Consider the following 72,089-nt stretch of genomic DNA (forward strand, 5'->3'; position numbering starts at 1 on the left):
GCAATTAACTCCTCTGCAAGTACTGCAACGGCTTCGATCGATAGTCCTACAGCAGCACTGTCAAGGATCTAGTAGGATGCTGTTGAACTTTTAACAATTGATTTTGTCTGCAACTTGTAGGAGTGTCCTCGTACGGAAATGCTAAAGGTAGTTCTCGAGCGACATTTTTCAATAACCCAAGGATACACTGCGAATTTGCTACGCCTTCTTTTAAATATCGACTCAACAAACAACCTTAATGTAAAAACAGATTTTTTCCATCCTTGAAAGAACTTTTTTTGCTGTTTTATAATCAAGTCTTACTGAGATTTCATGTCGTCTATACCTGAAATTTTATGTCATTTGCAATGAATTATTAAATGGTTTTACCAAATTATGATAATTAAGTCAACCTTGATTTTTAGGGTAATTTTGTAGAGAAACCTGTATTATCAATTGTGGTTTCGTAGACATAAAATCGCTGCATTAATTATTGAATAAGAAGTATCGTTGAATCAACAGTCACATGTTTACCTTGAATTTTAGCCAATTTAGTCTTCCTAGTTCAGATACGTGTATTGCTTCAATATCATATTTGGTAGTTTTAATCATTTTTTTTCTTTTGCAGAGTTCCATAATTTCTTGTCCACTTCGTACATGTATATATTAGAAATTTCACAAACGGAGATATTAAGATGTCCAATATTAAGTCTCTATCGATATAATGCTTCGTCCTAATTGTACTGGTGATTTGAGGTGGTTATAACTGTAAAGGAAGTGTGTATCCGTCAAGTTCGTGTGCTTGTTTCTCTTGCTCTATTCTTATGCACCGAAACTATGATTCGTTCATTTATATAACTATGAATGTAGTGAAGCAATTGACACTAATACGAAACCTTTTTAATCGTCTATTAAACAAATGTTGTATACCTTATCATTTTAATGTTGTGATATTCGCTTTGATTATTTTTATGACAACTCTAATTTTAACGATAAAACATTCTCAATGCGCCATGCTATGATCTCTCGTGTTTTCATGTTTCATATATAGACTTTGTTTTAGCTCGAGGTTATTTTATCGCAACTGTCATTTTCACAATAACCTATTCTACAGGCCTAATAATATTTTCTTGCACTTTCTTTTCTATTAATGCTGTAAAGTTACAATGTAAATTATAGACCAATGTCAGTCACGATGATCAGTTCTGGAGATACTTGTTTTAAATCTATAAATGCTAACATGAGATGAAATAGAATATGTTTCTCTATTGTGACAGAAATATAAAGTTTTGGAGCATTCAACAACGGGTTTTTCATCCAAGTGTTTTGCCTTTTATATTGCAGGATACAAGTTACATTGAATATTGAAATGCTAAAGAGGTACTATCCGCAAGTTGATGATATACAAAAACCTTGCATATTAGATAACCACTATAACAATTTAGTTTGAAATACGAAATTAAAATGCCAAAGTGCGTTGAACTTCTGACATATCCAACACAACTCGATCAAAATCATTTCAAAAAAAGTAGGTTTTGATAAACCATTGCAGTTGATAGGGTGCAAATTAAAATAAAGCCAATGATCGCCTATTCGTTGACATTCTGGAAGTGAACGACATTCAGTACAAAGATGTATTTGTAAGTTGTTGGGAAACCCGGTCTTATGACATGTATTGGCATTGGCAGTATGGTGGCCGTGGAGTACGTTTCCTGTGATGTGTACCTATATGACTGGTATTATGAAGCAGTAATGACATATGGTTGCCAGCTACTTATTGTAGGAGCTAATCATTGTTTACAATGTTACAACACTTGCTGCACAGGGCTTAAACTTCACCGTGTGAACTGTGCACAAAGGTAGCCCGCTAATGAAGCGTTAAATAACTTTTTTACGGTAGTGTCAGACTTCACATAACACTTTTGACAAGTTGAGTGAGATGTGGTGATGAATCACTGCTTTTAACCCATAAACCACTTTAGTGTTGTGGAGGGTTAAGTACCTGTTAATGAATAACAATGATAATCAGTGTAAGCTTTAAATGACTGATCATTTAGTGTGTCGTTTTGACGGGTAGGTACAATATTGTCATTTGTCACCTGTAGTTATGTCATCTGGTACACTATAACTTAAGACTCCACAAAGGTATACGTACGGGACATCCTAGTTCCGGTTGCCTTGACCTAAGGCATTACCGAACGCCACGTGCAGGTGTGGCATTAATATCACTGAAGGGTTTTTCCCTCCTAAAGTTGAAAAATACTTATCTTAAACAAACTGTGATTGATAACTGTTTGTTTGATGGCGGCATAGAAGATATTTTTTTTATTCTACTATACAAAGAGTATCAAAGCCATATGGTGTTTAATGTTGGGTTTCTGAGGAGTCTACTGAGACAGACATTAACTTGATATTAGTTACAATCTTCCATCACTTGGATGTGATCTCGTCTGTGTCTGCATCTCAACAAATTCAAAGTCATTTCATCTTCAAAGATGTTTGGCATTTTCAAAACGTGTTTTCTTTTACTTATTCAAACAAACAAACGATTTCCTGTCCTTGATTTGTCATACTTTAATGTGGTTTTTCATGAAGATTCGGCAGTAAGGTTCAGTTTACAATCATTAAACACTTTAGTCTCTTTAGTGTCTTAGTAATCGGTCACTCAGTAGAACAAACATAATTCCTTTGTACGCACTGGTCCTTAATAGAGACAAGAAAGTAGTTCATGATCTATATTAATAGAGATTATAAGAAGGCATGTCATATTCTGTATGCATTATTTGTTGATGGGCGTGAGAACTGCACGAGAGTTACCCGGCCAAACTGGTCACCGTACCAGCCCGTGTCCCAAGTACGATGAGTCTAGCTTTAAGTAGATATATCCTAACAAGTTGCTCACTCAGTGTGTTTTACATTCCTTACATAACTTGATTGACGCCCTCACACCATAATCTAACGCCTGTTAACTGTTCGATTAAATGTCCATAGTTCCTACTAACGAGAGATCAAACATAGTTGGCATACCAGGCATACCTATAACACGCGGTTGGTACAACAAAGAGGTCCCAAGAGTACTTTGGCCGTGTCTACACTAGTCTGTAGCTACTAGGTCATATACCTACGAGAACGTTCATGTGTTTACCCAATAGAACAGGTTTAGTCATGTCTGGCTTGAAAAAGGGGAATCCCCTTCTGAAAATATTTTCTCTGTAGCACAAACGGCTTCTCAGATTTGTTTTGTTTTTGATGATATTTTTGCAAAATTGAAATTTTTCTTGTCTTGTTTGTTGCGTTAATCCGTGCGTCCTTGTAAATAACAATTAGTAGCAAACAACTCCTAGGTCATTGTTTTCTCGGTATAGCACATGTTTGTGTCGTTGACTTCTCCGTACTGTTCTCAGCCAATCAGAATCGCCGTTTCTGCGAATAAGGCCTCGCCGGGGTATAAATACTTTGTTACTCCCACTGACTGACATAACACGCTTGTTCACAGAGCAGTACACGTCGTATATCTACTGTGCTTACTTTTCTACCTTTGGAATAATACATCACGGATTATTATACATCTATTAGCAATATGACTCTTCCTGATAACATCGAATGTGCTCCTGAGCAATCCACAAGGTAAGTTTCATTTATCATTGTAACTTCTTAATAGATATTTCATTATATGCAGACTTATGCACTTGGTTACCACCATCATACTTCTGCTGTTCTAAGCTATGCCTCACAATTTAAACGATACAGCTGCAATAGTATACTAGTACTTCGGTATCTAAAATTGAGTTAACAGAAAATCTTCATTCGCAATATTCACATTTTGAATTTATTTTGACAAACAATTTCAAATCTAATCCCATGATACGTTATCCTCGTGACTGCCATATGTCTGTACTGAGCAGACGATCGGGGTCACGAGTGATGACGAAATCATGTGGCCGATGTAATACACGTAGGCCTAAAGCTAGTGTATTGAATCAATAGTGTAGCGTATGGCGCGACACGTAAACAATATTCTGCTATTTCATCCTTGGTCGAGTTGGATAAAAACATGTTTATTTGTCTTGCTGCTTTTGAATGTGTTGTTCAACAACAGTTGTATTATATTGTTTCTTAATTGTGTTTTTACAGAAGGCCAACAGATATTGGTATGGCTTTGAGGGAGGTCCTGGTCAAGGCTTTGGCCACTAACCGTCTGACCAGTGGAGTGTTTTCCTGTGTGACACTCCTAAACACCCAGCCTGAAGACGTCTCCGTCTGCGTCTTGCCAGATGTCGGACCCCAGATGGATGTTACCATCAACATCCAACACAAACTGTTAGAGGCCTACTGCTGGGAGAACGACATCCCAGTCCTCCGAGTAGACAGTGGAGACAAGCTTAGCGCCATCCTCAAATGCACTGCCACCAATAACAACACCTCCGAAATGTCAGATACCAGCTGCGTTCTTGTACAGGTAAATTTCATTACTTCTTATATAGCATTTAACTGTGTAGAGTGCATCCTCTTCTGATGTATCGAGGTCAAATTGCTCTGACGTCACATTCCGCGAACTCGTACAAAACTACCGGGATATTAGCTGAGTAAATAAAAATTGCGGTTCATATGCCCACAACCCGGATCTTATTAAATTACCAAGAAATACTTATAAACGAATCACATATTCAAGCAACTTTTGCAAAGAATGAAATATTTACGAGTTTCACAGTAACAAATTACTTATGTTTGTCTTTAATTTTCTCTTTCCAGAATCCTGTTGCATCTACAAAAGATGATGCCCTGATCAACAAGTTCTATAATGACGTAATGGCAAGTGACATTTATCCACGCCCAGTCATCCAGCTTCCAGTCTGACCTGTTCCTGGTCAGTTACTATGACTACTGCTCGGGAAGCCCATCCTGAGAACGATCAAAACTCATGGTCATTTTGACTAGCCGAGTATCATCTGATCAACGAACCTGCGTTCAGTGAAGGGGAAACCCCCGTGCTTGATATCGCCATCTTCACGGACCCATTGTAGTCAGATAGCGTCATCCCCATGTGTAACCCGGCCAACCATGGTCGGATCTGGACCTGCCCAGAGCACGTGGAGTTGTCTGACTCCCACGCGGACAAAGGGGAGGACCACAAGTGTTCTGGATCACGAACACTGAACACCTTACCACAATGCTGAATTAAGCTGATCAACTGTCGACGACCGTTTAGTGTAAACGGAACGGACTAATTTCATTGTCATGCGATCTTACAAACAGCTGTCGTGTTTGAGAGTAGCCAAACAGGAGAAAAGACATTGTCGTTTGTGTTGGACTATTGTCATTCAAACTTGCTACCAACATCTGAATATGTTAATTGGACTATAAAACTTCCGTTATATTAACATTCATATGCGCGTGTGCATGGCAACAGCTGGTAAAAGACCATTGAAATGCTGAGCAAGCATCTCATCGACTACCTTATGTCTAATGTAGTGGAGAGATATTGCGAATATGAACTTTAACACATTAAACAAATACATATTTTATGTGATAGTTTCTTTCAATGGTGTATTCAATAAAATCAATTTCATTCAATATTTTCATTTTTGTTTTATTTGAAATCAACGCAAATTACATTTCAGATACAAAGACACTATCTGGGCGAAATGTTTAAACAATTTATTGCAATATGATTTTAAATTTGATCTGCAATTTAATTTAATTGATTTCAATGTTGAATATAGATAAATTGACACATTTAACCAATAAGAATTTAAATCACTTGAACTAGGCAAATATTTTTTTGAAATCTGAAGTTATCAGACAATATTTTGATTAAACACAAAGCCCTGATCTGTGTCTATCTGAAAACATGTTGTTAAAATTCTCATATACATAATTTATAAGCTAGAGTGATGACAATACTGAATTTAATCAGAATTAAGACCTAACTGACTTGTTGACATCAGACGCATACAGCTGTGCAGACTTCACTGAGGCGTGTCTACCTGGATAGGCAATACACCACTAACATAAATACTGCTTCATTATGCTGATTACAACTTACCTGTAAACACTACAGGTAAAATAACATGCCAAATAACAAAAATATACTTGGATGTATGATATACTCCATGGCGGTAGCTACTATATTTTAGTTCAAACTGCTTCTAGGCAGATAGACATTCCAGCTTATTCGTTTTACCGTGTACGTTGTGCAACATAGCTACATGTATTGTGGTTTTGCATGCTGACAAAGTTGATAAAATAAGGTGATAATAATTAAATTATGAATTTAAATATTTTGCTGCAGAACAATATGTGCAATAAAATCTTTATGAAAATTAAAATTTAAACAACTGAATTAAGATTGAAAACATTATTTGAAAAATAAAAACTTAAACGTTGAAATAATATAATACTTATCAAGATGTACTTGAAATCACAATATGATACGACATGGGAGAAAATATTGTTGCAATTTAAACAAATTGTCGACAATTTGCAAAGAAACATCAAATAAACAAAATTTTTATTTGATTTGCCTCTAAAACAATGTATGCAAACCAACCTTGATACGACACCATACGTAATATTTCACATTATATAATGCCTTACATAAATGGTGTGACCTACATAGCCCGCTATATCTGTTAATCATACACCCAGCATGTGTACAGTTTAACCGATCATTTAACCATAGGAATTATTGAACTTAATTAAAAGAATTAAATATTTCATTATAAAACTACATATGTTCTTGAAAATAATGTACAATGCGCTTTATTGGGTTGCATCAATCAATTTGCATCTGGTACCCTTCTGTCAGTTAAATAAGTTATAAAATATAATATTTCGATATAAAACCACATATAATTCAATATATGCGATTAAGAAATGTTCTTGAAAAGTAATTATGTACTTAAAATGCTTTCATAAAACAAATCGACCTCGATAGCCTCCTATCAGTGGTATGCTCCTGTTTGTATGACCTTTAATCGTTTGATCATTGACACTGTATTTAAATGTAGTCCGCCTTCCAGCGATATTGATTGATCTAGATTTACTTACATTCGTACACGAGTCCAGATTTCTACGTATGTCAGGTAAAATTTGGAGAGGATCATGAACTTAACGGTTTGCACTACTTTACCTTTGATGTCTTCCATAAGGGCTGGTATAGGACTATACGATGAATTCATTAACACGACTTAGTATATCAAACTGTTTTAATGAATGACTTTGTTAAAACAGCAGGTAAATAATCCGTGTTCTGGAGGGTCGATCAGTGCAGTTACTATGTGACGGGCCGACGTACTAAAAGTAGAATAATTACCGATCAAATCTCATACATTATGGACAACCTTATTGCGATGTTGTATAACTATATTGTTTATTGTGATCAGGGTCGGGGTCATGTAAATACGTCCCCATTTAGTACTTTTCTTCCTCTGTAAAATAACCCCATTGTGTACTTTTTAGCAAGATTCCCTTTTATTATTTATAATTTATTACATGGACATTTAAATACATCCTAATTAGTACTTTTACTCTTTTGTACTTTGACTCTTTTGTATTTATGAAGTATTAAATAACATTTAAATGCATCCTAATTTAGTATTTTCCACCTTTGTATTTATAAATAATTACTTGAACACTTTGATTTTCTGTGAGAGCCACTGGACGTCCAAAGGCCAGTTTCGTTCTGTGAACAAGGAAATAATTTGTTTTCATTATGATGAGTGTCCGTTAGACGGAAGATATTGCTCATTGTGTCATCTAAGAAATCACTAGTAGTTTGGAAAGTAGAGTCAATTAATTTTCCCAGAATAGGTATGATATTATAGTAAGGCATTATAACGCTACCATTCTAACCTTACACAACAATGTCCGGAGGATACCAAGTTCGTTTGCACAAAGTGGGGCTGTCGGCGCACTCTTCAAAGCCATCTGCACTGCCTTCCTTTGATGTGCAACTCTTACTTTTGGCAAATTACTTTCTCACTGGCAATATTCACAGAGCTAACTAGTACATGCTTGATAAAGATAGAACTTGGATAAAGACTATCTAGCTGGCAAAGGGACTATTTCTGGTACAAGACAGCTTGTTTTTAAATCTTTTGGTAAAAAGTGTGTGATCATAATATATTTGTGGAAATCCGCGATGATCGGGCGAGATATGTTTGCTTTAGCTGTATATATGATTATATTTATTTACTTATCTTAGCTATGTATATGTATCGGTGGTGCTGCTAATCTTCTCGTGATGAATTGTGTCCTCGTTCTAGTTGAACTTTGAAGAATAATATATCACATACAGACAGGCCTTGTTTTGATTAAGTCATGATAGATACATCATCTGAATTTCCGACGTAACCAGTTGTTGTAGGAAAATCGTGATGCTCGAAATTACGCTACAACAGCTGAACTTCATTCAGTCTGTCGCATTTTCTGCCGCGTGAGTGCGGGGGAGTTCACCGTGAATTAAAGACACGTTGACATTGTGCTGAGAAGATTGGAAAATAAATTTCGATCTGCCCCGACAATGGCAAGGGACTCTGGTAAAATGTCAGTAAATGTCAGTCTATTGACTGTAATAAGGTTTCCTCCAACACGAGTAGGTAGCTCAGCGGTGAAGATTAACGAATTAATATCTTTTAACGTGCCTAAGGAGGAAGATGTTGTTTGTCTAGTCATTTCCGTGCATAAACAACATTTTATGTCAAAAACCCCGACAACAAACCTATCAATTTATTTAAAGTATGCTGTAAAATCTGTCATGTCATCATCAATTTATATTCCTCATCAACGTGTTGTTTACCGGTATGATAAACCACCATACCCGTACATCTCCTCTATAGAAAAGCCAAGAGCTAGACTGAGATATTAAGACATCTTAAACTCGAGTTTTAGCAACCTTATCATACTCAGCACGCAAACAGGTCGTGTTATTTATCCTACATCACAGTGCATTCACCATTATTTAGCACTGGGATTCCCATCCGTGTTTATGGCTGTAAGTCTGCTGGGGTCGAGCAACAGAGTAAAGCATTGATCAGCAATAGGACGGTGAGGTAGTGCGAGGTAACTAAGTACATCTTGTTTACTAAACCAACCCTCTTACTTACATGCCGGCTGTACTGTGTAGCATTATGTGTATTGAACAGGTAGTTACTGCTGCTGCTGCTGAAGCTGAACTGGGATGTGAATTCGCCGGCCAAATGTACCTATGTTTGCATGACTCAAGGAAAGGAAACAGTGACTGATGAATCACTCGGGTTTCACACCAAACAATATTGATGATTAAGTGGCGGTTCAAGGTCCTACACATATCATTAGTAATAGTATTCTATAATAGATTTTATTTCCTTTCAGAGTGCTTTACATTTGTCACATGTATTATTGAATTCCTGACATTCCAGAAATTCTTTAAGCACATGTTAACTGAGGCTGCTCATCAAAGATCGACTGTCGCGCGATCTAAATTTAGTGATTAGGATGCGTAATTAAGATCCGGACGCGAGTTATTTATAGAACATTACTAGTATCATAAGCGTCAGTTATGGTAATCCGTGATTAAAATTTTGCATTGATTACATTTCAATTTGCAACAAATTCGAGGTTAAGGTATATTTAGATACATAGATACAATATACGCTTTGTATTTTTCGACTTAGTCTAACAGAATTCAATGACTATATTGAAATGTACATGCATAATATCTTAATATCATTCCGGTAAAAACAAATTATATAAAATATAAGAGAAAATGTTGAGGCTCTAGATCTGAACACTTACAACATCATATTAATTATTCAAGGATTAAATAACTCTAGTCATATCAAACACAAACATTAGTATGTGGGCATATAAAGACAAATCTACAAACAACTTATAACATGTATATTGGCTATAATATATACAGCATCAATCAAATTGTTTGGTGTGAAGCTTCTATTTTGAACTCACAATCTGTTTTAGGATTTGTTAAAGAGAATGGTTATACATTGTATTTAAATATTGTGAATATTTTAATTGAAATATGCATACAGTTAATTATATATCTTATATGACCTTTTGTTCTCCTTACTCATATCAACACTTGAATATTTTTTTTCTTGTCAAAAGTTCTATCACCAAAAAACATACCAGCTTTAATGAAGTGATAGATGTTGTTATAGCAATTATAATCATTAAATGTGGCTTAATTGTATCTACCAAAATAGTATACTATATATTCCAAAATACTACTACACTTACCAAAGTCAAGAAAAAGATGTAGGGAATATTCAATATGTTTAATGTTACATCCTATATAAAAAATTGCATATTCTTAGAAAAAAATATGTAAATTAATTCGAAATATCTATTTCAAGTCATGTTTCTGATCTTAATCATCACCTGTTAAATGTTCTTGTTTGATGTATGCATTGCTTAAAGACTTCTAATATTTTGATTACCGCACGCCATGTATCATGTATGAATTACAATTATGTGACCTAATGTAATAAATAAACCTTGAACCTTGTATACCTTATTAATATAAATATGAGCATATAGCATAACATTTCATACCAATAGTTTTAAACATTGAATTGCCAATTTCAATTTATATAAATAGAGAGTTAGACGAAATCTATAAAGAAGAACACATATTTAAAATTACCGGTAAATACCTTGAAGGGGTATCGAATATGGATATACGCGTGCCGCGAAACGCCTCCATCGACAGACGCATTAGTCCCACCAACAGTTACATAAGAGATAACATCAGATTAATGTCCTACCCCAGGGTATAACGGGGAAGCACTGTTATCTCTCTAGTGGTTTTCAGTATTCGTAAGCTTACCGATCTACGTATCAATATAATGTCACTTATTTATATAACCATCGGGTAAAAAACAATTAAACATTATGTTTACTGGATAAGCAAATATTTGATATTAAACAAGCTAAATATGAATACATTTATCATTAACTTGTTACATTCATTAATGATAACGGGCATTAACAATTAATCATATTTCAACCCCATGATATTTGAAACAAAGATAAATTGTAAAATATGTGAAATATTAGAAGGGCTATTGAACCATGTGCTCCGGAAGATTAAGCACTATGTACTTCAATGTTACAATGAATTTTGTATGAAGCTGAGCCAAATGTGAGACTGAGAATCTTCGTCTCATCTTTTGATTCGTTAATAAATTAATTTCATTTAACATGAAAAAGTGATATGTTAACTAAAGGATATACTAACTACATACATATAAATAGTACTTGAGAGCACCCTGGTGACAGCTACCTAGAAACATTACTCACACCCATGTATATAAACATTATACAGCAAACCCAGGACCCGGAGACGGACTTTCTTTTCTTAAAGGTCATACACAAAGCAAAACATTAATTTCATATCATTCTCCTGGACAACAGATTCAACCAAGTTGCAAACTACTCATCGTTGAATATAAATGAAATCTTCCCTTGTTTTAGGCCGAGCCATCGATCAAGGTCACCATTAAAAGTACAATGCTTCCTCGTGACAACAGAAGGGCAAGGTTGCTTCCTGTCTTGTCAGCTAAGGGGGATACCCCTCACGGAGATTTTTACTTCCTTTTCGGAATTCCGCGAAAACATGTTTGGCATTGTTCCTGAATTTACCTGTAATATTATCACGGTATATAGACTAGTGCAGTTTCTTATCTCCTTCAGTCAACATGATACAAATAAATCAGGCTAATTCATACATTGTATAATAAGATAATAAATTTGCATACATTTTTGTTAGAGATTATTGTTGATAAGGTATGTATTGTTATAAGTTACATATTGTTATAAGTGATGTATTGTTATAAGTGATGTATTGTTATAAGTTACATATTGTTATAAGTTATGTATTGTTATAAGTTACATATTGTTATAAGTGATGTATTGTTATAAGTTATATATTGTTATAAGTTACATATTGTTATAAGTTACATATTGTTATAAGTTATGTATTGTTATAGGTTATATATTGTTATAAGTTACATATTGTTATAAGTTATGTATTGTTATAAGTTACATATTGTTATAAGTTACATATTGTTATAAGTTACATATTGTTATAAGTTATGTATTGTTATAGGTTATATATTGTTATAAGTTACATATTGTTATAAGTTACATATTGTTATAAGTTTTTGTATTGTTATAGGTTATATATTGTTATAAGTTACATATTGTTATAAGTTACATATTGTTATAAGTTTTTGTATTGTTATAGGTTATATATTGTTATAAGTTACATATTGTTATAAGTTTTTGTATTGTTATAGGTTATATATTGTTATAAGTTATGTATTGTTAGAAGTTACATATTGTTATAAGTTATGTATTGTTATAAGTTACATATTGTTATAAGTTACATATTGTTATAAGTTATGTATTGTTATAAGTTACATATTGTTATAAGTTATGTATTGTTATAAGTTACATATTGTTATAAGTTTTTGTATTGTTATAGGTTATATATTGTTATAAGTTACATATTGTTATAAGTTTTTGTATTGTTATAGGTTATATATTGTTATAAGTTATGGATTAGTTGTTGATAAGATACGTTGCATCATATCCTCTATCTAAATACCAGGTAATTGCATGTAATGCTGTATATTTTATTTCATATTAAATATGTTATTAATCAGTATATCAATGCGATACCGTGGTCTATTGAAATGAACACATATAAATTAGATGGTTAAGTATGATGGGGTTGGTTGGTGGTTTCTATCGAGAATGCGCCAGGACATCCCGGAGAAACCCACTGACCATACACCTTTACCTGGAGAACTGTCCAAGAAATCTAGATGGCTAGTTGTATGATATCTGACATCGTAACTATTTCGCCGCCACAGTTCATATGCGTATAAATAAAATAATACGTTCTTCTTTCTTTCTAGCTGCAGATTGTATTTGGCTCGAAATATTGCTGTGTCATCATTATTTTTAACTTCAGCTATGTATTCATCAGGTATCTTATTATGTTCATAACAAGTTACCTCACCCAATGTGTATGATATAGGTGGGGAGTATATCAGTTCGGCAAAACACCTCACGGAGACCAAAGTGGCCCCCTACCTGTGAATTGGATCCATGGTAGAATACAGGTGATCCATTGTTTGGTAACCCCAGGTAAAAATCATATCAGTGGTGTTTGACTACTAGCAGTAAATGTATTGAATTCGTTAACAGAAATACACACCGGATTCCTAATTAAGCTCGGTACATAAAGGATGTTGATACAATTATCCTCCTTATCACTTGTCTTTATGAGCTATACCATAACCTGATGGCGGTTGAAGCTAATGACCTGGGTATTGTTAGAATACCTAGTATTACATCTTGTATGTTACTAAATCTGTGTAGCATGGTGGTTCCTACGATGACCGAAAACGGACGAACAGATTTGTGTTACTAGTATCACGCTTTCGTCAGTAAAAATATGTACGTACAAATTTTTGTGTCAAAAACCTATAGTTATAAAGTAAGATATATTAATTAGTACGTTTTCGTCCACAAAATTTGTGCGTACATATTTTGTTGACGAAAACCTATCAGAGGGGTGAAATTGACAAAACAAAATTATTAATGAACAAAAAGTCCAGTTCAATTCCATGTGTTCCTCTGCCACGTGTACTTTTGGAAATTATGAAACAAATCAAATTTTCAGTTATAAAATTGTTTGCAAACGGAAAAGGGAAAAACGATTTTTTTATATATATTTTTTTCAATATCAACACCTCTTCGTCTGTATGAGGAAAAACTTTTATTAAAAAGTCACACATATAAAAGATATTTTATCACAATGTCTCACCAACCACACGTTTCCATCTTTTGGATACAACTTGTGATATACTGAATCATCACGCGCAAACAATGTTTTAATTCTCTCATGTCTTCATTTTCTGCATTCGTTTTTGTTTCTTTTTGTTGTTGTTTATTTTTTTCATATTTATTTTTTCTCATGATTAGATATGATTGTTGATGCGTTTCAGGTAATTTGGAACCTTTGTCGTCATTATAGAGCTCTTTAATGAGATATTCAATCCATCAATCAGTCCTCGAACTAGTGTAGGTCTCAACCGGAGAACAGAACCGAAAGCTGTTTTCAGAGAGGCAAGACAATGGTATTCAGAACGATTCTTTCCCTTGGCTAGCGAAGTTGGTCAAAGTGAAAATAGGATGCAGTGATCATGGAGACATTAGGAATACCATGAAATCTGATTCCAACTTGCAATAAAAAATATACTCTGAATTAAACGTATTAAATACCATAATTTTATAGACATGAAAATATATATTTATAGCAGTAAATATTACTCTCAGATTTCCCAATTAATTCATCGATGTAAAACTTTTTAAAAAGTTTGTAAGGATTCAACAGTCACAGTGAATGTGTCCGTGGGGAAACATTTAAGTGTAAGAGCGAGACCAAAGTGTATTCGATTGAAGACAGCCGAAAAAGGGCGTAATGCATGGCACGGCAAAATAGCATTTATGCAATTTCTCTTGAGAGAAATACGGTAGCAGACAGATTTGGATTGCAAGATGGTCAAATATAAGATATCAAGTAATGATTAAACACACACAAACATCGGTCGCAAATAGCTTTACAGTTTTCTCTCCCATTTACAAACAAATAATCTCTAACCGTTTATAAATAATACGTGTAAACAATTGTGAGGTTTCATCTACTTTTCCCGATGTAAAAGCAAAATTAACACTTCAAGCATTGATACGTTATCCGCATTATAGCGAAAGTTTTGGTCTTATAATATTGGGTTTGATCACCTTCCTAATAAAATGTGCCTATTAAACTACAAACGTAAACATTGTATTCACGCACATTTTCATACCTGTATACCTGATATAGGGAATACTATGATGAGCAAGGTGGTTCTTCCAGTACACGCTGGTTGGGCTAGGTGAGCTACCCTATCCCCGTACCGGGTCAGAATGGTGGATAGGTTATATGAAATTAACGAAATGAATAAATAGATGAGAGGTCCAGTTCAATTTCACGTGTTTATCTACCACGTGTACTTTTTAAAACATATCCAATTTCAGTTATACAATCTTTTGCAGACGAAAAAAGAGGAAAAGGATTTTTTTTATTAATTACGATTATAAACACCTTTTCGTCTTGACTTAAGTTACATAAATTCAAAAAATGATTGTTTATCAAAATTCTAACTTCCACACGTTTCGTCCTTTTGGACATGACTTGTGATTGAAAAGTCACACTCGGGGTAAGGTGCTAAGTCTGTCACTTAACACTTTGGTATAGCGCTGTGGGAGATTTTTATTTAATTGTGAATAACATCTCAACAGTTTAATATATTTGTTTGCATAAATCAAGGACGTAGATTTTAAATCCTTGGCATGAATAGATATGACTGTGTCAGAGATTTTTGTAATTTGGAATATTTATCTTCATTATAGTGCTATTTCGTCAGATATATGCCATTCGTCAAACTCATACTGGCAAACAATGTAAGAAACAGTCGTTCCTCTCCGAAGATATGGTGTGAGCTTTGCATAGATACTTCTACAAAAGCGGTTGTGTAATCCTAGTGACGTCGAAATAAGAGTTTCAAAAAAATTGGACCACCCGAGGATATTATTTATTGAGTCTTGGCCTATACGTTATAAATAAATAAATTGACATTTATTTATAATCCATGGTTTTAAGTCGAAGTTGAGCGATAGATATTAACTAAATTATCACCTTTTTTATAATTCATGATCATTTTAGTCGAACTTGACATACAGCAAATCAAAATTTTACTTGTATAATATTAAAGCTGATTACCTCTACTCTGTGGATTCTCGCATACTGTCAAGTGTTAATGCTACTGAAATAAGATACATTATACTAATATTGATAATCACCAAAAGGTCAAATTCAGGGTCAAAAACGAGACTCCAGTTCTTATTTTTTTTCTGTGGAAAAATTATAACAATGCCAAACATGTGGCGATATTTTAATAACTAACACTTTTTTTTACTATTTTTGATTATATTTTTGACAGTTTGTGACTACAAGAACAATCTTTGTAGCGTGTGATCTGAAAGCATGCTGTGATTTCCATTCCTTATCTTATTGTGAAATCGCACTGAAACGTCTTAACTATTATATATCAATCATGGACCTTTGTTGAGGTCCATATAGTGTTATATCGCCCGAGTAGAATAAATAATAACCGAGGGCGTTACCCGAGGTCATTATTTTAAATTCTAAACGGGCGATATAACACCATATGAACCGAAACAAAGGTCCTTTATTTCTATATTAGATATGTCGTTTCTTCAAAAAATGTCAAAAAATCTGTAATGTACATGATTATTATAAGAAAAGCCTTGGCCAAAGAACGGCACCCGGAAGAACGCAGCGTTTGTGCAATGAAGTTCACAAAGTAATATTGACTCTGTGTTTCTAAAAATGGAAACACCGAGTCAATATGCCATAGATTGAACGTCACGTGGCTATGTATTAGCCAATGAAAATTGTTGAAAATCAGAGCATATCAACTATATTATCCGAACAATATCCAGAACAATCTTAAAAAATATATGCAGAGTGCGCAGCGTGGAGGTAGACATCAGAACAAGTTAAAGCAAGGCAGAATAGATTCTGCGTCTTATATGAAACAAACAATGCAATGAGTTTAGCGGCCATAGCAAAAATAAAAACTGGCTTTAGAACATCAAATATGATAGTGAATTGTACGCGTCCCTCAAAAAAGAGTTTCTTCTCATTTAAGTACATTATGAATGACCGTGACTACTAGCAGTAAATGTATTGAATTCGTTACCAGAAATACACACCGTAGTCCTAATTAAGCTCGGTACATAAAGGATGTCGATACAATTATCCTCCTTATCACTTGTCTTTATGAGCTATACCATAACCTGATGGCGGTTGAAGCTAATGACCTGGGTATTGTTAGAATACCTAATATTACATTTTGTATGTTACTAAATCTGTGTAGCATGGTGGTTCCTACGATTGCCAAAAACGGACGAACAGATTTGTGTTACTAGTATCACGTTTTCGTCAGTAAAAATATGTACGTACAAATTTTTGTGTCAAAAACCTATTGTAATAAAGTATGATATATTAGTACATTTTTCGTCCACAAAATTTGACGAAAACCTATCAGAGGGGTGAAATTGACAAAACAAAATTATTAAAGAACAAAAAGTCGAGTTCAATTCCGCGTATTCCTCTGCCACGTGTACTTTTTGAAATTATGAAACAAATCAAACTTTCAGTTATAAAATTGTTTGCAAACGGAAAAGGGAAAAACGATTTTTTTTATATATTTTTTTCATTATCAACACCTCTTCGTCTGTATGAGGAAAAACTTTTATTAAAAAGTCACATATAAAAAGATATTTTTATCACAGTGTCTCACCAACCACACGTTTCCATCTTTCGGATACAACTTGTGATATACTGAATCATCACGCGCAGACAAAGTTTTAAGTCTCTCACGTCCTCATTTTCAATCTGATTAAAAATACAGATCCTTATTATCACTACGTTGGATAAGAGGATCTGAGAACATCCCATTAGGGGTCACGTCAAGATGACCTTTTGAAATGGCCAATCAAATTGGCACTGCCAGAATCTTGACTGGGGACGAAAGAGTTTGAAAAAGCTGTCCAAATTATTTTCGTGTATGTAGTCATCTCGCCCGGAGTGCACAACAAAGCTAATTGCATATGTATACTGGGGCGAAAAGACGATTTCATTTGATGTTGTAAGGTGTAGAAAATGCATTTGCTCTGAAGTACACGTGGTATAAAGGTCATCTGAACGTGACCCCTTATGGGATATTGTCAGATCCTCTATTGAACAGAGTGGTTTTAAGGATCTGTGTTTTAATCAGATTGCCTCATTTTATACATTCCTTTTTGTTTCTTTTCGTTGTTGATTTTTTTTATCTTATTTTTGTTTTTCGCATGATTAGATATCATTGTTGATGAGTTTCAGGTAGTGCTCTTTAATGAGATATTCCATCCGTCAACATTATGCTTACAAACACTGTTAGCAACAGTCATTCCTCTCTGAAGACAACATATCCGCCAAAGTTTCAAACCCTGACATATGAGACCCACAACATATCAATCAGCCCTCGAACTAGTGTAGGTCTCAACCGGAGAACAGAACCGAAAGCTGTTTTCAGTGAGGCAAGACAATGGTATTCAGAACGATTCTTTCCCTTGGCTAGCGAAGTTGGTCAAAGTGAAAATATGATGCAGTGATCATGGAGACATAAGGAATAACATGAAATCTTATTCCAACTTGCAAAAAAAGTCTACTATGAATTAAACATATTAAATACCATAATTTTATAGACATGAAAATATAATTTATAGCAGTAAATATTACTCTCCGATTTCCCAATTAATTCATCAATGTAAAACTTTTTAAAAAGTTTGTAAGGATTCAACAGTCACAGTGCATGTGTCCGTGGGGAAACATTTAAGTGAAAGAGCGAGACCATAGTGTATTCGATTGAAGACGGCCGAAAAAGGGCGAAATGCATGGCACGGCAACATAGCATTTATGCAATTTCTCTTGAGAGAAATACGGTAGCAGACAGATTTGGATTGCAAGATGGTAAAATGTAAGATATCAAGTAATAATTCAAGTGGAAACACAGAGTCAATATGCCATAGCTTGAACGTCACGTGGCTTTGTATTAGCCAATGAAAATTGTGGAAAATCAGAGCATATCTACTATATTATCTTAAAAAATATATGCAGAGTGCGCAGCGTTGAGGTAGACATCTGAACAAGTTAAAGCAAGGCAGAATAGATTCTGCGTCTTATATGAAACAAACAATGCAATGAGTTTAGCAGCCATAGCAAAAATAAAAACTGGCTTTAGAACATCAAATATGATAGTGAATTGTACGCATCCCTCAAAAAAGAGTTTCTTCTCATTTAAGTACATTATGATTGACCGTGAAATAATTTTCTAGAGTTTCTTTGAAATTATGCTCTTGTCACAGTAAACAAAAAAAAGTAATGGCATCATTCAAATGAAACAAAGTTATGTGATTCTCTTAACTAAAGATAAAAAAGATAATTTTCATACCTACATAATTCTTCCAAATTCCCTGTCACTCACACTTGGAGGTAAAACCGGATGTGCGTAATAATGTTATTGGATCGTTTGCCAGGTAAAGAAGAAAGAAATTTTGGGCTACTTTTTATCGTGGAAAAAATCATTCTTCTGGGCTTAAAAAAGGATGAACATATCTTCTTAATAAGTAAATATCGTCATTTTATTTTTTATAAATTGACGTAGTGCTCCATATGAGTCTGAAATCGACAGCATTATATGCATGAAATCGCCAATACGTGTCATTTTGGGTAGGAAAACAACGTGCTACAATTATTATTGGGTTTTTAGAAATACATATTTTGGAATATTGAGCGAATACTTATGGACTTTAACAAACAATATTATCTTTAGCTTTGAGTAATACGCGTGTCATATTTAAAGAAAAGGTAAGAAAAGATTCAAGTATTTGAAATCGGGCTTCATCTGGCAGACGTCTGGAAAATACGATGATTAACATGCGTAGGCCAATTTAATGCTTCACGAAGACTCCGCTTCGCCGTGAATTCCAAATGCATTGACAGTATTAGCAGCGCTATACAGAAGATTATCCTCATGTATGAAAATTGTCACAAAAAAGTCAAATGAAACTGGTGCTACTGAAGAACTTTCAATAACTTATAATAGCAGTTTAGTTAGAAGTACTAAAGTACCCCGGGGAACTTGAAAGGACATGCTAATTAATTAATTACGGGTATATTGAACTATTAACTAGAATTAAAGTGAACAGTCGGGCAAGGATGGCTAAAGTCGGTAAAACTGGTGTGAATGTATCCAGTATAATTTCATATGAAATAGAAAAATAAAAGCTCTCGTCAAAATCTCTCTGCGTACGAAGAAATTAATTTAAAGTATAGGAATCCTTAAACGTTCCACGCAGCCTCGCTTTCAATGCTTTCAACTTTTCTTTATTTCAATGGTCAGAACTGGGAAACGTAAGCAGAACTTGACCGTCGTATTAATATGTGAGAACTTTTGGAAGGCCAATGAACTGCATTTAGACTGGTTTTCTTTGCCCGACTATTCACTTTAAGGAGCTGCTTACGTTTTATTGCACAAAAAATAACGATTTTATAAGTATAGCAAGGACGACACTGACATATTGTGTGTTGCAATTAAAAGTTGGGAAAACTAAATTTTGTGTATTTTAAGATCCCATATTAGGTTCTCTTGCAATTTTATGTCCTTTGTCATGAACAAAGATACATTTAAAGCCAACACACCCTCGCACTTTCGGACTTTTTGACAATACCACTGTATAATATCGCTCGCTGGCCTGTTGTAATACAAACAGACAAAGACACAATACACCAGACTGGATGCTTTGTACTTGAGCGTACTAACCGACGACGAGTAAGGGGTTAGGTTAACAAGGTACACCAAATGATACACCAACAAGTATGCCAAAGTAGTCATCTGGTGACTCAATACACAGACCGTCTGCTATGTTGTCCACCGGACACGCCAATCCAGGGAAGCACCACCCTAGATCACCACCTTTCTAACCGGATTGTGTGGCGCTCCGGACTATGTCGGATCCTTTGTACCGGGATTAGATAGCCGGGTGCTCGCGGGTAAGAGTACCCTTACAAAGGCAATGTGAGCCCAGGCGTGGTCGGCCAACTTTGAGTGTGAGTACCACTGGTAAAGTACACCTGGTGGAGCACACACGCGAAAGAAAAGTACAAATTAAATATACACTCAATTCACACTTAGATTAAAAGTACAGATACCGCACTATGCACAACTTGCAAGGGATTTTGATTTCGTCGAGTATCTCGAGGTCCGGGTAGAAAACCTGATGAAAACGCCATAGGGAGTTCGGTCGGGGAACTTACTATTTGTTCCGTAAGCGAGTTCGGTTTTCCGTGATACAGAGGGGGATTATCTAAACTGTAATAAACGGGTGGATAGACTGATATCATCCAGTTGTCTACTGTCACCAACAATTAAACATGGGCGTGTGGTTTGACTTTAGTCCAGGATGCAGGAATTATCCTGGATCGATGAATGAATGATTTCTGTTACCCGTGGGTTCATAGATCGATAAATGGATGATATCTGTTACCCGTGGGTTCATAGATCCGGGAATTTAAATGAGATGTGAGGTTTACGGGTTGGTATATTTGTAAAATTGCAAATCTTTTCACTGATAATAAGCAATGGAAATGATAACGATTGGACCGTTGTGTGCATACCACTCGTGAAACATCAAAACAACGCAAATCTGACTTATTGTTTTTGCTCACACGTCAAAAGGATAAAAACATAAACGCAATGAATACTTTTAATGCAGTTAAATGTAAATAAAAGCTAAAGATTATTATAATTTTATGTAATGCTGCATCGCTGGAGTACATTTTCTACTCTGTGTACGGTTTCGCTGCAGGCTTGTGGACTATTGGGGTCAAAGCGATAACTTGAGCAGGCACCTCCAGCCGCTGTATCTGTTCACGGCGCGCGTGTCCCGGGCTCAGCAGAAGTTCGGGTGATACCATTGATGTTCTTCTGTCTACACAGGCTTCTCCACGGGAGGAAAGAGTCAATTACCTATGCATGCAGACTACAAAGGGCTGACTGCATCAAACATTTGCATTTCTCAGGAACTTTGCGGCAACAACTGTGTTTGCATTACGGGAGAAAGAAATCGTAAGCAGTATGAAATGATATATAGCATTCTGATTGCGGATTTATGTATATATGATCATGTCCGTGGTCTAAATATTAGCTCACAAGATGATGCATTCACAGATTTATTGCTCCAGTTGTACTAAAATGAAATTCATAACCAAATAACTTGTTTTAAAGAGTTTGCTATTAACGACTTGGACAATAATTAACAGTCACAAATAGGACTTCATGTGCACAATGATCGATAATAATAGTAATATGCATCCTAATTATTAGTAAGAATCTGCTTTAGTTTCACTTAAAATGTTTTATTTTTGTCACTATAGGTACTAACTACTGGATCATGCGTGCAAATATTTAAGCTATAATTAGAAAGAGACCTAGTAAGTGGTATCTGCGGTGTGATGTGCATACTAGTAATTAGTCGACGCTCTGTATAAAGTTTCCCACGTCTTGGCCAGGAAAAAGTACATTCCAGCAAGTTTGTGGTCAGCGTCGGGCTGGGGGTGAGCGGAACATGGGGCCCACATACACCGTAGCTTTATTTAGGTGGTACGGCGGTCTTGTTAAACCAGGGTCATGGTGCAGCATGCTTATCTAGCTCCCTATAGTACTTTTGTGTGGCCATGAGAAAGTGGCTGGACACACTCTGCGGTTGGGTCACATCACGTCATTGGAATGTGTTTATATTTACTGCTAAGCGTGAAATGTTTAAACATTGTTTGTGAATGTAACTAAAAATTAATCGCGTGTGAAGATCAAAAAGGGAAACTATTGTATGAATCATGGTGATTGTTATAGATGAATAATGTACAAATTCTTTGTAAGTCGTGTGTAGTATAGTAATTATATAGAATAGCAAAAATAATTGTTAGAGGTCAGCAAAGTATAAAGTTCTTTTTCAGGGACTGATAGTGCAAATTTATCGAAAGGCGGTTAACTGTTAATCAAAAATGAACTTTATTCGCTTGATCTAATGATGGATGTATTTCTTGCGTTAAATATGTAACAGGACAATGCAAAAAGACGAATGTTCGCAAAAGAACGCACGAAAGTATAGGTGCATTCGGTTTGCAACATTTCTGTGACCTTTTACCCCTTCCTTATGTCACCCCCTTTGGTCCATGTCTAGTCTAGTAAGCTGCTACAGTGGCGAACTCTCGTGTAGACAGACACGCTTGCCCCACTGTCGGAAGTCTGCACGCGAGTAGCCTAATTTCCACGACTGCAGACGGGGGTTTACCTGATGAGGTCAAACGAACGTGCAATAGCGGCCGCCAGCACACACATCCCGTGTCTTTAGGTTACCTTAATCACGTCGGTCGTCTCTCCGCTTAATTTGTTCAACATTTCCTTTCATTGGATTTTCACGCCGTGTCTTTGTTGTCTAGCGATTACACGTGTGTGGTACAAACTAAATGGGCCATCTTTCTTTGCCGCCCCTACCGCCTTAACACCACCGATCGGCCGTATGCATCTAGTTAAAACAGGAATACATCCATCAAAAAAAGACGACTGACCGGGAGCTATCTTTTCAAATCAATTAACTGAGCATGTTAATGTCCTCTGGCTCAAGGTCTCTGGCCGCCGACCTGCTCAGGACAAAGAACTCCGCTCGCAGTTCAGTACCCAGCACGGCTCATTGATCCATGGGGTTGACCTAGTTGAGGTTAATATATATCATAATTAGTGTGACCTACATTAGCTATTTGATCTACATTGTAACTTTCATGGAGTATGGTTATAAGGCCTAGATATGGTAATTATGATACATAACCTAGAAACATACATAACTTTATATTCATGGACCTTATTATACATGGTATTCTGTTTATGTTCTCGTATAATGTATATATGCCCTGTATATCATAACCATCCTCGCATCATTAGCCAAAAAGTATAGTGTCAGAAGTGGTATTCGAACCCACTCCTGGAGAACCAGACTGCGACCTGAACGCAGCGCCTTAGACCGCTCGGCCATCCTGACTTATTGTTTTGTAAAAATTAATAACATGATACATGACAGTACCCCAAATGTACAGTATATGGGTCTGTGATAATGCATTCTGATAATGTCCAGGGGTCCGTGAAAATCTATTCCAATTTATACAATACACAAAAGGTATATATAATAAATATATGGGTATCATAACTAGTTATTGTCCAGGGTGCGGTATTCCCCAGGGGGTCCACCCTACGCAGTGCCGTTATCCCGACGTACCCGCTCACCACACACGGACTCAGGTGAAAGCATGAAGTTCGGCCTAACGAGAAGTAATTGTTACTGCACTTTTACCTGATGGAGAGCGATAACACGAGACCCCCTAAGTGTACGTAGTTCCCTATACCAGAAATGTTAGTTAAACAAGTATTATAAACGTTGCATAAATAGAAAAGGCGGAATCTGTAGTCCTTTCCATTGTCCTCAAAGTACCCCTTTTCTTAATTGATTCAGGGACAATCGCCAGTGACAATGATATACTCCCAGGGCAGGTAGATAACGGTTATCAGGTACTAACGTACACGCCACGACCTCAAACGTTAGCCACCGGTACGGGAGTTCTTCGGTACAATGAACTCCGCTGACACCTGGCGTTGACCAATCAGCGCGCTCGTTACAGCGATCGTTACTACCCATCTGTTACTTGGTATAATATACGTTGTGTTCACGTACACAGGCTATATGACAGCTACACGTTGTGCTGAGCAGAAGTATACTTGAGTTATTTTGCATTGTGCCTGACTGTATATTATATAAACGGATTTTACTTCGTTTTGGATTTATTTCATTGGAGATATGACTTTCCCCGAGGATATCGAAACCACTATGCCAACATCTGACAGGTAACGGAGATTTTATTTAGATTACCTGAGCTTTAACTTATCCACGTGTTGTGACACGGACTTTACATAGGGTCTTACAAAATCTGGTACAGATTTTAATGCCTCTTTAGACTACGTGTAATGAATATATCATACTGAACAAGCCTAATTATGTTTATCAATAATGTATAAGATAGATACGTGCACTTTTTCTATAGCTATTGCATGTGTTGCATGTGATGCCCGTTGCTATATTTGGTCACGGGCTGCCTGAGCACACGGGGAAACCCCTCGTGATAGCTGGTTGTAAAGTCTGGTCGTGACTGGCCGTAACTGGTCACAGCACTGTCACGGGACATTAGTATACCAAGAAATTAGATAAATATGACTATAGTAATTATGCAACGATCTTATCTGGTAATTTTAAACAAAGCATTACACGATTAATTTATACAATGATCATGTGTTTAATTGAATCAATGAGTTACATCATGTGATCAGAGACTTATCTAAGTCTCTGATGTGATGCAACATTTTACAGTTAGTACAGTTTTGTAAATCATGTCGGATGCTAATTGATGATCATAGTGCAGGTCATGGCGGCATTTGACATGCGACCTGTGAGTCACAAGTGAGATCATAGGGGTATTAGAATTAGACAGTGTCTAATGATTCATTCGTCAGCCACAGGCAGGTGCCCGGCTCAGCTGATACCGTTAGATAATACACCATTTCCTCGTTACACTTCAATACTAATTCTCCCTCGCTTTTGTTTTCCAGAACCCCACTGAATGATGGCGATGCCATGCAAAAGGTACTAGCTAGTGCCATGATGGAGGGCCGCGTTACCTGTGGAGCATTTGAATGCGCACAGCAGCTCCAAAAGTAAGTTTTTAAAACTTTTTTCAAAATTTTGATTTTTGAAATTTTCAATAAGTCGATTTCCGAATCAAAGATAATTATCTTCCTTGGTGATTTTATCAAACTTATTTCTTTTTTTATTCTTTTTCCGTATTTTGAGCGTGTTATTAAATTTTCTGATTTGTGTATTACAGTGACCCTGACAATGTAGTGATGTGCGTACTACCCATCCACCCGATACAGGAAGATGTAACCATACAGATACAACACACACTCATTCAAGCTTTCTGCTGGGAAAATGACATCAGAGTCATCAAGGTAAGCATTCATCTAATACTTATTCAAGTACGTTTGTGCAGTTAGCATTAATCCATATATATGGAGGTAAACAACCTTACAGTAATTTTCTGTTTAATAATTGACAGGGCGGTGCAGTTTAAATATTGAGACTTTGAACATTTTGAAATTCCATTTGAATAACAACTTGTTTATTTCTGTTTTTACAGGTCGATACCATGAAAAAGTTGTCCAAGATCTTGACTGCCGAGATTCCCGAGGACAACAACAACATCACCAACACGTGTTCAGCTGACACGGACTTCAGCTGTGTCCTCATCCGGGCACTTAGTCCCATCACGGATCCAGCGCTGCTGCAGCTACTGGAGCCAACCGATCATCCAATCATAGAACTTCCTGAATGAGACTTGACCTTTGAACCACCTTGGATCAAATTCCCTTCACAGGTACATACACTTGTATATTATAACTTTATTTAGTTTTTAATTTTTGTTCAAAGAAAGAAAGAAACAGAAAAAGTTCATTCTGTCTGATTTATCGTGAATTATGTTCACAAAATTCTGGAAACTTACATGAATATTTATTGTTTTATAGGAATCCAACTTCCTGACCGATCATAAACTGATCCTGATTGCGGTACCCAGAGGGCCCAACGGTCGGAGCAGACGACGGAATGTATTCCCGCCATAGTCGGATACAGCCTCATCAACTATTATTGCCGCTCGACGACCTCGCGAGGGTTGCAGCATTTCATCACCACTATTCCTAGACGGGCCGAGGTTACGCCTCGCCGCACACAGGAAGACGAGACCGTTACAGCCGTGACGGTTCAACCAGGTGTCATAACCTTAACAACTAGGTGTTATACCTTAACGACGGGACTGATGTCACCCAGATGTCAGTCAAAAGGCCGAGACTGCCGTAGACAAGACACGTGCCGTGTCAATTTAGCGGAAGGTGTAGAATCGATTTCCTGAAATATGGATTTACAGTATCCTGTACATTACCTCCACACATAGCACAAAAGTGAGACTTCAATTACTCATGTGTCAACGTCTTAATTAACAAAACGTGTGGGAGCTATGTGAAACATCATGGACAATGTATCACTGTGTTTAGCATAGTGTAACATCATGGACAATGTATCACTGTGTTTAGCATAGTGTAACATCATGGACAATGTATCACTGTGTTTAGCATAGTGTAACATCATGGACAATGTATCACTGTGTTTAGCATAGTGTAACATCAAGGACTTGCATACACGTGCTTTTCAGTCATATGCTGGACTATACGAGACAATATCATCATCATCAGAGACAAAATCAAAACCGTATATCGCGTGTACCATATCATATACATGTACGTGCATTAGAATATTGTAAATTGAACTTACTATTCTTAGTAACATGAACTGAGACATTTTAAGTGAATTTATGTGTATAACATCATTCGATTAGTCAAACATCAAATACCAGACAATTGTCGTTCCAGACAATAATTATTTGTCATGTATCAATATATATAATATACTCTAAAGTTGGTGTGTCATTAAAAAAAATAAAAAAAAACACATTGTTTTTGTTATGCTTTATGTTGCATAGAGATTTATTGCAAATGCACATAATTTTATTGGTTGGTAATAAACAACTGTTTGAATTAAAATAAGGTTGAATTTCGTTAACAATAAATTTTCTTATTTGGTTTCTGTAGAAAAAAAATCGATTTTGACCTTGTATATCTTGACGTCACTGATGCGACATTACGTCTGTGAACATTTAATAAAAGGGATGGTCTGCAGTTTCTAGACAAATAAATTATGAACATGTTAGAAATTAACTCGGGCTTTGCGTAAGCTGTAACAACGACACAGCAAACCATATTTGATGATTTCAAATACATAGAAACTGAGGACGACAGATATTAGTCGAAGAAAATGTTAAGTGAATGAATGACGTTTTCAGATAAAGCATGGTTTATGTTTAATTTCTGTATTTGAGATGGAAAATATTGCTGACGTAAGGACACATATTAGTGTGTAGGCCGGGCTTGGTCCCCATCTGTTGCAGTGACAGATGTTGGAGAGCCTATAGAGGCTGCTATCACGTATCTGGCATTCAATGGCAATTTAATGACAGAAATATCTAGTTCACATAAAACTTATAGGTCTGCTGGCCTTATTTTCGTATTCAGTTTAATGACTAAAATATTTAGTCAGTGTAAAAACTTATATGGCTGTTGGCCTTATTCATTCTACTGAAAAGGTCTAGTGGCCTTATTTATTCTACTGAAAGTAACATAATATACCAACCAAGGTTTTCGTGCTACACTCCAAAGCCTTTGTTTATTTACAAACGCCGGTAATGCAAGGTTATTAAAGTATAAGTTAATGTAGGACTTGTATCCTTTCAAACCATCCAATCCAATTCCCTGTATGGTTTTCTCTATTCAGACTATTGTAACCTATATCCGGGTCGAAATTCCTGTCGAACATTGGGTCGGGTAGGAAAACTCGTTGGTTAACTTATAACGGTAACAATATATACATGTAGACACAGCATGTACCCGTTACTGTTTGTTTTGACAACACATCGCCTGATTCGTTGGCCGTCCGACTACCTGACATACCTGCCTTCTTTCGGACCGACATTACATAACGGTAAACCGTAGTCAGCCAGATGAGGTGTATCTACGTCACAGTGACGTCTTCGGAAGCAATACCTAGCACTTTAACTCGACTTTATTTACAAACGTATTGGATTTTGTTCAATTACAAGCACTTTTGAATAGTGTACCCGGGAACGATATGGAGTGAAATGATACCGATTACCATTATTAAATACGTCAGTAATTTCCGGAATTCACATTGGTTTAGAATCTAGAACACACCTGTCCTTATCTACCAAGGTAATCGTTTCCGAATTACATGACTGTGTCCGGTCTAATCGCGTGATGACGTTTAACAATCCGCTCAGCATTGATTGTAAAAGAGAAACAAAAGGAACGCCGAAATATGTTAAACTCTTTTGAAGTTCTCCATTTTGTGCATGAAAATCTTTGACTGCAACAGCGTATACGTATATATCTCCGGACAAATGACAACGATTATTTGACATATGCAAACATATTTTACAGAACGAACGCAAACACCAACTGTACCAATCAGATTCTTCCTTTTTGATCATTTCTCTTGTTTCTCACGAGAGTGAATTGTTTTGATTCTACCAAAACTGAACAAACAGAAAATTGACCTCCCTGTTTAACACCACATAACTGACAAGGGACTCCGACCTGACCTAATCATATGTCATATCATGATGCCCTAACCCCCGGGTATCTGTAAACAAAAAGAATGCTGCCAGAGGGTCCAAATTGACACTCCTCCTTTCCTATTTTTCCCCACACAAACGTCTTTAACACGACAAAATGCAAAGATATTTTCTCCGTTAAGAAGATATAATAAAATTTCAACTAATTAATCACGTGCTTTACAAAGCTGATTCAGAAAGGTACGCGTGTCTATCTAATGTCGATCCATCAGTCGCGTCCTTACTTACAGCAATACACAGGACTGTCATCCGCTAATAACGGTAAATATCCGGCTCATTACAGTGACAGTCCAACAATGGCTGACACTATTATAACGGAGTTGCTGCCTTTTTGTCAATGTATATATATTAACTGATAGCCTAACAAATAAACACTTACAGTTAGATTATCGCTACTGTTCTTAAGATAATACAAGTCCCGTTATGGTGTAGGCCCTTTGTTAGACACAGAGGTGAAATATCGTCGACTAAACCTTAATCAAGTTTGTCACCGATATTAGCCCCAGGCATTCGACCCATAACGGCATTTTAGATAACACATCTAAATGGAGAATAAATGTAGCTATAAACGGCAACAGGAGTGTGTATATATAGCCTAGCTGTTACTGGAATAGACGCGCACATCGGCACGGCGACGATTTCTGTTGTCGGCGTACAGACGCGGACTGTGTTACAATAATATATATATAGAACAAGTAATATAAATTGATGGATCAGGTGAAAACATTTTCCGCGACAATCCTGTATACAAAATCTTGCATTATACATACGCCATGTACATTTTACTTTAAAACTGATTTCTATATGAAGAGCATTAGTATTCAGATAATAATTGCAATTACATTTATGCTTTTTCCAGTCGCATAATTTCTAGTAAGCTTCAACGTATTCGAATAAACATTTTCACGTAAACTGCGATGTCGGTACCATTTTGACAGTCACGATCAAATTTTCCGGTCGTGAAACTTAAATATGATTAATTAATCTATACTATTAAAAATAAATACGCGGTTATTTATTTTATCTACTTTGTTATGCTAATGCCGTCGGTGCCAGGAAGACAATAGTTGCAAAATGTTCCCCGTTGCATAATTTCTAGCTACAGTATTATGATTAAACTTTATACAATGATTAACAAACCAGTTGATAATGATTATTAACAAAATACATGTGTGTTTTGTCATCAACTTCACGCAATAGCCATCAGTACCTGTTGACGCCTTCTCTTCAAAGAATGACAGACGGACACATTTGATTTAACGACAGAATGTGACAAAATTTGCAAGTAAGGTAGCTTACTATAGCTCGTGTTACCTGTAATGTGTATCTCATTCATCTGTGACGTCATCAACTTTCGGAACTTCCTAGGGCTAATTCGTGTCCGTTAGAGTGTATGTGACGTCATCAGTTTTATTTTTAGACCCCGATAAAGACCGGATTACAATATGACTGAACTTAAGATCAAACCTGGATCACGCCCCATTCAAGTAATTCACGAAATAGTCAACAAGACAAAGGAGGACATCAACACTCAATTGTCTTCCGGTCTCTATATAAATCTGCCAAGTCACTATTGTGATATTCGTTCAACATATAGCTACATACAAACTTGCGAAAATACCTTAATTTCACAATAAAAGACTGCTTGATAATATAGTTTATATAGCAATAAATTGCAAGATCAAAATGCTTGAAAAATATTCTTTACTTCTGTTTTAGAAAGAACATTGGATAATTGAGCAAACAGGATGTCTGTACAGATTTGCAATTGTAGTGCTAAAATGAATTTAAATGAATCATATAAATGCTTTGCCATGCCAAGCCGCCTAAGTGATGACAAAAAAGGAAAAAATAAAGTGAAAGCGAACAAGAAATGAATTTGAAAACATGAAAACAGGTACATAAATCTAAAATTCACAAAAGTTTATTTCCAACATTATAATTACAAAGACGTCAAAATCAGAGTAGTACTAATTAGAAGACCTTTGTCTCAAATAATTAGTTTTAAAATAACACAGGAAATATGACGCCATCCATTAGCAGGCTACCATTTAAACAGTGTCTGTAGACAGCACTCTGTTCGGATATATTTTCTTGGTGTCGTGAGCGACCTCGAAAACAGGCCACTACCAAAACAGATATATCGATTCATTATAAATAAACTAGGACGGTCTAAGGTTTTTTTTCGACAAGGAGAACATAATATAATCAAATTGTATTACTGTACTTCAATAGATGCACGAAAGGTTGCTTTCGATGAGTAAGACGCTGAAGATTTGAATACGATGTCTAAGGCTTCAGAAACAAGACTTCTCTGCAATTTTCAAGGTTTTTTCATGGCAATTGTATCTATTGCTTACTGTTTTGTTGTTGTTGTTTTTTCATTAAAACAACATGCAATTTCAACGGCTTATGAAAACAACTTTTTCATTGCAATTTCAATTTTTTGTAAAGAATAATTCTTGCAATCCTTTGGTTATCAATAAGAATATTTCATTGCAATTTTCATTGTTTATGAAAAGAAAGAATTTATTGCAATTGTCATGGCTTATCAAAAATAACACTCATTACAAGTCCCATGGTTCAGACACAAAAAACTTGGGATATAATCTACACAGACTTCGTATAACCTTGGCTGTTATAAATGTTATGTTTGTTACAAAATTGCTGTAACAATTCTACAAGTAGAGGCCAGTCTATTCCACAAGTTGCACGTCCATTAGTTAGTGAATCTAAGAATTACACAATATCAAATCAGAACTGAATTCTGTTTGTAATAGAGAAAATGAATTGTCATATAAATCTACTCCGACATCATTTATAATTTATTCAGTGACCAGGAAAGTACTCAGTAAAGAAAGTCCAAGACCAATTTTATTTTTTATATTAGATACAAATACTATCTCTCAACATTGTAAACTGCCTCTTAAACAAAATAAACGTACACTGCATATTAAAACTGTTCTAACCTTATAGAATTCGTTGAGTGGAAAGATCAAACGAACTGTCAAAATAAGGAGATATTATTCTTAGAAAGCGACAAGCTCATGTTTAATGTGAAGTTTAAGTTTCAGATTTTTTGTACGGAAATGCCAGAAAAAAAAAAAGAAAAAAAATATTTTGCGAAAAAAGATCTTTGTAATTATATATCATGAACTGCAATTGTCAAAACTTTGAATCGTTTTATTGACATATTCTTAGAATTTTTGATACATTAATTCAATTAAAATGGATGTTAGGACGTACTAAAATCAATTAAAGGCGTTCTTGATAACTCTGTTAGCAATGTATGCTTTGTGAGGTATTAAACATAACTGATGAGTCATAGAAATAAGACAAGATGAATTATTGAGTCATTATGTAACTTTGGCTTATATTATGAAATAAACTGAATAAGTGTTCATACCTTTAATAAATACTTGATCACGAGCTACCTCAAATGACTTCATGATTTAAGCAATTTAATTATGTTTGCTATAAAATGATCATGACACAAGTGTCATTTCTGAACTGCTGTAGCAGTTTATTCAATTCAAGTTGCAAGCAGACCGTCTTTCATTATTCAGCGACGAAGTTCCTTTTTATGCAATCTAACAATGTTAGAATGAAAGTTATTATTTGAACATTTCAAAACATACAATCGATATTAGTGCTGTTTGTTTATACCTCAATGCTATAATGGTTTTTATCATTATATTAACATTGTTCAAAATCTGCAAAATTGTCTTATGACATATGCAACTGTAGCGATCAGTGTTGTTTGTGTAAAACAAATAAAAGTAATTTTATTGTTATTGGTGGTAAAGTATCTTCAATTTATATTTACATACACCTTAATCAGCTATTGGAGTGATTATATATAACTTTGCACTTTAAAAAATATATATCATTGTTTTCACTCTAGTCAGGCGATGACATTTCAACACCTAATACTGCAAAGACTAATAAAGCATGACAACAAAGGCGGGGTGATGTCCAACATCTAACAACAGAAGTGTATACGTCAGAGGGAAGGTCATCCGGATTAACAACACGCCCTCATTGAATATCTAACGAAGGTAAACTATCTCTATCTCCCACGCTTCACGGCTCGGCCTTCCGTGTAGCGAGTCGTGATTAAACTGAGACTGTCCCGGCCGACTTTTCTCCTTTATATATGGATCTATTTTAAGACCATTTCTGTGATCATGTGACTTGGCAATGGAGTCATGCTGCTGCTATCTATTTTTAGACTCAGGTGATATCGTCGTGCGAGGAACCACGTCATCCTGTGTATGATTCAGCCTGGGTTTTCCCCAATACTAAGCCACGAGGACGATTGTTATGTTTATCGGGTAATTTATTTGTTTCCTGTAAAAGCACTGGATGACACTATCAGAACAACAAAAAATAAGTGATACAGATTGAGTACACAGATTCAAAATAACATCATTGTTAAAACTGCAGTGTCACAACCATTAGGTGTTTTCAGTAAGGAAGATATACAATTTCTGATTTTGTTTTGCATCAGAGGCTGATGTTATTGATCTTTACATTAAATACTAGCAGTTAGAAACATGTTTGATATGCTTGCAAGGGTGTGTGAATATTAGAACCCATTCCACCCTTTGAATAAACAGAGGTTTAACACAGGTATCAACATATTTTCATCGATGAAATTTACTATGCATATCAGCGACTACACCTCCTTATATTATACTATAGAATATTGTTATTATTATCACGCTTCAAATAATTTGATAACGGCTATGGATGCTGGATGATGAGACACTGCTTTGCATTATGTCATATGATTTTGATATTTTGACCTTCAGATGACTTACAGGAGATTTCTTCTAGGATGACACATGGTCCAAAATAGAGGTCGTATGATCAGGTCTGGCAGTGTATCAAGGCCTGACCGTTAGTCATTGTCATACATATATACCTATATCGTGAATGAAACGAGCAATAACGGCCTAACAAGGGTGACTCATAGTCAAACATCTATCAATAGTATCGATATAACCATTATTGATTTACTAGTTCATGTCGTGCTACTTAAGATATTATTATCCGCCTCAGAACGTGGATTAAGTGATTCCGACTTCCGGAAATATAGATATTTCATTGTCATATGCTGCCTATATTTGTGGTGATGACAAATAGATAGGACTAACCATTCCGAGACTTTCAATTTATGCAGCGTTTTCAATTTCAACTTTAATGCAATTGTTGTTTCTCCTATTAGTTTATAGGTTATCCAATATTAATGCTTTTGGCATGATTCTATTACATCTTTAGGATGTAGATTTATCGATGTCAATTTTTAGCTACTTAGATCTTCTCATGACAGCTTTAAGGTTCATGTAAAGGCTTTAAACAGTGATATTTTGCAAGCCTAAAACTCATTACTGTGCTGCAATTGAACAGAACTAATTTCATTAATTGTTGGTATATACCCTGGCTAACTGTCAGTCTTACTGTTGATATGTAATTTGTGAAGCTGTTTGTAAAATTCAGTAAAATATGAGAGAAATGTATATTTCTGGAGAAGAAATAGAACTCGTGTGAATTGCATTGATAGAACCAAATAATCATGCCATCGTGTTCAGTTGTGAATATGCCAGGTACTCCAACATTTTGTTTGGCAAAATCGGACCAGCAAATAGCGCAGGAGCCTATTGTAGTAAATGCAAATGGCTGCTATAAATGGCGGATCACAAATATCGCATATAAGAAGCCATCTCAATTGATACAAATGGTCTTATAGACACCATACTTCGCGAAAAAAATAGTTCAACCGATCTGTTTGGGGAGAAAAATGCAAATTTCCGGAAAGAGCCTCAAAGTCCACATTTTAACTATTTTTTTTTCGTAAATATTCTTCTTGACATGTTCAGAGTACCTTATAGTGTATATAAGAGCACTTGTATCAATTAAAATGTCTTCTTATATGCTATATTTGTGATCCGCCATTTAAAGCAGCCATTTGCATTTACAACAATAGGCTCCTGCGCTGTTCGCTGGTCCGATTTTGCCAAACAAACTGTTGGAGTACCTGGCATAGTCACTACTGAACACGATAGCATGCTTATTTGGTGCCATCAATGCAATTCACACGAATTCTACGTATGTCTTCTCCAGAAATATACATTTTTCTCATATTTTACTGAATTTTACAAACAGCTTCACAAATTACATATCAACAGTAAGACTGACAGTTAGCCAGGGTACATACCAACAATTAATGAAGTTAGTTTTGTTCAATTGCAGCACAGTAATGAGTTATAGGCTTGCAAAATATCACTGGTTAAAGCCTTTACATGAACCTTAATGCATGACATTATTTCAATTCTACAAAATCTCCAATTCTGTACCATATTTTGTATATGCACTATCGTCATTGTTATTGCTTCATCTGTTATTTTGTCCGAGAATAAAAAGATGCCTTATACTGTGTTGTTGTTGTGCTTTTACAATTGAGCGATCTCCAGGCCTCGTGCTCGCAAACGCACGTGTACCCACGTGCAGTAATGGATTGAATGATTCAAAGCCTTTATAAATTATTTCCGCGTTTCGGTGTAAATTCAGTGATGTATATTATAGATTAGAGTTTGCTCTTCTTGACTGAAAGTGACAATCAGCTGCCGATCCGTCAATATAATAAATTGTAGATGTAAATCTTATCATAGATGTTGCTTGAACTGCTTATCCATTGCAGTTCATTGTATTTCCTTGTCAACATCCACATGTAAAAATATCAAAACATTTTGAAAAGGAAGATGGTATTCATACCAAGCTGCTTCTAATACAAAAATGGCATGAAGCATATCTTCAAAAGTTATCACTTTTAGCCAAGAAGAGCAAACTCTTATCTATGTATGTGTTACATCTCTGACTTTTACATCGAAACGCGGAAATAATTTATAAAGGCTTTGTATTATTCAATCCATTTGACTGTAACATCAAAGTGTCAATTGTTCACAGACTAATTTGTATTGTCGTCGGAGATCACGCCTTTATTAATGCAAGGAGATATATATGTAATAACAACGCCCTTGGTTAATGTTAATTATTTACTATATATGTCCTCGTTAACCATCGTGGTACAAAAGTATTGACCAAGTTGTACAGAAGATGATTAGCCCTACATAACCTTAATACCTGTATGTTTAGACAGGTTGGGTGTTTTGTTTTCTTTGTTTCTTGGCTCGGTTGCTCAGCTGATTAGCAGCATACTTGCTCAAGTGTAAAAAGTTTGAATTATTTTTGTTTGTTTTGAAATCTTGTATTTGTTAGTAGCTAATGGGGAACTCTAGATGTAAACTCTTGATAAAGTTCTGACTGCTAGTCTTACTCGACCCTAGTTTATCAGGATTTGAAAAAATACCCTTTATACAATTGCCACTAATAGCACTCCCTGAAAACTGCGTCTAGGTCTTAGTAAAGCTTTATAATTCTATTTTTTCATCTTTGATTTTCATAGAATTATTTTTGACTTTGTATTAGACATACGAGGAGGATTCCTCTTTGATGATGGTCCTTCTTTTGTTGTGTGCAAAGGAATTTGAATATGTTGCATGAAACTAATGCACGATGCATTACAACATAACATAATTAATGTTTCCTATCATGCTTGTAAGTTTATCACTACATTGCTCCCCGCTAGCAGTCGACTTTGTCTATGATGTTTCCGCACAATATATCAAAAAGTCTATAAAACCAAAGATTTTTAACCACTCGCATCGATAGAGCAATGTTGGAAATTGCATTCTATTTATAATTGTATCATACGCTATCGTTGTCATAGCCCACAGTAAAATAAATATGCAAACTCACATGTTATATTTAATTGTAGAAACTGTCGCCCTAGTAAAGGTAGGTTTCTCCAAACCCATAACTACCGGTATAGTGCGTGTTTAAGGTATAATTACTATATTAAATGTCAGGCACTGACACCACATGTTGTCACTGTATTATCAGGATAACGGTTCTCAGATTTAAAATGTCAAGAGTCTATCGACCATATGTTCCACGTTTGTAAACTGACAATCTCGTTATCCACTAAAAACACTTCTCGGATTTAAACGGGAGACTGTCGTTACTTCATATGGCGTACGCCAGTCGCGTGGCCCCGTCACCTTTTGGCCTGTAACCATAGCTAACGGTTTAATATTTTGAAATGTCAGAACATCTTGCGAACGGAACATCTGCCACTCCAACTTACCTGATCAGATTTTTTTGTATATTTAAACTTCCAAGGCACGCGTATTTAAATTTCATCACCCGGCGCTTTTGAGCGTCTTGATTGTGTTGTTGATATAAGAGAGATATTGTCTTGTGGAATGTTACCTGTTCCGTCAATAAGAAAGCCCGTTTGGTCCTCGACAGTTAAGAGGGTATGTAAATAGCATAATTGGTTCTCAATTTATCACTGCGCTCGCGTGCCGCGTAGACGTGAGAGTACCACCTGTTGGTTTCCATGGTAAATAACAACTTCGAGTTAAGCTATAGGTCCTTACATCAAATTTTCACGGCAGGTTTTCTTGTCTATTAAAACTTTTAATTTGCCCTTTTACCTTGATCGGCTATTGACGATATCAGACGATCAGGTCCCATAACTATTAGTGCGGTTAGATGCGTACCGAGTATACCTATTCGGAATACTGGATAACAATGAAGAGTAGGACAGATGTCGCGTGCCACTTTTCTCCCACCTGTTGTACTGTGGGGTCATGGCTGAATGCCCTTATGTATACGTACTATCTCCCTTTGTTGAGCTTTCCACAGTAAGTGTGAGACAGCGACACCTGCCACAGACGCCGAGGATATGCAAATCAGAACCTCCACAGAGCGACCGTGATTGGTCGTTTGTTACTAACCAAGTGTAAGTGTTTGTAGGTACCAGTGAATACATTAATTTCCCTGCCAGCTGAGAATCCGATTCTTATGACATACGTATAAACCTAACAAAGAAAATATTTTATATTTTGCGTTTTAGTTCCACACACCTTATCAAACCCCTAAAACCGAATACAATTAATCAACTATCAAAAACCTATGAATACAGACATTATGTCTGCAAAAAATATGCAAACTCACCTATGCATGCATATGAAATATATTTTAAACGTACCTTTGGATTTTTTCAAGTTTTGGTAAACCAATTAAACAAATGTCTGCACACTCAAACGAACTCACCAATCTATCTCTAATCAAATGCATGATTCCAAACTGCCCCAGATAAAAATATAGTTTCAAATTCCGTATTACCACTTCTGCAACAAATCCCTAAAACATGCATATGCGATTCTGATTGGTTTCCAATTATGATTTTAGATGAGGATGCACCAATACTCATTTTGGATGTATGCAGTATCAAAATCAACATTGCAAATGCCGATGCGCATGATCAGAAAAACAAAACTCTGCACGTACAGTATTTAGATATTGCTAATAAACTTATCAATACCGCAAATGCATGTTTGATAAGGTCTAAACTATATTGTGTTACAATAACTAAAGTTTATTCTTGATGACAATCGAACGATTAGAATGAAAACCTGTCTCCTTTGTAGGATGTGGAGGGGAGGCAAACTGTTACCCTACTCTCCCTTTGATCCTATGATGTGTTTAAACTCGATTTTGTGTTTTTGCAAAATTAGCTAAGTTTATGTCTATCGCTTGTGTTAGTTTGCCGCCTTTGTTATTTCAAACCATGCTGTACCACGCTGTGCTAAGTAAAACTATACTTTTGTCAAATTGTTGACTTTTATTTGGTACAATGTTAGGACCTGTTTGATATTTTTTCTCGAATTATACCCCAGACAAAAGTTGTATAACACAAAAAAAGTCAATTTATGCTTTGTCACTAACAAATCCTTGTGACAACACAGAGACTGCAGTGTTTTGTCAGGGCGTGGTATCCAGGCAACCATAAGCTTTCGTGTTGTCACGGTAACTTGTCGCCGACAATACTCCAGGTATACCGCGTTCACGCCCGACAGACTCTCACAAGCTTTGTGATACGTTTGCACGAGCTTCACCGTGTTTCATCTTGCTCTGCAGTAGATTAAGTTTATAAGTTGTACTAGCTGACATCTTCTTTGTGTAAAAATTCACCAAACTATATGTTAGATATATCTATATATATATGATGCAAAGAGCTTGGTAGTTAGTCAATGCACTTTAGACAAAGTGAAATTATATATGTATTAATCATCATAAAGTGAAAAAAATCACTTGCAAAGCATTACACATGGGTAGTCATTTCTGAAATTCAAAGAAATAATACATACGAGCATCTATTAAATTATCGGATTTAAAGCAGTTTTAATAGCAATATCATGTATAACAAAGACAAATATTAATATGTGTTTATATTAGCAACAGCGAGATTTATGTCGTCAAACTATCAACTAGGATTACAAAAGGATGCTCTTCTCTATGGAAAAAAGCCTGAGTACACGGAAGGAAAACATTAACCTACGGCATGTTGCATGGATCTGACAAATATGGTTCTTGATCTCACGGTCAGCAGTGGAAGATTTGTGATGTGCATAATTCGCACAATATATCAATATCATGTATATGTATATGTTTGCTTTTACATTAAGTTATTCCATGTTCTCAAAGTCATTGTCATATTTGTATGAAAAGAAAATACACTACTATTGATTTTGTAATTTGCAGAATGACACACGTTGTAAAAATATAATGTATCTGTCAATGCAATATATCTGATGCTTTCCCAAACATATTTTCAATACATCGTAAAGATATTACAGTATGATTGAATAAATTGAGTGTTATGGACAATATAAGATTTATGAATGACAACATCTTACTTATAAGTAAATCGTGGGATTTAGTCACGCTAGACGAAAACTTGTTTCATAATAATGTATACATTTATTTTCTGCATGAAACATTCCTGTAAACTTATTTTGTCATTCAAATCATAAGCTATTTATCGATAAAGTAGAAGTTACGAAGTACAGTATCCTGTCACCAGCTGAGTACTTGGTACTTTAACAATTGTTTAAATATCATTGGCTCGTCTGTATTGTATAATCATTTGTTTGCTCAATGATTTTTTTTTTGCCTTTTGCTGAAATGAAATGAAGGTGGGATCTCTAAGTAATTCTAGTTGTTTCAACACTTTATTTTGAGTTATAGCGTCTCCATGTTTATACAGGTTTTTGGTCTTCACGTAGCTGTTTGTTTGATTAATTAACGTCCTATTAACAGCTATGGTCATGTAAGGACGGCCTCCCATGTATGCCGTGTGTTGCGTGTATGTTGTGCGAGGTACGTGTTGTGGGAGACTGCGGTATATTCATGTTGTATCTTCTTGTATAGTGGAACTGTTGTCCTCTTATAGTGCTATATCACTGAAGCGTGCCGCACACGTAGCTGACAGGCGTATCACCTGACGCTCAGAGATGTTTTATTTAATGTTTGGTACTGAGGACCGATTGGCTAATGTGTCTGTTATTCTACCACAAAGCCTTAACCTCTGGGTAGCCATTTTTTATATAGTTATACCCGGAACTGCATTGACTTTCACTGTATATCTTGCAAATAACGGTTACTGGGCGTAGATCTATAGTATTCCGACAACGACTATCTGTTTCCAATAGTCGAAATTCAAAACAGTGTAAAAAGTGCTATAATTACCTCGATACCAATATCTGTTAAGACTGGACATCTTTTCGTTGTGACACACGATGCACTACAGTTCAGATCTTAGTTTCATCATTCGATATGTCCACATTATGATGGTGTGTTTCATGACAATTCTTGGTTGAACAGTTGTATTTTGTGAATTTTTAAATATGTCTTTTATGGCATAAAGAGGTGATCATAGGATCGAAGTCTTATCTATTTGGAATTTTTGTAGTTTTGTAACATTTCCATTTTTGTCCTTTATTTGTGTCACTTCCTCTATGACATCTTTGTTTTGAAACTCCGGATATTTCTTGTTTTTAATGTCTATTGTGACGTTGTTTGTATCACACCTGAAGGAAAGGCTGTCTAGCACCTCCTTTCAGGCTTCTCCATTCTCCCATTCACTTAACGTAAATCTGTTTTCTTTAATTTGTCTGAGTAAATTTTTATTTTGAACATGATTAACATGAACAAAATGGTCACTCATATTTTCTACAAGAATATGGATGATTCATATTGGCACCTTCTCTTCTTTACTATTTACTTTGTGAAGTAGATATTTTAGTTAACGCTTCTAAACTTTTCTGCGACGTTGTGAATTAGGTATTTAAGGTAACGCTCCTGGACATTTCTTTGACTTTGCGAAGTAGATACTTCAGATAACGGTTCAGGATTTGTCTGTGATTTTCTGTAGTTGATACCTTTATCGACGTTTCTCTAAACTTTCTGTTTTTTGTGAATAATGTGATCGTGGAGTCAGATGCCAATATTACCGTTGTTCTTTTTTCGTATATCATACAACTATTGGAATAACATACATGTATTGATATATTTAGTGTTGCCCGCCGTGTGACATTCTTGTTTTTGTTTTCTGGAACAGTTTTAGCATCTCACGTTATATAATGGGTTTTTTTTTCAATTCTGACATTGCATGCTCGGTTTTTCCTGTGACCTTGGTATTGCGTTCTTGGTGTTTTTCACGATCTCACAATCTCCAGAAGTGTTAATAAGTTTTGTAATGCTTGGCAGGAAATGATGGCAAACACTTTATTTGTATAGTCCTCTATAAATGGAGATAAAATATGTTTTCTTCAAGTTGATATGGTTAATGTATTTCCAACAATGTATTGTTTTTCTACAATTATTGAGATAACATGTTTGGATATTCCCAGCGTTCTTGTTTTTTGTTTAGGGACAACTCAGTGTCACACCTTTGAGACAGTTTTGTTATGATATCTTATATAATTATTATCGCCAACATATTATTACATTCATGATTTCCATTGCATAACATTCTTGAAGTTGTTTTCAGTGTTCCATTCTTTGTTCTCGCAGTTGTAATTGTCAGAATGATTTCTTTTATCAGGAAAGAACTGAGATCGATTTATTTAAATCGATGATTATCTTAATCACTTAATAAGTTTAATTTTCACTTTCTCATTTGCTGCAAAACCTGCGATATTTTTTTACAAATTGGTAAGTAGGTAAGGAATGGAGTACTTAATTTGTTTACAAGATATATGTGTTTCCTGATTTGAAAATTGTTGTTAACCTATGAATTAGTATGGTCAAATTTTTGAAAACCTGGGCCCTAGTCTCTACTTGTTTTGCAGGCTACTGATTGATAATTTAAATTCTTCAAATTAGTCTGATTAAAAAATCTGGTTATTTCTTAAATATTGCGTAAATATTATTATTAAAGGGATTTTATTATAATATACGTATCACAATCACCAACACATTTCAGAAAAAACCGTGTATAGAAGCAGATGCAAAATACAGTCATGAGAAAGCTTGACGTAATAGAATATAATGCTGAGTGTTTTAAATGTGTGTCTGTCACGCGAATTGAGCTAACAGTACAGGTAACAGTTATTGAACTACAATACATACTCTGTACTTACTTCCTTCCAGCAGGACGGCAATGAGGTGGAGTACGTACCCGTCCGCCTGAGAAATGATGTCAGAAGTCACAGGGGGTCCAAATCACAGGAGGTACTCGACAATCATTTGTAAATACGTAATGTTTATTTAGGTCAAATATGGAAATTGTTTTTGTTTTCGTCGTTATTTCGTAATTGCAATTACAAAAATGAGCCAATATATATATAGCTTATTGAGTAAATATACATAACTTCATATGCACGTGAGCCCACGACATGAAAACTAATACCTGATATAGTATTTCGTTTCTTTATTATGGTTTTCGTACCTACTTTACATTCAGGACACAGATTTGTACAGCAAAACAATGCATCTAAAGTATCAAGGGTAAAAATCATTCAATCATTCTATAAGAACCACAATAACATGCCGCTCATTGGTATTGTACAGATTTCTGAACTATTTCGTAATTACTAGTTTTGGGAGAAAATTGTATTCTATAAATAGATTAATATTTTTCGCAGAAAATGATACTCTCGACTGACATTCTTTTAACGATTATTTTTCTTACACACATAATGGACTTTGTTTATGGACATCTGATTAAACGCAAAAAACAAAATGTTATCTCATTTACATATTTCATAACACCCATAGATTCAGTTTACAAAATAATAAAGTGGAATAAAGGGTATCTATAAATAGATATGGGACGTCGGTCAAATTCATGGCGACTTAGTTTAGGTAACGGTTACCAAAGCACAATTACTGCTTTGTTCTAATTCTTTTTCGTCAAAACACTGTGAGAGTATGGCGTGAAGTACCTGCAAACCTTTGGAATGATGTCAATAATCACAGGGGGTCCAAATTTCATGAGGTCTTGTCCATTAATTGATCAAATACAAAAAATTATTATAGAATTCTTTCTGTGGTGTTTCGTAATACCAGCAAAACAGTCAAGCGTCATGCACAATTCATATAATAATAAAAACAGATAATGTCGCAATTTGAACCTCATATATATGCATGTGCATTTTCTGAACCTGTTTTTGTACATTAAATTGAATTCTACAAACGTTTGCAATGATAATGATGTACAATGTACTTTTTATTGTATTTATTATCATATAATTATCAAAATGAATATAAGGTTCATAAAAAAGTATGGGAACAAGGCCAAAAATCTGTATTCCTACTTTTTGGTTTTGATTCCTGCTACAGATATATATCAATACTGGTGATTTGCAATATTTCAACATTATGATTATGGAATATGTTTCAAATACCTCAAAAATCATCATCCTTATTTTAGATATTGTGTTGAGGCATAAATGTTTAATGCAGAAAGCAAAAGTTAAAAAAGTTAACATTCTTAGTAAAAAGATTGTCGAATTGAAACGAACTCACTTTATTGATATCAAATAAAGTCGTATGCTATTAATACTACACCCTCCCACACCAAAGAAACACATTTTAAATCTACAATGAACACGCGATCAGAACGAACAGTACAGGTAACATTGTTCGAGATACAATGACTACCCTATTCTTATTTCTGTTCATCAGACTCACCATGACGTGGGCTACCTGTGAACCAGGGAAATGATGTCACCAGTCACAGGGGGTTCAAACCACAGGAGGTAATACATTGATGACAAAATTGTTTATTTAGGTCAAGGTATGAAGAAATTTTCTTTTTAACAAAATTCACTAAGTGAAATACATAAGATAAACATATTAGCAACATATAGAAAAGACAATTATGCATACAAATTTAGAGCTTAAAAACATGTTCTGTTTATTTTGTCTTAAAACTTTCTGGGATGCATTGCTACATCACAGAATGAAATCTTACCATTAATTATTTCAGAAGAAACCTTTCCATATTCAACATTCATCACGTTTGTTTCTGATTTATCTGAATTCCAACCCTTGAAATCACGAAGTATTTGTAATAGTTGCATTCTATAAGTAAGTCATCATTTTTCCCAGTAAATAACATGGTTGACAGATATAACTGTAAAACAATTGTATTTCTTGTTTATGTGTACTGTTTCTGTATATAAGATTAAATAAAAAATGGCTGTAATGAAATATTTGTATATACATTCCATCTCATCCAAATATATACAGTTTTTAAAATAATCAAGGGGAATTAGAGTTTCTATAAATAGATCAGGGAAATTGCAACAAATAAAAACGATTTTCTACTTTCGGTTTCCATCTCGCGCATTAATGATCAGGCCAAAGATTCACATGTCTATATATAACCAATACTAAGTTTTATGAATGGGGCATATCAAAATTGTGCTTTACTACTCGACAACAAGCAACCAAATGCAATTCACAATTTTACATTTCTGATTCATAAGACGATTTGGTTCTAAATGGAAAGATAGACATCGGCCACTGACTCTTTCTATAAATAAATTGCTGGAAAATGTGATTTGAGATAAGGTACGCAGATGAATACTATAAATACCACATTCTTTATATAGAAAAAAAAGACATGAAATGCATTTTTAATTATTGCTTTTATATCATGGTTTATATAATTTAGAACCTTCGGTATTTTCCCTATCAATTTGAACTGAAGTACAAAATAAGATAACTACAGGTTAACGAAAACTTCACTTGCTTCTATTTATAGTGTTCTGAGAATTTACAGTATTTCAATCATTCATAGTCACGTGTTCGAGTGCCAAGTTTTCAAGGTTGGTGATCAAAAGCAAAATCATTTAACATACAGATTACAGTTGTAATGTGGTAGTAAGTTGTATCTATGAAATATAAAAGTAATGATTTCGGTAATCGATTCGGTATTTTTTCAGGTACATGTATATATGTTAAACATCTGCTGAGAAAGAAATCCTTCAATGCGAATGTAAAACTTCATAGCTTTATGTTGATAACCTATGAGTTTATAAAACAATATTTTTTATTTCTTATTCTGACAATAATTTCAAAACTGCGATTATTAAGATGAGATACAGGAACATATACACATGAGATTGACGGAAGCGTCTTTATATTTACTCGTTTTTAGTTTGGATATATATGCATCAAAATGATGCAATGAATGCTAAGAGATATGCACACAAAATTCTATGTCATAAATCTAACCGATCTCGCCGGAATATCACTTTAACTCCAAAACAATACAACGAAGACAATAATCTTTCAGAAGGCAGCAGTGATAATTTGTTTTCTTTCCTTTTAAAAATAGAACCAGTGAAAGTTACCTTCGGATCGGAATAAAGGTCACCTTTATTTACGCTGGAATACATTATTTTCTGTTCGAGATCTTAAATTGTATTAGAACTGTGGGTAACTTTGTATTTCTGCATTGTGTTAATTGAATACGGTTCTATTACCTGATTTACGGAAACTATTGAACATTGACCCCCTTTTCTATTTATAACATTCTGAGAATTCGTAGAATTTTAACTATTCATAGTCATATGATCAAGAGCGATTTTAAACGGTCAGCAGTTTTAATGGTTAACGCGGAAATAAAGTCATGTTTTCAAGCTTAAACGCTTACCCTTAGTAATACAACAAAATATGATAATGTTTGAATTTACCGTTATAATTGTTTGATCTTGTTCATATATTTGATGTTTGTAAATTTAAACGAAAACCACTGTGATTTCTGGAAGTAGTATGACTTGACCTGCTTTTATTTATCGGACACAAATGAATAACTTTGAAACCCCTGGGAAATAATGCATTAATATGAAAGTGAAACTTTATAAATACTGTTACCCAGAGTATACTTTTCAGTTAGTCATTGGAATATTTTCTTTTTATATTACTTATAAAAATATAGAATGCTGATAAAATGCAGTAAAGATATTTACAACTAAAATCCTCCTATACTAAAACAAAGTCTGAACCATATGCATATTGATAATTATTCTATTAAGTACAATGGTAAACTTGTAAACTATTACAAAAACAAATCCTTAAATATTGGATCTTTTCACCTTTCTATTCAATTTAGTATTGTTGTCAAGTCAGGAAAAAGAAACTGGCTGAAACATCTGGTTAAATTTGGTAAGGTGTTATGTCGTGAGATATATCTGTAGGATGCAGTGTTTTTTTGTTGCTTTGAAAAGGAGCGTGTTGATATGTTAGCATAATCAATAGAGAGTAAGAGGTGTCTAAAACTTAAAGATGCTCCACCGCTGACAAATGGTATTTTTCACTATTAAAAACAGGATCAGATGATTTAGTATTTTTCTTCAGTTACAAAAGTTACTTACTTTACACCATTACCCCCATGAAAAGTTTGGGCTTCTAATTTTACTTAAAGTTGAAAATATGAAAAACAGTTAATTGCATCCCGAATATATTCCATGACACTATATCCTATTGAATGAAGTACTGATTGTGCATGCATTAAAGGTGAAATAAATTATTTTATACTATTTTTGTGTTAATTAGGCATATATATACACGATTAAATACCAATTATTGTTCAAATGATGAATATCATTTATGCTCTGTCGGCGGTGGAGCATCTTTAATAAAAGCTTAATGAAAAAAAATGTCAATAGTATGACAATGGACAGGTGCAAATAACTAATATTAGACAAGCAATATTTGTAACGAATACACATGTCAAAATAAATACCACTTGTCTAAAACAATGTGCAATTCTATCTCAATTTGGAAAAATCTAATACGGTACTACAGAAAGCTCTTTCTAAATATAGCACTCATTTGTGGAAACTTCTGCGTCGGTATGAATATTATACATAGATAGGAAAAATACGGATCATAGTGTAGCTAAATATATTTGTCATGCTTAGAATTAAAAAAACGCACCTGACTATCGGTCAGCATTATTAAGATAGGAAAAGCTCCGGATCAGATAAAACGATAATTCAAAATATCTACAGACGAATCGATTAATCTATTAATAGAGTTCCTGGAATGGAAAATAGTTGGTCAAAGAAAATTCCATTCATTATAATACCTTTGCAATGTCTTATTCAAACAAATAATTGACAATGACGATAAATAAGGATCATTTAATACTTCCTTAATTACAAATAAGTAAAATAAGTCAATAGGGTAGCTGGGTAATGGAAAACAGGGATAGTTACATGCAAGTAAAATCGCTTGAGCAATAATTAGTGCTTCTATGTGGGAAAATATGAATAAATTTAGAAATAGCATATATCATTAGCCTTTTATATGACATTAATTAACGTCTTTCCATAAATGGCATGCCAATAAATTGGGCCACTATGTTTGGATTATGAAACTAAGCTAACACATGTCAACCACACAAACTTGTCGTGCTTTCATTTTTAAACATGTGTTGTGATTAGTCGCAGCCTGGTGTTGACTGTTATATTGGAAGCAAACATGCAACATGCAACTACAAAAAACTTTGAAATAAATAATAACAAACAGTTACAAACAGTATATCATGTAGTAGGTTCCATATGGAATTTTACTTGAAGGTTCATTGTTTGTTTACAGAAATACGGGAATCCAAATCAGATGCCAGATGTTTTAGAATTCCTTGTGATGTGTTTACATACCATATTAATGTTTGTGTTTCACGTGAGGGTGGTACGACATTCTCTCTTGACTCGGGTCACATGGTAATGACACGGCAAAGAGCAATCCACGTGCAGTCCACGGGAGGCTACTCTGTAGGTTTTACCTCGTTTTGACCTCCATGTTTAAATCGCTCCTTATCGGCCAGAATCTGAGGTCTGCCCTTGGTGCCTGGCGAGTTATTTTAAGAAATGATGTCACATTTTTTAACCAAGGTCATAAACAGATTTATTGTTGTTTCAGTAAAAATGAACATCCATTATTAGACAATTTTATCGATTTTGGATTGTTAAATGGAAAATAAGGATGGAAGATGAGTTCAAAATAATAAAAGTTTTGTAGGCTAACCCATTGTGTCAGGATGTAAGGTACATAATTAGAGTACAATGACTAATGTAGTTATTACTAACTACGTGTCTAACCATTAGTTTGTCGTATTGATTACCATCTACCATTCTCCGTGTTAATGAATTTTTCTTATGATAACTAATAATTTATTTCAATATGCTAAGTTATGGTAAATAAAGCGGAAAACATTAATAAATGTAATTGATTTGCTATCAACGTAATACTATCGCAGACTGTAATGATCAAACGCTAACAATACTAGTATATACTAAACACATGGATTATGTTGATGTTAACTTGTAAAACTTATATATGGTTCATGTGTACTTTTACAAATCAATATTGCTAACTTCATTATTATAATTACGTTAATTCGTATCATTATGCATATTCTGGAAATCGTAATGAAAAGGTTATTAATCTAATTTGATAATCAACCATATTGAAAAGGATTTTTTTTGATGGATGGGGATGTAAAATGAGTCGAAGTAAGTGATTGTACATTGCCTAAATGATGAATTCATTGTTATTAGTTTTATCGTAATCATTTGTGAAATATTAAATTTCTAGGGTTGGTTAATGAGATGAACAATGTAGTTTTACTGGGTTTTTTTCTATTTTGTCAAACAATGGATAAAGTAAACTACAACACATTAGAAATCTGTTTTACCATTGCATTATGTCCATTTCTTATTATCAAGCATTCTTTGTACCAATCCAAAACAACCACCATCCTCACCAACTCCGACCCTTTAACAAAAATAGATTACATATTTCTAAATTTTATGTGATAGTTGTGTTTATTAGAACCCCGATATAGTTTATCATTGTGTATGCATAACCATATATCCATGTAGTGTATGGTATAGGTTTTCTATTTTCAATGCCACTTTTAGCTAATACTTAACCTCTATTTATTTATATACCTTAAGATTAAGTCACAATACTATTTTGTTATTTTTATCATGGAGTAGATAAGCTAGTTCGCGACCCTGCCGGACTCCATTATAGGCCATAGTTAATTTGCATGCTAACATTAATATATCTATCGCTATATTAAGATCAAAACAAGTTTTATTTGGATATCTCAAGCATGATGACATTTAATGTAGTTAGATTGCAAAGCCACAAAAAATCAGACAGCCGACACTTGATTCTATTATTATCAATTGCCTCATCTTCTAGGTCATCTTTGGTACTCCATGGGCTACTATCATTGCTTTTAGGTGCCCTGGAAAAATATGCGGTCATCGTTATAAATAGTACAAGCCACGTCCACTTACCAACTGACACGTTACTGAACTCATGCTCTGGGTCTGATATAAGGAAATCAATCTGTTTATAAATTATCCTTAAACTACGTGTACAATAGCAATTTGAAATATTATCAAAATATAAAAAGATATACAAACAACCATGATGCAGTCAAATATATATGTAAATACTTAAAGGGGGACTACTCGTCTGTTACTCTAGATCATGTATCATTTACTAAATTCTTTGATATTGGAAATTATTTACTTTCTTTAAAATTCGTGGTTCTTAACATTTATTGATTAGTCATAGTTTTTTTGTATTTCGCCCTTGACTTCCTCATGTCAAAACATTACTACACTACGCAAATCACTTACGAGGTCTAGACCGCCAAAACAATGGTAAAAATTTCAACATTTCGCACATAAATCATATTTGACGTAACATTATTCATTACATCAGACCTTCAGGTTGATTAACATTTGTTTACAGCTAATTCGTATATCTTCCATGATGTATTGCTATCAGGCTTACAAGAGCACTGCTTATGTGATTATTTGATACGGTAGACTGCAATTCTTGGTCTTGTTTACTTCAAATTGTGTTTTCATTATTACAAGATGGATAACATTTCTACGAAATTGTAACCATCCAAAATGTTAACTGAAGAAAAGTTAACATGGGGATTTCCATTACAAGAAAACATTTTTTTGTTTTTTGTTTATTAATTCTAGTTAGTTGTATATTTTGATTGGTTGTTTCTGTGTTTTAAAATGCATCTATAATCTGCACGCATATTTTGCCATCAATCAGAAAGTTATAAATGCCTGAATCAGATCACATGATTGTATTCTTGTTTTGACATAGTACGTTGATAACACAGTCACGCTTTGTCTGATAGGAGTACTATGACAAAAATACAAAATATGGTAATGTTTAATGAAAACTCAACTCAAAATATTGATAAAGTTATTAACAAAACATGGAAACATTTACGTCTGAAATGAATAGGACCAGATGTATAAGAAGAGTTAGCGCTATTTGCTTGTTTGACGAAACTCGTCATACAAAAGAAGGTGACAGCAACACTCGTCTTAAACCTAATATGTCATGTTCAATATGAATCAATGAAAAGGTTTCCTTGGTGCTAAATTAATAAGTAAATACATATTCGATATGATAATAGAATGTCGTCAGTCAAACTTTCCTATGCATTTTAACCTCTGTGCCATCAATTGTCATAGAAACACCATGGTTAACGAGTTTTATTTGGACAGTTGGGCTGTAATGATGTGATCCAATTCTATTTACTAATTAAAAATAATCGTAATAACAGAAATCGTTTTTGCTTTTATAGTCAAAATGAGACATAGGTCCATTCATAGATTATATCATATTAGATCATATATCTCGCATAACAAAAATGCGTTTTATTTGTGCCTTAAATCATTTCAAAAGCGTTACCCAGCAGACAATAGAAAATGAAACCCTTATAGAACACGAACGCTAGTTTAAGTTGATGGACAGATATCTTTGAGAAAGATAGTAAAATAAACTACGAGGTGAGGTGAGATCTACTTAGTGTTCAATCTTGGATTTGACCTATCTCGTAAGCCAATTAATGGCTCGGCATTTTTACTAATGAAGAATATTTTTTATTGTAAATGTTGTGTAAAAATGTGTGACACGTTAATAAAATATATTATTATTATTATTACCTATATTTGTATGACAATTTTCACTGTTACCTATATTGACCTGTATGACAATTTTCACTGTTACCTATATTGACCTATATTTGTATGACAGGTGTCACTGTGACCTACATTTATATGACGGGTGTCACTGTGACCTATATGTGTATAACTGGTGTCACTGTGACCTATATGTGTATGGGAGGTGTCACTGTGACCTATATTTGTTTGGTTGGTGCCGCTGTGACCTCTGTGTGTATTGTATTCAATAAATCAGAACGGTTATATATCAATGCTGTTAGTATTATTTATTGATGTTTTAAAAATTATCTCAGTAGTCAGTACTAATAAATATTTCTGTTTATAATTTGTTATAATCTTCGGATTTGAATTAGTTATACTGTCGATAATATTTATAGTTTTTCCCTGTCGAAATAACAATGAAATAAAGATTTATTATTCAAAACGAACATGTTGTAAACACCCTAACGGACTGTGCACCCTAACGAATTGTGTTCAGGGCCTCTGATCCAGTTTAGATTAGTGACTGTATGTAATCAGCTTTGCTAGAGAATGCGGGTTTAAAGTCCGTGCTTGTTTCAAAACAACATTTACTTTCAAGGACAAGTCATATCTTTTCAGCTTACTGACCTGTTATTGTTTCCTGACAAATGTCGTTACACATGGGCTGAAATCACATAAACTAAATATAAACTTTACTTTCCATCGATTACGAAACAAGTTATACAACTTATGCAAATCACTCTCGATGGCCCGAATGTAAGCGCGCGAGGGGTCTTAGTGTGAAAGGAAACGCCCGGCCGGCTAGGTGAAAGGCGAGCGGCTACACCACCCGATCATCCATGAACATGAACTACTAAAATCATATAAAGAGCTTTATGAACTCCATTTTACTTTTACTGGAATACTATGCAGCATTTGATGCACTTTTGAATATTAAAAAGTTTTTTGTTGCTTGTGAATGTTTTGTTAAATATATCTGGTGATTTAAGTATTATGTCGGAGCAAAGGTGTTTCTTTCGCCTGCGTTGAACATATGGATACATGAGGTCTTTCAGCCGTCTGCGTACAGAATCAGGACGCCATTGTGATTCTTTTCATAACAAGTAATTTTGTCTTTAAACAATAACATGATAACTTCCAATGATCATCACTTCACATCTTCGTTCCACACTCCTTTATTCCCTAGAATGACCGACAAGTCCCAGGACACAGGAATGGTGTATTCTGATACTAGTGGTACAAAAGAGAAAAGCTTGTGTGTCTTTAGTGCAAACATTTGTCGGTAAACTTAGAGAGAAGACGTCTAATGCCATGCCAAATCGTCTATTTAATTAATACTAGAATGAAATACTGTAAAACAACTTATTTTCGTGGTGATTAATTTCGGTTTCATGCCAATTTTAAACCGTGTTTTAATTTCACAATCAGGATTTTGATGGTTCTACTCCACCTGTATTTGAAGCATTTCCCCGGCAATTTTTTTCACCAATTTTCGCGATTTTTTCGAAATTTGCGAAGTCAATCACACACGAAAATTGGTTGGCTTACAGTACGTTTAATTATAAAGCAAAAACGAAAATGAATATTTACACATTTATTAAAAATAGCATGTTGATTTATATATTAAACACACGTTTAGCACACGTTTAGCATGCGTATGAGCATGCATGAGGACATTGAAATATATCATATTCTGTAATATTTTTCTATAATATGAAGTCGCTGGATAATGATTATTAAGGTTATAATTTTACATGTCCGTTGTCCATTTCATAAATAAATTTGAATATTATCAATTCAAAGTCTGTCCGTTTTTTCCGTGTTCCATGGAAAGTTTGATAACGTTTCCAATGCCATCACGAAATCTTGCATCACAAATGCAAACGCTCTTTGCTCTTTGAACAGCATCTGAACCCAGTCTAACTTCAGATTTGACGAATCCTCTGCCTTAATCATGTTCCATCTTGACCAGGTGCACTTTGTTGTAACATACTGATATGGCGTTCTACTTTATGTCTACCAAAGACTGACAATGTCATGACGTCACATTCCACAGGCCACTGGATAACTTCGTCAGGTACGATATGAATCCCAGCCGGAGTGCCGCAAGGCCACAGTGGCCTACATCCGGGGTACTGGTATCCAGTGTGCCACCGTCGTTTTGTCTGGTTTCATAAAGATGATGACTCTAGGTAAGTCCTCTGTAAAAGTAAAATCGGATTCTTGTTAAGAATGTATGAAGTCCGGAAACGTATTGCGTCAGATATGTTTGCACTCAATAACTTTTTGGGGGAAGCTGAAAAGAACATTGCGTCAGATAACTTCGAATATTGGCGAGAACAATGCTTTTTCGTTCTTAACTTTTGTTTCATCTGGAATGGACATAAAGCCAATGACTCGGCGTAAGAGAGAGTTCAGATAATGCAACTCTATACATTTTTTAAAGCTTATGAATAATCAATTCTACATCACGTCCACAGACGCAAGTGTTACTAAATTTTCTTCTTACCTGTTATTTACAAAGTTGATGACATCTGTCAGTCAGGTGAATGGATGTCAATGTATTGCACCACATCATGTTTTAGGCACCAGTTACAAAATTTTTCGATAGTCAGCCATGCAGCTTCCTCTTCAAACTCCTTCGGATACTACCATGAAACAAATAAATGACATTGTAGTGCATTCACAGAAGTGAAAATAGAACCAAATAATCTCAATGTAAGAAAAATAATGAATATATATGCTTAGTTTTATGGTCGTTTTTTACTTTTGATAATAAGCTTACCTTGACAAGGAGACAAGAGAAATCCACACCCTGAGACTGCTGCCGGGATAGTTTCTTCATCTCTCTTAGGGATACGTCATTCTGTAGGACCTTGCTTAAAGCATGTGCGTTTCCTACCTGTAAAGAAAAGGCAGAACAAAGCATGAGTAAATTTGTATAATAATGCGAAATGTATTATTTAAGCCAGATACAATTGAGATATTGAAAATTCATTCATACCAACACATCATATGCTTAAAGAATGAAATTCTGAAAATTCTGTAAAAATGGTGAATGATTCTGATGCAATATAATCGTTATCTCCTTTATTATTGACGCACGTGCATACCTTCAGAACTGTGACGTCATTCTCCCAACAGTGTGCTTCTATCAGAGTGTGTTCAATGTCGATTGTGACGTCATGTCCTGGACCGGAATCCGGCAGGATGCATAGCATAACTTGATCGGGGCAGCTGCAATAACAACAACAACAAAACATTTAGACAATGCCTGTACAATACAATACCTTAATTCACAATGATATACCTTTTCAAGTCTGTGTATATATATTACCACTTCTGCTTTATTTATTTTCCATTCAAAGCAATTAATTGCCTATATTTATAACTATTCATATTACTAAATATTTTATGTTATAAAATAAATTATAATTATTTTGTGGAAAATATGGAATGTCCATCCGTAATGCGAGAACGGGTATTACAATACCGGCGAAATAGTATTTCGACATACACAAATAACAAATAAATACACTTACCGTTGTAACATTTCAGCACTGTTGTAAACTCCCGTGGTCAGTCTGTGGTCAGCTTGTGCGTCACGGAGCAGCTTTTCCAGTGACCGACTTACTTCCAATAGAACCCTATAATAAACAGGTACATTCCGGAATTAACCGCCTGATTGGCATTCAGCCATATTGGTATATAGGCTATGGTACAGAGTACGAATCTATTTTTAGATTTGCTTCTGCGTATGCATACATGAACATGCAATTCGATTCGACACAAATTTCTAGAACATCAAAATTATCGCTAAGATTTTGAAAGCTAAACTTTGATTTTTTTTGTCTCTGATTGCGACATGTCTGATTCTAGCCAACGGGTCAAACTAGAAGGAAATAATTTATTTGTAGAAATTAATTAGTCTAGTAACCACTCTAATATGTTATGTTTTGCCTTTAGAAAGTCAAATATTGAGTACAAAATCGTACATTATTAAATACTGAGTTATATCTATCAAAATTCATAATTTACTTCATCTTTGCAAAATAATTGAGTTGATGAATTATCATAGAGGATTGCATTATATAACTGTCTAAGTTATGGGTCATAATATCAGTTAAAAATTCAAATAAATTTTACTTACTGTTTACTCAGGACCCCCGTCTCCTCCGGGTATTCGTCCGGTAAGGTCATTCTTTGATTATAATTGTTTTCGCACAAAATAATCCGCTTAACGTCCAAGATTCAAAATACGTCCGTTCAGATTGAGATTGTAGTAAGGTATGCAGACCATGGTCACGAGCTATAGGTGTTGTCCTAGTGCGCTGGGGATTCCCTATCAACAACGAATTTGATTGGCTGATAAATTTATAGGCGTGACTCAACATAGAAATAACCTGGTTAGCCAGAAAATACTACCTGGTTACTTATGTAACAAATTAACGGATTTCATTATTTTCATACGAATATTTTCCGACCCAATTTCATGTCAGTGCATTTATATCCAACTTAACCATAACGTTACATTCTCTAGCTAAATACATTTGTTAGTTTTCAATGTTATTACTTGCTTTTACCCGAGTTGTTTTACCTCACCTTATTTGAACTAGATATAGGCATGGGGCTTCCCATATAAGTATACAGTCTACCTGAGTCATGTATATTTTCCCTTCTATGGGTAGATCGTTGCATAGGTACAAATATAGACATGGATAGTCACATACCCGTTTGTAGAGTAGTTATATTTAGCTATTACAGCTACTTTGTTGGAAGATAGAGCCACGTCGAGAGATTGATGTAACATATAAATATATCATATTGTTTGTATATTTAGTTGAGTTTTCTAAAGTAATGCTATTTTCAAAAGTAAATTTTAAACATGTAACAATTGGCACCAATTATAATCAATTTGCACATTGACTTACCGACATTTTATTTACTCCGAATGCTTTATTAAAATGCAACATTTCCATGTGGCAGATTTGGTTAATTTATAATTCTGACGCATTATTTCTTCCTAACCTATCTCTGGACATGACACCGCTAGACCAGCCCTATATCATACTAACCCTCAAAGAATCCGGTAGCATAGATATGTTCCCACTTTACAAGCGTTATTTGGTAAGGCGATGGGTGCGCGCCATCCAACTTAAAGATCAGTTCCGGGAAATACAAACCAAGTCAACTCATGGAAAGGCTGTCTTGATAAGGTTGCAGTGATACAAACTTGATTTTATATGAGCTATCAACATGCAAATAAATTTATGCTGCAAGAAAATATCTGATAATCAAGCATTAAACTATCTTCCTATGGCATCTATGGTCTATATATGCTAGTGCGCATTATGAAGATTGTCTGCAAATCTCTGGCATCTATATAAACCATAGATGCCATTGGAAGATAGTTCAATACTTGTTTAAGCTAGACCAGTAAATCAGTAAATGACCCTGGCTGTTAACAGGACGTTAGACAAACCAAACCCAATTAAACTTTAGAAATGAAATAATGTTTTTGACGTTATATAATAAAGTGTTCACAAATCTTCATCACAAAGCTTTCAGTGTTAAGGAAAATACTTTGCAATTAACTTATTAATTTTTTTGTTAAATATTTTTATAATAATTCCAATGCACTATTTTCACGAGACATTTTTGATATTAGTTATGATGCATGATTTCTAGTTATGACACTTCTTGTAGAGTAAGTTCTATTTCGGTCAGACATTTATCGAATCATGTAGCAGGTTAGAACGAATATACGTACCCAGCCTACTATACCTTTCGGCCGGGTACGCATTGGTCCCTATGTGTTGTAGTGGAGCACTGCCTCCGAAAATCACTCGGGCACAGTTTTCTATACTTTTTGTAGGTTTCCAATTATTTAATGGCTATACATGCATTTACATATTATTGTTGTCCAAAACAAACATAACTACCATTCTTGATACATCTACCGTACCGCTCACAAGACGTCAAATTCACAATTTGTGGGCTTGCCGTATAAATACCCTTCAGAAAGACCTCCATATGTATTACGTAAAAAAAATAATGCCTCGATGAGAATTTGATATTTTATGTGGTTAAGTTTTATTGCCTAATAGGTTGGCGATATCAAACAAGTACGATAAAATGCCAACAAACGTTGTATAATGGTTTGCATAATCATTACTTTGCTCCATTAGCAGTAATATGCACCAATTGTAGCTCTAAAGACGACACCATTTTCTGTCTATAAGTCTTTTGAGCTACAATATTGCAGCTAGTAGCAGGTATATGTTCCTTCTTCCTTACAACTTTATTTGGTGAAGCGATGGGTGCATGTGATACAAATAGATGATCAGTTGTGTGAAATGCAAACTCATGGACTTCATGGAAAGGCAGTTTTGAAATGGCTGCAGTACAAAGGATAACTATGATAAATCTGGTGTCGATTAAAATAAATTGAATGCATAAGTTGCTTTGCAATATCAGTATAAATACGAAAATGATATTCTTCATAAAAGACCTTGATGACAGCTGACGTATTCTACGAGAGGGCTTTAATAGGCTTAGCCTGTTGCCCAATCTTATTGATTATTATCAATAGAATTGGTTGAAATGAAAATAAGAGCTGACACATCATCAGTGTTGTATTCCATATCTCCTTATTTAGAAAGGAAATGATTTGTCTCCTAGTCGTACCAAGTGATGGAATGAGTATTTGTATCACTTTTAACTATCTATTCAAAAGCCTTCAAGCATGCCTATCTTGAGAGGGCATATTTCGACCAGAAGTTCCAGAAGGATAAGAGTTCTCTGTTGTTTATGTAGTAGGAACGTCTTACTAGGAAGCGTTAATACAAATTGTCTGTATCATTTACAGATGACTTGTAAGTTAGCATTAATTCCAGAAACAAACTATTTAAAAGGCAATACATTTGAAAGTTTAATAAATCATACGAAGATCACGAAAATGTATTTAAAGAATCTTTTATCCGTTCCAGCGTAACTAATTTTTACATCATTTCATGTTTGTTTACTGTTGCAATGGTATGTTTGAGATTGATATGACAAAAGAATTTCGTTATGCCTTACAAATATGGTATGTTTTGATTTCGTATTACGAAAGTTCCCCTGCAATGTTACGTAACAACGTTATTGCGTTTATACCTAACATCAAATCCAAAGGCCCACTAAACGTTCCGTTTATAGAACAGCCCATGTGAGCCAGCACAGAAAGGTTTACAAACATTATTATCAACAAAATGCTATAGCTTTACTTCCAAAACGCCCATAGGTGAAGCAATTAATAAAGTGCCTAACAAAGCACGCATCTGAGGGGGATAATGTACCCCCACATAGACATAGTAGACAATGTTAGGTGTGGGGAACTCCACACATACCATGTGATGGAACTGTTCCAGATATCGACTTCTGAACATGTACTGAGGCCTAGGCTGAATACGGGCAGTCACGAGTGCCCTGTTCAATATCTAGGACATATACAGTAATTGACAGTGGACGATAACTAATATGTGGCCATGTATATTTATTTGTTTTTTTTTAGATACAAATGTAATGAGGAATGCATGGAACTATTTTCATTTTAACTTAGAATATATATATATTTTATGTATATATTTGCTAATGCCAATTAAAATGTTTCATAATGACGTGGGAAATATGTGTATTATATAAATGAGTGACGTGCAAGTGTATCACGAGGAATACTTTTTCATTGCATGTTATACATTTGTAGATCTAATACTAGACACGTAGTGCCCATGAATCTATAAAGAAGGATATTATATAACGGACAATTTTATAAGTCTCTATGACCCAGTAACACATATTCCATGTAGCAGCTGCTGATTATAAAGATAAGTGTAGGAGTTCTCTGAGTACGAGTTTCCATCACCCTAATAAACAGCTGACATGTATATGTCGGTAGCATATAAGTACGATGTCAAATGCATGTTGAATAAGTCTTTAAATGAATTGCGTTAATATGCGTTTAATTTAGCACACCAGAAAACGCGTACCCTAAATTTATAGGATTGGTTATTTTCAAAATACGAAGCAATTTTTTGTATCCATATCCTTCATACAATATTACATATACAAGGGTACGTACTAGACAAATTTGTTTGATCAAACGATCATTGGGGTTATATACATTTAGGGATTCAAAATAGTTTTGGAACACAATATTTTTTACACACAATAACTTGTGTAGTCTGTCAATAAGAATGAAGAATATCTGAAATTATAGACTTTTATTTCTACTGTATTCTACTATATATAAGATATTTCCTAATATTGATTTCCCCTCGTCCTAGTTTGTACATACTAGTATTCCATAAATGTGTGACTGTTCTATATTCTGGTCATTCATGCCAAGCCGTGCCATTTTCGAGGTCGGCTAGTAGAACGAGGTATCTGTAATCTGGGAACACTAGTGTTACATCAGGTCACCCGATACAGCACTAGAAGACCAGCCTTATAGTAGTTCCTAATTACATAAGCTTATGATAAACATACGACAGATTTTCAAATGCATAAAGTATATACAATTACATAATACAGCTGCAAAAACAAATGGAATTGCACTAAGCAATAAGTTCACCATTTTACACATCTATCAATCGAAATCCCTAATGGTAATCGAGATCTTAATTTCCATAAAGAATATCGACCAAAGTACGAAATAATCAGCAAAATCAAGCTCCAAAAGGCTTATAATTTGATTTTATTCTTAATTTTTTTTTTTAAGTTTTGAAACACACACTACGAAATATTACTCTAATGCATACACTGCACTTCGTTCGGGGACTGGGGAAACTACTAGCTGTGTCTCTCTTCATTTCCTAATGTAACTAAATAAGCTAGATAGAATGATGTATCAGTAGTATGCTGAAACACCTTCTAATATTAAATAAACAATTATAACATGAAGTTCTCGTTTTTTTCGTGGTTGCTATAAAAACAACCATCTTTATCATATATCATCGCCATAGCATTGCTTCATAGGCGAATATATTTCTATCCACAAAACAAAATAAAAGCTTTAAATCATAGCGAAAGTAATCACAAAAAATATGTTATATAACATATAGTACCCAACGTCATTCCTCAACACGTTTTGTCGTGTTAGTGGTAGGTTTTATAATTATATACTTATTTGACTTGGTTTTGTAACAGACTTCTTAACCATGAAATAAAAAAAGGAATTCAGAATTTTACAAATACACATTTGTGTATACAATGTGACACAAATGTATATGATGATACCAATTAACAACTCACATTATTTCATAATAATTATGAATGCATCGATGAAAATGTGCAAGTCGCTTAAGTTCTCAATTACGTAAGATGTTTTCGGCGAAAACATGACTTGTTCCGGAGGGGCATGCAGGACAAAACACTTATGTTAATCTAAGATCTGAATACTTTAGAAACAATCCCGCAAGGATTTATCAATCTAATGGTCAATTCATTGGATAAACCTATGAAGAATATGTATCTAAGATGTAGTTATTTTCTGTTGTAATATTACACAGGTCATCATCTAGGACGTGATATTGACGTTTTATACGGATCGGTAGTTTATCCCAGTCATTCACAGCTGACGGTACACGTGGCCTTGTGTAGTAGTATATTATACACTTATGTAAAGACGTGATGATGAATAGCTAACACAATACAAAATCTAGCTTAATCCTTTGTCGTAATGTCATCATAAAATATGGGTTTTTTCAAGTTTTACCTCACACGTGGTGCATCACACCATAGCGGAAGAACATGATTATAAAATACCAAGACACTTGCAAAATATATAAGGCCAAGTCTAAATATCTAATTCATGATCAATGAGGCTTTTGCTATATGTTGTGTCTCGTGAGCTAAATACTGGCTGGACATTTTATAAATCATGCATTGTTTAATATTGATATGTGTATGTATATTACACGTTAATAAAACTTTTATTATTGTTATGAAATAACTAATATTTAGCATATGGACGGTTTGGATCAAGGACCAGTATACTCTACAATAGAATTTACTTAATGCTTCTTTTGTGCTTTTGATGAAGAAACTTTGGCATCTGGTTTTACGTTTTTCATTCCTCGAAGAAAGAATATATTCAAAACTATATACAATGTACTGCAATCTATATTTAGCATTGTCTGTATATTACATAATCTGCGATGTCGAAAATTCTGATTTGGAAATGACAAATATAACCAACTAATTCATCAAGTCGACTGTCATTAAAAAACAATCCACATTCGATAATAAACAGTAGTTTGTTTACACCATCATAAAACCTGCGTGACAGAGTATTCTTACGTAATTCCTTCTGCCGTATTTAATAAACAATTAGATAATCTGCTCATACTAACGATTTTCCTACTATTACTATATTCTAAAACACTGAGTCATAAGAGCGAGATATTTCAATTTTCCATAATTCAAACCAGAGCATACCGAAAAAAACCCAGTCATTTATATGTAAAAGGGGAAATATATACATGTTGTTGACATATAATTTAGCTATTAGACATCTTATCTATTGTTTATATTTCGCGAATAAGAAATGTATTTATTCTGAAGGTCAATATATTGAAAATCTATCGGCATTATCTGTGCAAAAACAAACAGGGAAGCCTTTTGCCAAATTATTGTTTTACATTTCAAACAAAACTAGATGCTTAGAATAAATATAATTAGACTGTTTTAAGTATGACGATGACTCCATACATTCGCAATGATGACAAACAAAAAATGCATTCACCACAATAATTAATAGTTAAAGACATTCCAGTGCAATATCTTTAAAATATAAGTATTTCCACAAGTATTATATATACTAACAGTTTACTTATGAGTCCTTATCATTCAAGAAAACGACCGAGCATTTTATTTTAGGCACATCAGCCCACCTGTAGCTATTATTTCTATGTGAAGTCATGAACGGGGGTCATCATATAGAACGTGCTAGTTCTATGTCACTCATTGCTGACTTTAATGTGGGTGTAAGAGAGGGTATCAAAGGGACTCATACAAAGGGTATAGGATTGTTTGTTACATAATAAGAATAATGTAAACATTAATGTTGATATACGTGCACCGTCACTTTCGTACCTTGAATGGTATGGGAACATAATGTATGTACATTTGTCATCTGACGTTTCTTGATCATAAATTGCAAAGGTTACATACACGTGCTTATTGAGTCATATTTTCAAATAGGACTGGTACAAAATGCAGAGAACAAGACATTGTATAACTCTATCTGGGGTCAGTTTCACGAATTTTCCTTCGTTATAAGGGATTCCTTAACTTAAAATTGCTCATAGAAAAACATTACAGAAGCTGTAATTATAAGGACGAAATCTTATGAGGTTAAAGAGCCCTCATGAAACTCTCTAATACTGTCATATGGAGAATGTTAAGTTAAATTAAGACATATTCGTGGAACTGGGACCTGTTTTTTTCTATCATGCATGAGTGTATACAGAAGATATGAGCATTTCAGCAAAGGAAACTTCGCCTTCTGTTCAGATACTCAGATGTCTTGTACCCTAAAATAAAAACATAATATCATAATTTGTCATGGTTTATGTTTATACAATCCAAATAGCCTACTCATTTAAGCATAATGTAAAATCCTCATTTTCTTAAAGTTTATTAGAACCATACAGAGGTACCCATTTTTTGTCTTACATGGACCCAATGAATGAAACGCCTAGCGCTAACCTTGTCTGTGATCTATATTAAGCTCTATCTATATATTACAAGAGTTATTCCAAGGTGTATTGTTAGAAATTCCACCGTGGAAACTTGTCACCAAAATAGATAATATGACACATCAATCGAAACTCGTTAACCAGGAACACACGAGTGTATTGGTTAGTTATCATCAGTGGAACTATTCCGTACTATTATTGATATGTTTCCTTTGGAATTGTAAACAACGGCTTGTATTTTCTAATCCCTGACTTTATTATCTTTAAATGTTCGCATTGGCACAATGACCTTTGTTGTTCCAAATCCTGACTTAAGCTTAGATTATATACACATGTAATATTCTGCATTAAGGTGTTGTATTATAAATGTTTATGACACGCTTTTTGACGTAATTCCATTTGGAAATTGTATATTAGATATTCTTAGTTAAATAATCGATTTACCGTAATAATATAACTAATGATAAGTGCAATTTGTATCTCGCAATGTTATGAATCAAAAGAACATACAAAATGTATCTAATGAATCGTATTACTGATATACCTAACCAAGTCTTCTTTGTACGTATAGCGTGGAACCTATGTTCTTATCCATTTAAGCTAATTCCTGTAGGGATGTAGTTTGACAGGTCAGTGATTAACAGTTCAGTGTACAACGATACTAATAACGGCGAGACCTATAACATACAAACTGTTAAAGCTGTAAATATTAATGTTAATGAGCGTAAAAGACATCAATAAAGGCTTATATAACAATTTATAAGCGAAATAGAGATTAAAATTGAGGCTATTTAGAAATACACAGATGATGAACCAGGTGTTCAGCAAGAGTTAGTGTTTGACACCTGCAATTAAAAACTAGGTCATATCCGGGATAAGATGATACTTACCTTCGTATTTAACATGTGGTATGATATGATTTATATGTCAATACAATCTTAGTAAAGTATTGCATGTCACTTGATGTGCTATAATTGTATTGATCGAGGTGATTCGGTCATAGTTTGCTTTCGAGCCTTGTGTAGTATACTGCAATTTTCAGCAAAATCTCATCGATGGTATTCCATGGGTCACTATATACTATCGATACCATCACTGTCGTATTTACGCCAAGGTTACTATTACTACATTTATTGCCTGTACATACGCCAGCAATCTGATAAAAATACAGATCCTTATTATCACTACGTTGGATAAGAGGATCTGAGAACATCCCATTAGGGGTCACGTCAAGATGGCCTTTTGAAATGGCCAATCAAATTGGCACTGCCAGAATCTTGACTGGGGACGAAAATAGTTTGAAAAAGCTGTCTAAATTATTTTCGTGTATGCAGTCATATCGCCCGAAGTGCACAACAAAGCCAATTGTATATGCATACTGGGGCGAAAAGACGTTTTCTATTGATGTTGTAAGGTGTAGAAACTGCATTTGCTCTGAAGTATACGTGGTATAAAGGTCATCTGGACGTGACCCCTTATGGGATATTGTCAGATCCTATATTGAACGGAATGGTTATAAGGATCTGTGTTTTAATCAGATTGATACGCTAGGGGTTACTATTACTGTTGATATGTATGCTAGTGGGTGCTATCACTGTCGTTATGTTCAAGAGGTTACTATCACTATCTTAATAAATAACGACAGTGATAGTAACCCCAGAAAAATAGGGATAAACTTTTTCTGGTAGTTAATTACATATAGAGGTTTTCATGTGCAAATTATTGAACCTAGTCCTGTGTAAGACATAAAGGCCTAACCTGCATAGTTAGCAGATGTTCTATATTCTGACTGACTCGGTACTAGCATGTCAAGTCGTGCCATTTTCGTGATTGGTAAGTAGAACGCGGATTCTATGAACTGGGAACACTCGTTTGACATCAGATCATCCCATAGACACTTCACGCACAATATCGGTTACTCACAAGTAATAATCGTAATTAAATCAATGTATTCAGATAACACGCAATTCACATTTCAACCTGCTTAACCTTTTAATTTCGGACACATGCTTTCTCTGTAACGATGATATAAGGATTTCCCATAAATACAACTATTTTATTGTCATAATATTATGTAACAACATGCAGTGCATTGAAAGGAATTATGCAAATTAATAGAGTTTGTAATTACGTAAACTGTCTTTCCACGAAAAGCTGGGTTGGTGTGCGAGGTCTTTAAAGACGCGTATGCGTCATCAACAAAAACTCAATCAAAGATATTATAATGTTGGTTTATAACTGTATGACGTTTTCTGATGCACTAGGATACAGATGTGAGGACGATAGGTTCATATACATCGACTTAACCGATAAGTACTGCACACAGGTCACAAGATAGGACGTACTGCCGTACGTAGTATTCACATGCTATATCTGAATATATTTGAGGTAAGCCTGCAACGACAGCGCATATACACATTGTGCTTTATTATGGAAAGCGGTAATCGTGAAGTAGTTTTCCCGACATTTTCACCGTCCTTGCATTTATGGTTTGAATAAGCTGCAATATTGTAGCTCAAAAGACTATTTGTCAGAAAATGGTGTCGTCTTTAGAAAGGTATAGTAGGCCGGGTACGTATATTCGTTCTAGGTTTGAATGAACGAGCGGTTAGATTCTCAGACATTCTGCCACTAGTAATCGGTGGTCGATGGTTTATCACTGCATATACCGTCTTTTCTTGGCGTACATTAAAACAAAATTCAAACCAACCCAAATGGTTGATCGTTTAGTTGCAGATATATTGCCTGTTTTAGAATGTTATCCTGGTCTTGAGCAGACGACATTACATGTCAGAATGTGCAATCGAGGATGTAAAAGCTGCCTGTCGTGCCGTAACTAATATGTAAGCTATTGATAATAAATCAACATGTAGCGCCAAACAAGTCCAACATCTAGTCCAAAATTTTATTTGTCAAGGCCGCAACATAATATATTTGTTAGTACTACGTGAAAATTCTCCGTCACACGTAAACCAATCTAAATTATTTCAATGTCACACAAAATGTTTGTTGCTATAAACTTATGGGCCATTTTGTTTTAAAAATATTATCAACCTGTCTCATCATAATTGTTTGTGAAAATGACACTTTTTACAATTTCCCACTAAACACTAATTGACAACTATACAACAATGGAATATTATCGGGTCAAGCGATTTTAAGATTGTGGTCCTTGTCTAATCGAGTGGGGGGAAAAAAGAAGAAAAACTAAATCAAGGTATGTTTGCATTATTGCTGTCCATAGGTTTTACTCCTGGCCCGTGATGTATAGAGCTGCTTGTAGATTTTGGCAAAATATGCGCGGAAGAAATTGAAGAAGGAATTATAGATTGACCACCAGTTTCTAGAATATTAAAAGTGTCACTTAAATTTTGCAAGGTTTGGCTGGTTATGAAACCACAAAATCAATAGAAGAATTAGTCTAGCCATAGTGATATTCCCTGATACAGACAAGGCAGCTCGGATAAACTAATAAATCACAGCTGATCAGCCGGTGCGTTTTATATGACTATTGAACTCAACAAATTCAAACTATTCTAAATTTAGCTGAGTAATTCGTATTTGCTTAACAACTTGCTGTCCAGTCTACAAGAATCATTCCACGGCTGATTCCATGTCTCCTAAACCATTGAAATAACATATATGACTGAAATAGTCAACAGCTAACTGTTGAATCAACTATCAGGAAGGCATACGTGTAGTTGGTGTTAGCCGGTAGTTTGACATGACTTACAAGCATGTCTACAGGACCAGCGACCTTATTTAACACTAGCAAACAAAGTACTTAACGATTATAGTCAAACCGGTATTTTTAAAGTATGTTTCTACTTTCATGTTCAATGTTTTATAATTTATACTAAATGGGAGTTCGAGTTTAGATTGCTTTACTAGGAAATCCTGTTTAGACATTCGAAAGTAGATCATCCGCATTCCCGAAAAATGACAGAGCTAAGTACTGTATAGTACGGTATCAGATAATCAGAGCTATATATCTACATTATCACGAATTATCTATCTAAAGACATGCATTTGGGTACAACGATAAAAACACGACGTGCATAGTAAAACGAAGTTTGAATAGAAGCCTATACTATACTGCATAATCTTTGCAGTTTTGAGCATTGAATAAATGACAATATCCTGTGTGTTTGTATTTTTAATGTTTTAGAGATGAGCCAATCCTTCTTAATATACTTAACATACCAAAGGAAGCATATTGCGACAGTGGCAATATCCTGGTGGTTGGTGGATTCTTTTCCAGAAAAGGAGGATGTGCTGTCCTATGATTCGATGTTCGATGTAACTGTTACGTCAAACGCACAAATCAAACCAACGAATTTCACATAAACTACATGTATCGTCTTATGCATGGCAACAATTTCAGTCGTTCTGGAGCATAAACGGTAATCGTCTTATTTTTAAGGCAATACCTCTTCAACTGCACCCATCTGCATTATGGTTATCGAAATGTTTTGTGACATACAATTGTACTATGATAACGTGTTTTTGTTATTATTAAATTATAATCACCAACATATACCGATGGGAGAAAAAGTCTCCGTGAGAGCTATGTTCTATCTTTATATGTTATCGTATATTTCATATTGTTTATAAGTTATTATAATAACGAACGTGATCAAAGGGGCGCTCGTCCTTTTAAAATCTTTTAATTAACGTCATTATTAATTACTTTATGAGAGTATCGATAGTTTTACAGCCCTGTGTGATGGATTTCCGTTTCGGTGTTACGCTGACCTGATTATCAGACAGTAGATCCTGTCGGTACGGGTTGTACTTGTTACCGCTGGCGGCTAGCTGGACAGAACAGCGTGTGTATATACCCACTTAGTAAGTCAGTATCGTGGTTTTTGGATCACATGTCATTGACATCAACATGACATAACACCTATATAAAAATACATAAACAAGTTTTATACAGTTGTCACCATACATACACTTCCCAGTGAATATATTAACATCTGTATATACATAAGGTGACATGAATATAAGCCTTAACTCATGTTCAAACAAGGACAGGACTAAATTCAGTAACTTTACATTTATACGTAAAATCTACCTGTATAAAAACGAGTTGAGTTTTTATTAAATCTATATTGCTACATATCAGAAATTATTAATGATAACTATTTTTGTGGTTTCCTGATATCATCAATTGTATCAATATCTATACACAGTTATAATAGTAGATGTTTTCTTTGTCATGATTTCATTTTTCAATAATTTTTTGGAAAGATAAGAATTGATTTTCGTTTTGTACTATGCAAATGTTTTTATTTAAAATAGTAGCTAGTGTCGACGTCTGTCGGAGATATTTAATCAAACTGATGGGGAAGAAAGCTGAAGGAATGTTTCACCAAGAAATGTTCTTATTTGAAAACTCGACTTTCATTTGTGGTAGGAGGTCCGATATGTTCATAGCTATTTGCTTTTTAATTCCTCAATTTCTCAACCTCCTAAACCTGACACGTCCTTAAATGACTGACTGTTAAAAGGACTTCAAACTAAACAAAACCAAATTAAACGGAATTCATTATGTTATCATTATACCTCGTGTGGTCCTGAACACCCCTCAAAAGAAAAAATACAAATACTAAATCATATTTTCTACATTTTTATTCCACATCAATCCACTTCAATCAAACAATGTACATGTCTAATAATTCAAAATTACTTGAAAGTCATTTATGTACAGCAAAATTAATCAAATGAAAATGTGCATGATTATCGTGTTCATTTTAAAACAAGCAACAAACTAAACTAAATCTTAAACTAAAAATGGACAAAATATGCATATCATACTTAGTTTTATTATCATTTTCACAGAAAACAAATGTATAAGCAATGATACTACACAGAAAACTAATATATTTACAAAGATACTATTTGTACATAGAAAAATTATGTTGGCAAATATAACTTTGCAGTTTTTTCACATTGCATTATATAATAATAAAGAATACGTCAGCGTATTTAGAAGTGTTTTACATGATCAGCATATGCTTTGATGCTGTACAAGCTACACCTCTCTCCTCTGTGTACAGAGATGATCACCAGAGTATGTCCACGTGCTGACAAGGGTAGGACTGCTGCCCTAGATACCCATTCAGTCGTATGTGTGGTAAACATACTCGGTATGTTGTTGGAATCTATTGTGATACGCCACGAGTATGTCACGATTGTTGGATATAAATATATACTCCTGGTACATATGTATTTAACATTAGCACTCCGGTGTATACATATCTTAATCTTCCTCTTTCACCATGTCCATCGATATATTCCTGGCCTTTTGGACAATTCTGCAATAGTTTTTTATTTTACACACTCAATAAAATATTTTTCACTTTGTGTCAGAAAACATTGCACTCTTTGTGACGGTGGTCTAAGTCACATACTGTTTTTTGTATTTTTTTTCTTTTTTCCTCTTCTTTCATTTTTTTCTATATTTACTTCTTTTTTTTCTTCATTGCCTTTTTTCTCACACATCTTGTAAAAGTAAAACAATTTCATATGATATGTTGCAAAAGATTATTGCAGATTAACAGCGATGTCCCACTATATGAATATCCCACGAACGCAAAGTGTCATGATATAGATCACTTCCATGAAGAACACCGGTGGTCCGACAGGGTTCCTAGTATGAGATATTCAATGTCATGGTACATCACCGGCCCCGCCAGCACAAGCGGTCTGACGTATTGTCGTTTTGTTGACCCTGAAACAATAAACACAGAATTTGTAAGTAAACATATTTTTATAAATAAAAACAAACCGGATGGAATTTATCGACATATATTCATTCTCTCGAAATTATAGAAAAATACTTCAAAATTTAGAAAATTGCTTCGCGTAATCTGTGCTGTTTGAATATCTATATAAATTTGTCCTATACTGTAGTTACTCGTATTTAAATATAATCAGAAACGTGCAAAAAGGGGTTTAATCAGGTATTATTTATTTGTAATGCAATTTAATTTGCCATAAAAATACTTTTCATGACATTTTTTCTTTGATCAAAACGAGCCTCTAAAACATTTTTTTGTGTATTCGTTTAAGTGCATGCAAGTTTTCCAAGAAATAGCGATATATTTATAAATATATAGTTAATTGAAATGTGAAATATACTTATCAGTTATTATCACTTTATACCAATTATGTAAACAAACAATTTATAATCAAAGTACTGTAAGTACTAAACTGAAAAAGCATTGATGTAACAAAATTTTAGTTCAAAGAAGGCAAATATGTCATTAGTAACATTTTAGGGTGTGTATTTTCTTGCAAGTCCCATGTCATTATCAAGTTGGGTTATTTATCTTCCAAGTATTCATTTAATTAATTTTGGATAAATTGTTGAGATTGCAGACAACCATTCCTCCTCATATCAAAAGATGAATCTAAAAATTATGAGAAGATTTTAAGAAAATGCTAGAAAATTTCTTTTAGATTTGAACTTTGAACCTATCTTGAATTCAACAGTTTCAACAAATATTTGCAATCAGTGTCATGTGACCTTTTCTCTAATGTTTGAATATAATTGTCTGAATAACAAAATAAAGAAAAAAATTGTAGTTATGATTATTTGATAATTGATCTTGAGGACAAGGCCATGGAGACCTACAGCTAATAACAATCTGCAGTAAAATGACAACAAGGGAAACATTAAGACTCCATTAAGAAGAAAGTATAATCTGACACATGGATATCCCTTGATGGCATTTTTACAAAAGTTCATGGCTTATGCTGCAAATGTTGTTTACAGACCTCATTTATAAAGAACTATGTGCAATGCATATAATATACAAGTATTTTTTTTCCGATGAACTATGTGGTACAGATCTATTACAGGAGGAAAGGGCAAAAGGCAATTAATTAGATAATTTTCAAGAGAAGAAATGAAATGACAAAAACTAAGGGTCAAATGTTCATTTAAAGAATTGGTTACTGCATCAAAATCAAAACTGAATTGATTTGAATTATGTTTATTCAAAAATACTTTAATACAAACATGAAATAACATCACAATACATTATTTTTTCTACTTCTCTTCTGTGATACACACAATGTATTCAGGCATATTAGTAAGTAAAGAGCAGTTCTTGATACTTTGCTGCAATATTGAAGAAAAGTCATATCAAAGTCAGATTCAGTATGATACTGTCTCTATATAATGCATAAAATGGACACTGAGAATTCTTAACAGCATATTAAAACAACCATTCTCAAAATCAGTGTGTTATTTGTATACATTGACATGTACATTGGACCCTCGATAATCTGGACACCTTCGTTCCCAGCCTAAACCGCCCAGATTACAAATTTTCCGGACTGCCGATCGGTTTTTATGTTTATGTACTAAAATGAATACTTTTTTTGTTATGTTTTAAAGGTTTTTTTCCCATTTAATTATGTTAAGAATATGAAATTAACGTACATGTAATCACACATTATTGGCAACTTGTTGTTAATGTCACATTACTTACAACTGTTTATACATGTATTGGTAACAAGATCAGAAACAGTTGTAAAAACATTTGATAGAGGCATCAACTAATGGGAACAACCAATGGGCTATGTCACCAGAAGCATTAAAATTTGTGTCATTTTGGTGAACACACTGCACAAAGTCAACAAGTAAAACTGTTTAATATGTTTTCTGTTTTAGCAAATAAATGAATGTCATTCCATATACAATGTACTTATATGGCCGTGTCACAGATGTGAATCATTGAAATATACATTGTAGCAATGATAATTCAGGCGTGATGATAGGTAAATAAATTATCAGTTTATATTATAAATGTAGGATATTTCTATATA

The 72,089-nt window shown here is 34.5% G+C and overlaps 4 protein-coding genes and 1 non-coding gene across 5 annotated transcripts in view; 2 read left to right on the forward strand and 3 right to left on the reverse strand.

Moving 5' to 3' along the window:
• Positions 1-3,445: 3,445 nt before the first annotated feature.
• Positions 3,446-5,553, forward strand: LOC138325559 (growth arrest and DNA damage-inducible protein GADD45 alpha-like). Its single transcript, XM_069271307.1, has 3 exons — positions 3,446-3,606; positions 4,114-4,438; positions 4,732-5,553. The coding sequence occupies exons 1-3, from the start codon at positions 3,560-3,562 to the stop codon at positions 4,834-4,836; spliced, it is 477 nt and encodes a 158-aa protein (XP_069127408.1). The 5' UTR covers positions 3,446-3,559; the 3' UTR covers positions 4,837-5,553.
• An 18,120-nt stretch (positions 5,554-23,673) lies between these two features.
• Positions 23,674-23,757, reverse strand: Trnal-cag (transfer RNA leucine (anticodon CAG)). Its single transcript has one exon. It is a non-coding gene; the product is annotated as a tRNA-Leu (tRNA).
• A 681-nt stretch (positions 23,758-24,438) lies between these two features.
• Positions 24,439-27,007, forward strand: LOC138325560 (growth arrest and DNA damage-inducible protein GADD45 alpha-like). The gene is made up of 5 exons (XM_069271308.1): positions 24,439-24,614; positions 25,374-25,478; positions 25,649-25,772; positions 25,961-26,197; positions 26,346-27,007. Exons 1-4 carry the CDS (start codon positions 24,568-24,570, stop codon positions 26,153-26,155), a joined length of 471 nt encoding a protein of 156 aa, XP_069127409.1. The 5' UTR covers positions 24,439-24,567; the 3' UTR covers positions 26,156-26,197; positions 26,346-27,007.
• A 26,082-nt stretch (positions 27,008-53,089) lies between these two features.
• LOC138325562 (growth arrest and DNA damage-inducible protein GADD45 alpha-like) lies at positions 53,090-55,817 on the reverse strand. Its single transcript, XM_069271309.1, has 6 exons — positions 55,661-55,817; positions 55,053-55,157; positions 54,624-54,747; positions 54,296-54,412; positions 54,020-54,158; positions 53,090-53,711 (listed from the first exon to the last, which is right to left on the reverse strand). Exons 1-5 carry the CDS (start codon positions 55,708-55,710, stop codon positions 54,048-54,050), a joined length of 507 nt encoding a protein of 168 aa, XP_069127410.1. The 5' UTR covers positions 55,711-55,817; the 3' UTR covers positions 53,090-53,711; positions 54,020-54,047.
• Positions 55,818-68,864: 13,047 nt separating this feature from the next.
• The window catches only part of LOC138325563 (growth arrest and DNA damage-inducible protein GADD45 alpha-like), an 8,158-nt gene continuing 4,933 nt past the window's right edge, over positions 68,865-72,089 (reverse strand). The window contains exon 6 of the mRNA XM_069271310.1: positions 68,865-69,984. The gene's annotated coding sequence lies outside the window, so the exon portion shown is untranslated. The remainder of the gene's footprint in view (positions 69,985-72,089) is intronic.

Source organism: Argopecten irradians, chromosome 6, assembly GCF_041381155.1.
Source record: "Argopecten irradians isolate NY chromosome 6, Ai_NY, whole genome shotgun sequence".
NCBI classification, from domain to species: domain Eukaryota; kingdom Metazoa; phylum Mollusca; class Bivalvia; order Pectinida; family Pectinidae; genus Argopecten; species Argopecten irradians.

Coding starts and splice junctions, on each gene's coding strand:
- LOC138325559 (XM_069271307.1), top strand. CDS start 3,560: ATGACTCTTCCTGATAACATCGAATGTGCTCCTGAGCAATCCACAAG. Junction 3,607..4,113: donor GCTCCTGAGCAATCCACAAG/GTAAGTTTCATT, acceptor GTGTTTTTACAG/AAGGCCAACAGATATTGGTA. Junction 4,439..4,731: donor CCAGCTGCGTTCTTGTACAG/GTAAATTTCATT, acceptor TTCTCTTTCCAG/AATCCTGTTGCATCTACAAA.
- LOC138325560 (XM_069271308.1), top strand. CDS start 24,568: ATGACTTTCCCCGAGGATATCGAAACCACTATGCCAACATCTGACAG. Junction 24,615..25,373: donor ACTATGCCAACATCTGACAG/GTAACGGAGATT, acceptor TTTGTTTTCCAG/AACCCCACTGAATGATGGCG. Junction 25,773..25,960: donor ATGACATCAGAGTCATCAAG/GTAAGCATTCAT, acceptor CTGTTTTTACAG/GTCGATACCATGAAAAAGTT.
- LOC138325562 (XM_069271309.1), bottom strand. CDS start 55,710: ATGACCTTACCGGACGAATACCCGGAGGAGACGGGGGTCCTGAGTAAA. Junction 54,413..54,623: donor ATGACGTCACAGTTCTGAAG/GTATGCACGTGC, acceptor TTTTCTTTACAG/GTAGGAAACGCACATGCTTT. Junction 54,159..54,295: donor TCTCTTGTCTCCTTGTCAAG/GTAAGCTTATTA, acceptor GTTTCATGGTAG/TATCCGAAGGAGTTTGAAGA.